Source organism: Lissotriton vulgaris, chromosome 6 (genome assembly GCF_964263255.1).
Source record: "Lissotriton vulgaris chromosome 6, aLisVul1.2, whole genome shotgun sequence".
NCBI lineage: Eukaryota > Metazoa > Chordata > Amphibia > Caudata > Salamandridae > Lissotriton > Lissotriton vulgaris.
Genome location: NC_141694.1, coordinates 224560037 through 224632125, shown reverse-complemented (window position 1 = coordinate 224632125; position 72089 = coordinate 224560037). Strand labels below are relative to the sequence as shown.

At 45.3% G+C, this 72089-nt stretch overlaps 1 protein-coding gene across 1 annotated transcript; it reads left to right on the top strand.

The window, feature by feature from the left end:
* The first annotated feature begins 22844 nt into the window (after positions 1-22844).
* Positions 22845-57484, top strand: SF3B6 (splicing factor 3b subunit 6). The gene is made up of 4 exons (XM_086925164.1): positions 22845-23024; positions 44574-44692; positions 54342-54480; positions 57160-57484. The coding sequence occupies exons 1-4, from the start codon at positions 22995-22997 to the stop codon at positions 57247-57249; spliced, it is 378 nt and encodes a 125-aa protein (XP_086781290.1). The 5' UTR covers positions 22845-22994; the 3' UTR covers positions 57250-57484.
* The last annotated feature ends 14605 nt before the right edge of the window (positions 57485-72089 follow it).

Below are 72089 nucleotides of genomic sequence, written 5' to 3'. Positions count from 1 at the left end.
TTTTATTTATTTATTTTACTTTATTTATTTTGTATTTTATTTAATGCGATTTTCTATAGCGCGAACATTACCCGAAGGGTTTCACTACGTACGTTTCTTAGTACATTCCCCTTACCCGCAAGCTCACATAAAAAAGTAACCTCCAGTACATCTCGCAAAAGTGTCCTGAGTCACAATCATTGACCATATTGACTCGCATTTCTAATCCCCCCTGCATCAGCCTCCCACAGGCTTCCCTCCCCATGACTTCAAAGGCTCCCCCAGCGTGCGTTCGGCCGGCCTCACACCCCATCACCATATGCTTGTTCCCTCCCACTCGCTCGCTCCCCCGCCACCCCTACCAGGCTCTTGGAGCGCGGCACTCCACAGGTCATCACTACCAACTCTCCAACATGTCATGTGGTAACTACTCTTTCTCCACGTCAGTAATTCAAAAGAATACCATTGTAGATTGTTTTTCCGTACCAATTTCAGTTGAAGCGCATCATGTCGGCTGCCGGGCGCTCCCCCTTCGCATTAATGTCTCCTCAGCATTACCAGGTACATAAGCCGCAGTCCCGGCGCCCCCACTGACTCTGTGAATAGCGGCAACTTTCACTGAATTAATTCTGTGCAATGACAAACCGGTGATCTCAGAGGCCACCGGTTTATTTGAGACAATCAAGGACATACTTTGAAACGTGAACACACAAACACGTGTGAAAGCTGAAGCGGACAAAACACGATCTTTTCCATCGGGACTTTTTTGTGTGTGGCAGATCAAAAGTGCAAACACGCGAAACACAGCCAGGCCAACTGGCAAACAAATGCGCATCGATTTCCGGATAACAGAACCCAGTCACAGCGGATAGAAGCGGATGTGCCTAAAGAGATGTAATGGTCACCCTGGGATTCAATATCGATCCCAGTGGCTTCATTTCCTCTTAGAATATTGTTTTTCCTTCCGTAGTGTGACCACATGCAGGTTTCCCTCCACACACCCTCACACCCCCTCACCCTCACACCCCCTCACACACCCACTCTCCCTCACCCCCTCTCACACCCCCTTAAACCCTCACCCTCATACCCCCTCACCCTCACACCCCTCACCCTCACACCCCCTCACCCTCCCAACCCTCTCACCCTCACACACCATCACACCCCCTCACACCCCCTCACTCACCCTCATACACCCTCATCAGCATAGCATAACAAAACATAGCATGGCATAACAAAAAAAGCATAGGATACACAACCTCTCACCCTCACCCTCGCTCTAACACACTCACCCTCACTCATCCACCCACCCTCACTCACCCACCCACCCTCACTCACCCACCCTCACTCACCCACCCTCCCTCACCCACCCACCCTCACTCACCCTCACTCACCCTAAATCACCCTGACCAGCATAGCATAACAAAACATAGCATAGCATAACAAAACAAAGCATAGCAGAGCATAACAAAACAAAGCATAGGATAGCATATCAAAACAAAGCATAGCAAAACAAAACATAGCATAGTATAACAAAGCATAGCATAACAAAACATAGCATAACAAAACATAGCAAAACACAACAAACCATAGCATAACAAAACATAGCATAACAAAACATAGCAAAACAAAACATAGCATAACAAAACATAGCAAAACACAACAAACCATAGCATAACAAAACATAGCATACATAACAAAATTTAGCATAGCAAAACATAGCATAGCATAACAAAACACAACATAGCATAGCATAACAAAACACAACACAACATAGCATAAGAAAACAAAGCTTAGCATAGCATAACAAAACACAACATAGCATAGCATAACAAAACACAACACAACATAGCATAACAAAACAAAGCTTAGCATAGCATAACAAAACATAGCATAGCATAATAAAACACACCAAAACATAGCAGAGCATAACAAAGCATAACAGAGCAAAACAGCATAGCATAAAAAAACATAGCATAGCAAAACACAACAAAACATAGCATAGCATAACAAAACAAAGCTTTACAAAACAAAGCATAGCATAGCATAACAAAACATAGCATAGCATAACAAAACATAGCATAACAAAACATAGCATAACATAACAAAACATAGCATAACAAAACACAACAACACATAGCATAACAAAACATAACAAAACACAACAAAACAGCATAGCTTAACAAAACACAACAAAACATAGCATGGCTTAACAAAACATATAACAGCATAGCAAAATATAGCATAGCATACCAAACACAGCAAAACATAGCATAGCATAACAAAACATAGCATAGCAAAACAAAGCATAGCATAATAAAACACAATAAAGCAATGCATAGCAGAGCAAAACATAGCATAGCATAACAAAACATAGCATAGCATAACAAAACGTAGCCTAGCAAAACACAACAAAACATAGCATAGCATAACAAAACACAACAAAACATAGCATAGCATAACAAAACAAAGCATAGGATAGCAAAACTAAACATAGCATAGCATAACAAAACAAAGCATAGGATAGCAAAACAAAACATAGCATAGCATAACAAAACATAGCATAACATAACAAAACATAGCATAACAAAACAGCATAGCTTAACAAAACAAAACATAGCATGGCTGAACAAAACATAACAAAACAGAATAGCATAGCAAAACACAGCATAGCATACCAACACAACAAAACATAGCATAGCATAACAAAGCATAGCATAGCAAAACAAAGCATATCATAATAAAACACAACAAAACATAGCATAGCATAACATAGCATAGCAGAGCAAAACATAGCATAGCATAGCAAAACATAGCATAGCATAACAAAGCATAGCATAGCATAACAAAACATAGCATAGCATAGCAAAGCATAGCATAGCATAGCATAACAAAACATAGCATAGCATAACAAAACAAAACATAGGATATCAAAACAAAACATAGCATAGCATACAGCATCACTCAGCACCACCACAGCATCACTCAGTGACACCACAACATCACTGAGCTCCACCACAGAATCAATCTGTGCAACGATTCAACAACAACTGGTTCAAATATGTTATCTCAATGTTTCAAGCTTTATTACAAATGTAACAAAAAGATGTTAATATTTGACATATGTTCTTGGATTTTCGTCACAATAAAATACACTGAACATAATCTTCACAAATGTTATTTACAAAAGTTTAAGCTATTGCCATTATAAATTACAATAACTTTTATTTAAGTATTAATTATTAAAAAAAATTAAAAACCATTGTTATTTGTAATATCAATACATGTAAGTCACGTAAATACAACACATATTGCATTACAAATGCTATAGGTGTCACATTTGCGAAAGTTATAACTATTGGCATGGTAAATGACAAAGCTATTCATTTAGCTATTTTCAAAAACAAAACTGTAGGGATCTATGCTTATTGGAATTGTGGGGATGTTGCTAGGAGGCTAGAATGTTATGATGTGAATAGCAGACAGTACAGAGGAAGCTGTGGAAGGAGCTGGAGGTCTCTTCACTTCTGACTAATAAAGACTTCTTCAACTATTTAACCTGGATTGGAGATATCTTCTTTACATTGGCGACGAGGATGGGATCAAGTGTGTGAGGATGCTTTTAAGCGTGTGAAAGTGGGAATTATTCATGCACCTACCTTAGGCCATTTTGACGTTAAGGCAAGACTTTTGTTACCACTGATGCTAGTGCTGTGGGACTTGGGGCTGTGCTCTCTCAGATATCTGGTGGTGTGGAAAGGATTATAGGCTTCGCCTCTAGAAGATTACAGGGTGCAGAAGTATCTTATTCGGTTATTGAGAGGGAGGCTCTCGCTTGCACGTGGGGGATTAAACACTTTAGATATTTTCTTTGGGGCTTGCCCTTCAGAATGCGCACAGACCATAAGCCTCTCGTGCATTTATTTAAAGGAAGTAGAGGTTTGGAGGGTAATGTCACCCCTAGAATATCGAAATGGATTTTATCAGTGCTTGAGTACAATTTTCAGATGGAATATGTTAAAGGAGAGAAAAACGTTATTGCGGATTGTTTATCTAGAATGCCTATAGACTTAGTAGATCTGATAGATGTAGAAGATCCTGTAATTAGTTGCAATGAGATTCTTGCTTTTGATAAAAGTGATTGGGAATCTGGCATGGCAGATGATCAAATAATTCCCTTGGTTATGAAACATGTTTCTGAGGGATGGTCTAGGGAATCCCTCAATGACACTCGCTTGAAGAGTTTTTCTAATGTAGAAGCTGAATTGAGTATATCTGAAGGGAAGTTGTGGAGGAGAAACCGTTTGGTGCCACCGTGCAATCTTAGATCAAAGATTATGAATATAGCACATGAAGGGCATTTGGGAAGGAACATGACCAAGAGGAGGATTCGCGAATCCTATTGGTGGCCAGGGATGGATGGTGAGATTGATGAGTTGGTTAGGCATTGTCATGCGTGTGCTGCTAGCGATAAAACGAAAGTTGTTAGGCAGCCTTCTCTTTCCTGTGTTGAATTTCCGGTACAGCCCTGGGAGAAATTAGCGATTGATTTTTTGGGACCTATTTCCAAATTGGGTACTCGGAATAGGTTCATAATGGTTCTTGTGGACTATCATTCTAAGTGGTTCGTAATGGAGTCCACTGAAAGTATTGACACAAAGAGAGTGATTAATTTTTTGGAGAGAACATTTTTAAATGAAGGTATTCCAAAAACTTTGGTTTCAGATAATGGTGTGCAGCTGGCTTCAAGACAAATGAAGGAATTTTTAGATGGCATGGGAATTTGTCATGAGAAGGTTGCGTTGTTTAGGCCACAGGCCAATGGCCTTGTGGAAAGGATCAATAGATTGTTGATGGAGAACATACAGTTGTCATTGGCGAATGGTTTGATGTGGTCTGAGGAGCTTAAGAAAATGGTCTGGTCTTACAGGATTACTCCACATTCGGTCACCGGTATTTCTCCATTTGTCTCTCTAAAGGGGCGTGAGCCAGGTCTGAAGGAAGTTCCGGGTTGGCTCAAGAACAAGGAATGTGTGTGGGTTGACCGATCAAGCGTGAAGGATTGTGTTGTCAGTAGGCAACGTGATTCTACACATTCATACAATCTCAGAATGAGGGTGAAAGATCCGAATATATGTGTTGGTGATTGGGTTGTGACAAAGAAATGTGGCATTGTAGGTAAAGGGGAAAGTAAATATTCTCAACTAAAACAAGTAAAGGTTGTAAAGAAAAATGTTCTCATTCTAAATGATGGTTCTGCTTGGAGCTGTGGGAATGTTGCAAAGTGTAATGCTCCATAAACTTTTATTTGTTCCTGTATGCTTTGTTTTTTTTCTTTAGATATTTCATTTGTACATTTTCTTCTGATATTGTAATGGGGGGAGATGTGTAGGGATCTATGCTTATTGGAATTGTGGGGATGTTGCTAGGAGGCTAGAATGTTATGATGTGAATAGCAGACAGTACAGAGGAAGCTGTGGATGGAGCTGGAGGTCTCTTCACTTCTGACTAATAAAGACTTCTTCAACTATTTAACCTGGATTGGAGATATCTTCTTTACAAAAACCTAAATAAAAAATGTGTCATTTACAAGACCAATAGCTCAAACTTTCCTAATACGAGACCTATTGCATTGCAAATGCTTGTTTGTCAATGGACCTATTTAGTTGAATAGTAATTGATGATATGACATAGGTTCATTTACCTTTTATCCTATTAAAATAACCACAGACTCAGGAAAGTTTCAAATGTTTATCTAATTATATCATATGAGCAAAACAAATTACAGTGATAACTCCATCATATCCGAGGAAGTAAGATCATTATGTTCAATGTTAGTATTCTATTAAATGAGATTTTACAACAAGTACCTCAGGAAAAGAGGATAGAGAGAGAAAAATACATTGGCACAAAACACAGAGATATATTTACCTAGGATGATGTGAAAATCAGACCTCTCTGGCCAAGAGTTAATGGGTCCCTTAGAAAGTTTAAGTGACAAGGACTTCAGGACAGGATAGATGACCTCTTCTGGATTTGACGCCTGCGTCTCAACCCTCTCTGACGCTAACTTCCTCCTTGATTCTTCCACGATCTTCTTCTAATTCTGTCACCTCCTCGAGTCATCCGTGATCTTCTTCTAATTATTTAGCTTTAAAATTCTAAGTCTGCTTCTTCAGGTATTCGATCAGCATACGGACAGCATCTAGGTCTCTCAACGTTCTTGCTGTGACTGCCCACTGCTCTAACTAAACTACCTCAATTATACTTTCCTAATGGCATGTACCACCCCTAAATGTTTTAACTTTATGAAACTTCTACTTCTGATTGGACAAGCTAAGGGGATGATCATCACACCATGCCAAGTTTTAATCATTTTTCTTTAGTTCATTGTTTTAAGTTCCCGCCCATTAATTTGTTCTCCCATGCTGTATTTCCCACTGTATTTGCAAACTTTATCAACAACCATGTATACAGTTCACATTTGTCCATTGAATCTTCAGAATGTTCAGCTGGTTCCCAGGACATGTACTGAGACCGTCCTTGGACACGTTTCAAGACTTGTCATCACTGTTTCGGACTTGTCATCTATGCGCATGTGGGAGGAACCATGTGGGTGGCAGACTTTAGCATTGTTCAGAGGCCCAAATACAAACTAATAGAGAGGTCAAAAGAAAAGGTATTAATTTCATTTTAAAATGATTTCACTGTTTACCACCTATCTCTACTCTAATCCCATTTACTTAGAAAGACTCTTCATGCATTAGCATTTAGTATACAACTCATTTTACTTTCAGCAAAGCAGATGCTTAGCACGAGTTTCCAAGCTGCCATTTTCGATGCTATTGCGCAGAAGCAGAAATTTCCCTCCAAGCGTAAAGGCGTCATTCTGCGTCGATGCAGTTGACCCACGCGCAATACAGTTTCCCGCGTCAGCAGCCATTTTAAGTCACACTTGGGTTACTTGTTAGTAAAACACGTAGGCAAGCTTCCTCTATCTAGAAATATATGAAATGTGGTGCATATTAGTATCAAAATACATTGTTAATACTTCGTTATGGGTTTATGAGAGGATTGCGTCTGAGCAAGTCTCTTTTATACGAGTCCTTGCTCCATCACAACCACATTAAACTAAAAAAGCAATTACGCTAAAAGTGTTCAAATCAGAAATCATTTTAGTAACTTAATTTACAAACACTTAAAGGAAAAAAAATATTGGACAGATCCTATACTTGTAGCAAAATTAGGTATTGCTACCTGTTTGATATTTTTAAGATTAAAATATTAATGCTCTGGCACTCCCACCATTGTAGAATCCCTAAAGATATCATACGACTTCCCTCTCAACAATTTAGAGCCACCTTTCGGACACCTAGTAGCCAATCACCCTCACATCCACCATCCATATTTAATGTGGATTCTTATATGATAATTAGGAAGATGAAGCGCCTATGTGGGATTGGGCGATGTTGTCCTTAGGACTGTATGGGGAAATGTGCCCCTGATTAAATTAAGATTGACAATAAATAAAATAGCATAGTCAGTAAAATAAGCCTTCCAGATACAAGATAAAAGTCAGAAACCATGTAGGTTTATTAAAAGATTGAAATCCTACAGAAGGCAAAATATGTTTAATCATTAGGTCTCGCACCTGCGAACGGATCGCGAAGCGATCGTCGCTGCGAGACTCTATTGCAATCAGTTCTGCTTACAAGGAGTCAAGGGAGACAGGAGACAAATGATGTGCACGCGCAACATGGCGTAATCGGATCAGGTCGCGCGCGCGTTCACCAACTCCTCTCCTGTCTCCCATGGCTCCTTGTAAGCAGACACACACCAGCGCACGCACTGAGACACACACACACGAGCGCACATACACGCACGCATACATAGAGACACACCCCCCAACCCCCGCCGCCGCGGGCACACACACACAGACAGATGCACACAACAGACAGACGCACACACACACACACACATCCTACCCCCCCCCACACACTCACCGGGCTCTTTCAGCGTGTTCCATGTCCCTCTCTCTCTCGTCAGCCAGTGGGTCAGTCTCGAGCTCCCTCCACAGCGCTGGTCTTCACCCGGGCCCTCTCCTGGCACCGGGACTTCAGCTGCCGGACTTCGTTCTCCATAAGAAGGAGCCCGCAGGCGCGGACAGCCCCCGCCCTCTCACTCTCAGCCCGGGCTGCTTTCGGTTTCGCTGTCTTCCGTGATCGCTGGCAGCCTGTGCCTCCTGCCCAAGTCCCACACCGGACAAAAAGTGTGCACTCCTCATCTGCCAAGACTGCACCCTCTCTTTTGGAGCACTGCTGGAAGGTCGGAAAGTTGCAGGGGATGCTTGTTTTTATAGGTTGCTGAAATTTGGAAGCTGTGTCTTGCTTGACGTCAAGCGAGTGGCTCGTATTCTGTAGGTTGACTACAGCACACGCATTTTCATATGTACAGCAATATATTGTGGACCCGTTGCAAAAACAGCTCGCTCCAATGTGGCATTTGCTGCCAGTTTCGTCATCTCACAGCACTAAATAGGAGGTGTTCCAGTTTAGACCGTATTCTACTCGTCGACCTTGAAAGCAAAAAGGACTTAGTACGCCTTAACAGAAATCTAACCCTGTGACCTGCAGACGACGCAAAAATCTTAACAGCGAGCGTTTAACTCACTGAGTTATGTTACCAACTTGTGATGCGGATGCGATCAGGGTGCAGAATCCCACCCTCTGCCTGGGACGTGCACTTAGACTGTCGTAAAATGCATTTTACAACATGGCCAACTTCTAAGGATGGGTTTTACGCACTGTATTCCTGCAGCATGAGCCGTGTTTGTGTGCTAAGTGTGCCAATGGATAATTGGAAACAAATGCGCTTAGTTGCTTTTCTTTCATGTTATTATAGCTAATAGCTTAATAGTTATAGTCTTACAATCTGGCCATTTGTGCGGCCATCCTCTTTTGTTCACTGTCTGAGTGGTGATGTGCTAGACACAAGCTTTCTTTTAACTAAATTTGCTCGTGTGGCAGTACAACTGTGAGAACCACATTAATTATAGCGTATATCTACCGCCGTAGCGTAAAACAGGTAACATGACTGTACTGTAATTTGGAGCTTGCGCGTGCAGCATGAAATTGGGGCGAATGCACCCCGCTGCCGCTCCACATGACGCAGTGATACAGAGGGACGCAATAAGATAAGAATTGCAGGGGCATAGCTCGGTCAGTAACCTGGGAGGGTGCAAGCGTCAGATTTTCCAACAATAACGCTGGCATCTTGGGGCAAAATACATAAATGACAAGCAGGACATGACGGAGCTTAAGGGGCAGTGGAAAGGGAGAGAGGGCAGTGTGGATTGTTAGAAGTACTTGAGACACATTATTTTGTAACATAACCAACACTTTTTAAGAACTTCAAGAAAGAGGAGAGAAAGAGTGCATGTGTGAGTGTTGTCTGTGTGCAGGTGTGTTGTGTGTGCATGTAAAAATCCCCCCGGGTGAAACCCGACAGACTCCTCACCATGCTTGGATGAAAGCATGTGTACCTAACTATTTACTAGAGAATACATTTATTGGGGAGGGTGTAACAATGCCCTCCCCCCCGCCCTCCACCCCCAAGCTATGCCCCTGAAGATCTTGTCCCGAGGGCACTAATGGAATCAGATAGAAGCGCAGTGCGCGTTCACAGACCACGCATTTCCTTTAACAGCGTTTCAGCGTCATGCCGCCGTGTGGCATGGATTGGGGTAATGAATACGCTATTTAGGGCTGCGTTTTAACTTTCCCACTCTATTCCGGTGCAGAAATAATATGATGCTAAATAACACAGGAACATTGCAAGTAGTATAAAGTGCCTGTCGCCCTCTTTACAAGTAGAATGCATTTTCTATTTGAATATGACTTTACAGACAAAGTCTTTTCTTCCCCCTTACTGTTAAAATAGCAAAATTTCTGGTGGATTAAATCATTTACTCCTTATTTTAAATCATTAATAAAGCCGAGGGCTGAAAGATCACATTAACACAGCCTCCTACTCTTGCCTGCAGTTTTTTTACAACCACTGTCAATAAGCTAGGGATTTTCAGAAATCTGGACTGTCCTGTCCTGTCCTGCAAGGACATCTCTTCGCTTATCATTTCACATAGTAAAAAGTCTAGTTACGGCCACAAGAATGGTATTGAATTTATCTACCAAGTATTAATATTACTGATTGAAGGTCTACTCAATAAATATTAAATAATGCTTGATAGTGCGGTACGTACTGTAGCTTGTTTTTCTGCTGGCGGTCGCCTTGATGCCTAGCTGAGCTCGGGGTAAGTTCCCTGTTAAATTATGACTCTCGCTCTGGCCACGCGCAGCATTGAGAAGCATGGCAGAGGCAGATTCCGACGCATGCCTTGGGATTGGGTCGCGCACGTGAGCTTCTACCTTAGACAGCTTACGATGCACGCATGGTAGGTTTCTGTTTCGTTTGTACTCCACGACGAGCAGCAACGGAGGCGGCGGAAGCGCTGGAGGAAGGGGTAATGCTTGTTTAAAATTGTAGCTTTCTACCTGCGCGTTGTTTTCCACGTTTTGCTGCTTCTTTTATTCGAGGAGTTTTCACGAGCGCTTTTTAAGTTGTAGCTTTCTACCCGCACGTTGTTTTTGGCCTCCGAGGAGTTTTCACTAGCGCTGTTTAAGTTGTAGCTTTCTACCCGCACGTTGTTTTTGGCCTCTTTGTCCTTACCCTGCCCACCGCTTCTCACTCTATGTAGGGATCCCTCAACCCCTAGTGGATTTCTTGCACGATGCCCCTCAATCGCCGCCTATCTCTTGCACTGCACAGCGCCTCAAAACAAGTTACGTCTTCACCTCCTGCACACTACCTTTGCGCTACCAGTACCTCTTGCACAGTGCCACCCTGATGACCGTCACCTAGCTCTGCCCTTACCTCATGCATAGTGCCGCGCAGATATCGGTAAACACGTGCCACCCCTTACCTCTAACAGTACCCTTGCCATGGCAGAAACAACGTGCAACCCCCTCTGGTACAATAAATAAGGTGCTTCCCTAACTCTCACACAGCACCCCTTCTGGTGCAGTTAAGCAAGGCGTGCCATTAAACAAGCTGCCCCTGCCTACCTGGCGCATTGTACCCCCTGGTGCTATTAAACCAGGCCCTTCCATACGTTTTGCAGGAACCCAGCTGGCTCCTGCGCCCCGCCACAGTTGTGTGTCCCGGGCATGGGCACAGCTCCCACGTGCTAAAGCCGCACTGCTCTTAGGCGTTACCTTATGAAAACCCGCCATTAATTTTTTTCCCGCATTAAAGACGTACCCGATGACAAAAGGGCATCACTATTTACACATAAACAAAGCCTCCGTGCAGTAACACAACCAGTACTTGGCCTGAGGCGTGAAAAAATGGACAGAAAAGTTTTTTTTTCTTCACATCTGCCTCCCGCGTGCTTTTTCATGCAAATCACTGTTGCAACAACAAAAATCGGCATGTCAGATTCAGTGTCAGCTTTACTTACACAGAGCAAGTACAGCAATGACTGTAGTGATGGAAACTTTCATTGCATACACAAAGTAGGTCTATCACGGACAGGGCTTTAAAAGGGATTAAAAAAACTGGGGGAGAGGTGTCTCTCAAAGGGGCATGGGCAGTGTAATAAAGGACGTGGCTCAAAAACACGTAAGCTAAAAATCTGTGCTTAGCATAGTGTGCCGCCCGACTTGTATTTAGCTGTTTCTGTCATTGCATCCAGGTATATGATAAAACAAGTAATATAATACCTACATCAAGTCAGAACTATTGGCTTTGTCAATGGAGACAGTCTTGGCCACGTGGGGCGGCCGCTGCTTATCTCTGACCAGACGTGGCATTCTATCCAAAGGTGAGAAGGGGGACGCTGTCGCCACTTTCTCCTTCACAAACGGACACACCACAGCTTCAAAGGAGCCTCCTTTCCTGCATCAACCAAAACTTTCCCCGCTCAGCGCTTTTCCAAGACCAAAGCCCCGTCTCTTACGCTGACTTCACAATTCTCTGTCGTGGGTAATGCAGTATCACAGTTCGAATGTGCCTTCTCGCATGCAACTATTTAATGGAAAGGGTCGGGCCTAGGGTGCAGTTTCACTGTAATGGTACACGGGGCAGGCTGTTCTTTTAATTGCCCCATCCCTTCATACAGCGTGTCCAACTCTTCCCAGACTCGAATGCATTTTGTTCTTTATTCTTGCTACACGTTGTGTGTGTAAGGTGCTAAAAATGCATGCAATGTGAAAACAAATACGATCTGCTTAAAAACAGGCATTCAGTGAATAGCTGCCTCAGATACATAGCAGTTTTGTTGCTTCTTGAGGTCCTCGTAAATAAAAAACACAACTTTGACGTGGAGAAAAAAATTTCTTTCTAAATTCGACCATATGGCTTCTTTAGGCAGACTTAATTCGATAAATGTACAGAGCGATGCAGAAACAGTAACAAATCTGCTTCTGCTTGACACCCCTCCCTTCCAAGGAGTTGGCCAGCTCTCGGAGGCAACATGCTGTTTTTTGCTGATAAAATGGGTAAGCAACAGCTAACCATTCACAAACAATGTTTATATACCAATTGCAAATTTTTAAAAAAATGAATGCAAAGCATTGTCATTTACAATGGTTGTAACTCAAACTTTAATGCTGCGAGACCTATTGCATTGTAAATGCTTGTTTATATCATAGTAATCATTTAGGGCCAGATGTAGGTGGCCATTTACCGGCCGGTAACGGCCGATTTCGGCCGTTACGACCGGTAAATGGGTTTTTGGGATGTAGGGGGCCAATTTTACCAATTCTGTAAATTTACCGAATCAGTAAAATACCGAATCGGTATTTTTACAGATTCGGTAACTTCTAGATGTAGGTGGGACTCTTCTGAGTCCCAAAGGCCTTTCAGATTCGGTATTTTACCACCCAATCCAATTGGGTGGTAAAATACCGAATCCAGGTGTGCATGCACATGTGTGCATGCACACCTATGCCATGTGACAGACAGACAAGCTCTTAAGGCATGTCTGTGTGCCACATGGCACACATGCCTGTATTTGGGGTGCTAGAGGGTGTCAAAGTGACACCCCCTGCACCCTTGCTGGAATCCCGATTCGGTAATGCCCATTGATTCCTATGGGCTTCAATGCCCACAGGAATCAATGGGCATTACCGAATCGGTATTTACAGAATCGGTAAATACCGAATCTTAACGATTTGGTATTTACCGATTCTGTATTACCTACATCCCCCCCCCTCTATTTTACCACTTCCTAAATACCGAATCTGTAAAATTCGGTATTTAAGAAGTGGTCAAATAAAATTACCTACATCTAGGCCTTAAAGTCCTATGCATGAGACAGACTTATATGGGTCTGCTGTCTATGAATACAGGAAGTAGCTCACTGCTTACCTCCAAACCAACTAAATTTTATAGGAAATTTCACAGCAAAAATCATAGTCAGCAGGAGATGACCTAAATGATACACTGGCTCCGCAAATCACAATACAGAATACCTAACACCATCCCTAAATTAATAATAATCAGTCCCAATTCGCCCTAATGCCATCTGATGTCACAGTATGAATCTTGTCACGTAAAGCAATGACAGACTTATGAAGTGAATAGACCCACTGAGTTTCAAGCAGGAAGAACAGGAAGACCCTTGAACAGTTACATTTTAGAGGAAAGCTTCCTCTGGAGCTTACAAAGGATAATGTTTTATTACAACAGAATCGCATTACACTGAATAACGTTTCAGAGCTGCGTGTGGAAACATGGTCACGTTTGAATTTCAAAATGAAGCCTGGCTCTAATTTGGCCAAGTGAAATAAAACAGGATTCTATAGTGTGTAGCACTTTTGCTACGTATGCAAATCATCTAAGACACTAAATAGACATTTATTAATTAAGAATCTGCTCTATCACGTGTAAGGTGTGAGGGTTTTCCATAATGTTCCAGTGCCTAAGAGACAGTAAGGCTGACAAATCAGAATCAGTGTCTATTTTATTTATTTATTTTTAGTGTTTTCTAACGCGCGAACATGACCCTGCACAGGGTATCAGAGCGCTTTACAGGAGCATTTAAACACAGCGACATTTACATATTACGAGACATTAATGGTTTGCGGCATTGCAATTCCGTAAGGTATAACAACATATATAGTGTTCAACAGATAGATTACCATAAAGCCTCTAGAACTATAAAACACAATAAGACAAAAACTAACATACAAGTCCAAAATTGTATGTAAGCTGCTTGTGTGAACATTTGAACAGCAAGGCAGAATGAAATATATAAAGTTCAGCTGAAGGGTATTAGGGGAGAAATTTCCTCATATAAAACTATTTTGCTTCCTTTTTGAATGTTGCGATGGTTGGAATTCTTCTCATGTCGGGGGGGGAGGGCATTCCAAATTCTCAGTGCTGCCCCTGAGAATGCTCGGTCATAAGTTCTTTTCTTACGGAAACGCTCCGGTTTCAGTAGTAGATCAGCTATGCTCCTGGAGGAACGTGTCCTTCCCGAAAGCGTGAGTTTCTGGGCAAGGTAGACTGGAGATTTGTTGTGTATTGCTTTATGGGTGATGCATGCCAGCTTGAACTGGATTCGTGCTTCGAAAGGTAGCCAGTTGAGAGCTTTCAAGTGAGGGGCGATATGGTCGAATTTTTTGGATCCTGCTATAAGTCTTGTGGCTGCATTAAGACATGCTTTCAATGGGGCTGTTGAGATCTTAGGGAGCCCTGCTAAGGTTGTGCAACCATATTCAATCCTTGAAATGGCCAATGCCTGGATTGCTGTTTTGAGTCTGCTTTATTTATAAAAGGTTTTAGTTTTCGTAAGTAGCTTAAGTGGAACCTGGTGTTTTTTGCCATTGTGTTGATATGGGCTGACATTTTCAGGTTTTTGTCCAGAATGATACCCAGTGATTTAGTTGACTCAACAATCTTCAGAGGGCACTTTAGTGCAGTGATGAGGGTGGACCATTCTGCAATCATTATTTTGCTTTTTTGTGGAGTAATCAGAAGGAATTCAGTTTTCTGAGTATTTAGCTTTAGGTGGTTCTTGGTTAGCCATAGAAGTGTTCTTTTTTTGTTCATTCTTAAAACTTTTCTAAATTATTACTGATAATGTATGCTGGAGATTATTTTATGTGTTTTATCTTGTTTTGTTGATCTCAATAGAGGTCTTAATTAACAAACTAAACTTGAGAGAGACATTAGCTCAATGAGGCTCCTGCTTTTTCTAATCTTGACCTTAACAAAGAATAACATCTACTGGACCTGACGTATCATTGGGACATGTCACAACGTTTGCTACAAACGTGGAGATGTAACAACACAAATATCGAATCTTTTGTGTTTTCTCCAGAGCTGAAGTTTTCAGGAAGAAATACATAAGTTATTTCAATGCATATATATAAATTGAAATTGTCTACACAACAAGGATGTCATCATTGTGTCTGGTAAAACCAATATAGCACACGAAGAAACACTCATGAAAGTTTGTGGTGCTTTTGCAGCGGCAAATCTTACCATAAACAAAGAGAAGTGTGGCTTGGCAAATGATCATTGTAATTCTATTGACAAATGTTTCCTCGTGAAGGTACGTGACCAGATAATGATAAGGCAGAAGTCCTCACCTCAACACCTTCACCCACAAATATTTTATAACTCCATTTGATCCTATTCATGAGCAAATGTGTGCCAGATACATTGTGGTCTTTGCCTTGATCAGCACCCCTCTCAAGCACTTTATGGGGAAGGGTTATGTTTATGTCAGGTCTCAGGAATATAAGGCAGCATTTGATGCTACTAAGAATGTCATTACTGTAACAAGTTACAAGTTGTACTTTAACCCTTTTTTGCAACCTGAAATTGCTATGGTTTTCAAACCTATAGGTTTGGGGACTACATTTGCTCAATATGAACTAGGCCCTGACTCACCGAAAAAGTTGCATACGCCAGTGTAAGCTGATCAGGAACTGGAAAGGCAAACACTCAAGCCAACAAGATAAATCTGGCTATCGTGTGGGCTTGTGAACATTTTCACTGTTGCTATTGATATAAAAACACTGTTTATAATTTTTGAAAACTCCATTGCTATGATGTCCTGCAGGACACTCTACTCCACATCATACAGTACAAAGGTTTAGGAGGAAACCTAGGACTTAAAACCTTTCAATGTAAGATATTTTAAATTATACTAATCTGCATCGTGGACAAGCCTACAAAAGACCAAATATATGCTACTTTGTATCCAGACTTCCCTGCTAAATCTGGCTAATAAGGTCACTGATGTTTTGTGGCAACAAAATATCTGCTAAAACAAAAGTTAGGGTTTCCATTTCTAGCTGAGTTAGGGTTTCCATTTCTAGCTGAGCTCATAAAAAGGGCCTTAAAACCGGAGGTAGAAACATCAGATCTGGGATTCTACAAATGTCAATATTACAGTTTCACAAGATCATGCCCAAATGCCTAACCTCTGCTTATGTTGTATTCCGCACTTGAACAATATCTTCTTGAGATTTAGGTTACCTAGAATCATGAAATGTGACCATGGCCATCAGTTCAAAATATGAAGGATTTTGTCAACAGCCTGGATTTTCATTGCCGAAAGATCATACCTTTGAATGCTAGACAAATAGCACAATTAAACACACCACAGCCACTCTGAAGACATCATGCAAGTTACCAAACCTACAAAGAAATATGTATCATATATTCTCTGTCACACTTTGAGAGATTACATTGATTCACCTAATAGTCTATTAATTAGGGTGAAAAATTATTTAAGTAAGCTAAATGTGCAATGAGGAGTGTGAAACGTAACGTTAAACTGACACGCATTTGAAATGTGCTAATTTGCAATCGGCAGTCAGAGTTATCCATGTAGGCCATAGAAAGGCTATGAAGCAAGCTTTCCTTAACTAGAAATTAACTTAATATTGCACAATGCGATTTAGAAGTTTGACCCTAGAGTGACATACTTAGAGATTTTGTCATAACTAGAGAATATTCCGTTTAACTAATGTATTATTTTCATAAGCAACATTTTATTGTTAAATGTCATGTACTTCCTATTGCTCTAATGTTCCATATAAGGATGAATAGAATAACTTGTGCATTTTTTTTAATATGTTTATTGGTAGTTTACAATGTAATAACCAAAGAAGAAACAGTGGTACATAGATAAGAATACAGGCATGCACATATACTCCAAATACAGCAATTGAACATCAGGACATCTCAATGACACCATGCCTGAATCATAAAAACTTGTGCATTTTAAACAATAATGCTTAATTTGCATTAGAGAGAATGCATTACCTAACAGTGATTTTGCCTTTTAGTTAATAGTTCATTGTTCTTGCAGTGAAATAAGTTGAGGTGTAGATCGATTGATGCTTGAGGCATATGGAAACCATGCCTGATGTTTCCAGGATCTAACTTCTCAAGACTGTCTGTAGCTAACCAAATGATAAAAAATATAAACTGTGAGTATTTTTGTGGGAAGGGGGGTGCTGAACCTGCTACCGAAGAATCTTGCCACCCGATTGGTCCATGGAAAATGGAGCCTATTATAATGTTTTCTTGACTTTCATATTAGTGCGTGTTCCTAGGTAGTTTCAAGTCAGATTCTTGAACTCCTTGCCCAGACCCTTAACCGTATGCGCGCTAGCGGGCTTTCCCGCTGCGCGCTGAGAATTCGAAATTCGCTGGTTACGTGACAAAGCCAGCTCGTCATGCGCGCAGCGCAGGTAACGCCCATGACGAACTGGCTTTGTCACCAGCATTGACGGGGTTAATGGTTGTGGCTACTGCTGCTATCTCCCTTTTACTCACTTTGCTATTTTGAGTTGTCAGATTGCTACTGCAACTGTTTGCTTATCTACTTGCATTTATTGAGACTCGGCTGAACTACTTTTTATGGGAAGTTCTGTTACTTAATTTGGTTTTGAAGCTTATGCTTCTTAAATTTCCCTTTTATACTTGAACTCAAACTTCATGGGTTCTTGAAGTCTAAACTCTTATCCTGATCTATAGAAGAGGGAACTTATTTCCTTTATGGAATGTGCTGAATGCAATTTATCATTTCATGCTTTATTCTAATAATTTTCTTTTATGAGATTTCTTTTAAAGTATTTGTTTGATGGACTAACTGAAATAAGAAAAAAATTAAGAGGTGAACTTTACTAATTTCTTAATGAGAAATAAAGCTTTTAAACTACAATACAACTCTCATCATTGACTGAACTTAAACTGTTAATGAAATTTAAGTTGAGATGTCTGTTTTGTTCCTTGACTTCTAATATAACGTTTCACAGTCTGAAGCGATACCAACCGTTAGTGAATAATATCATATTATCTAGAAACAAAGGTAACCAAAAGAAGTGGGTACAGGTGGAGGAAAAGAATTTAGTCTCTGCTTTATTAACCCAAGTGAGGGGGGACATTCTACACTGTTTGGTTGAGGACGTCTCTTCCTCCCTTTTAGTCTCCCAGTTCATAACCCTTTTAACAAAACGGAAAGCAGCCCTCACTCAACATAAACCAGTAAACGGTACACCACCCTGTCAGTGGTTTGACTCTTCATGTTTATCAGCTAAGAGAGCCCTTGATAGTGCCTTAAAAATGCAACCCAGAGTTCTGGCACCTTATTGATAAGATCTCTTCGTAAAGATTACAAGCAAGCAAGAAACATTTGTGTGAAGGAACCAAGGGAGAAGGCCTGGGATGATTTAGAACAAGCCGCAAGAGCACGTAATAGCAGGGAGTTTTGGAAGCTGATAAATGCCCCATATTTTAAAGATTCAAATGACCCGTCTTTGGACACCCACGTAGAGGATGCATGGATAGGGAATGTTTAACGTTTCTTTGCCTTACAATATCCCCAAGAGCTACTTCAATCTGACCAACTGCCCCCTATCCAACAAATCTTGATCTTCTCACTGCATGAAGTGAGAAAAGGCCTGCGTTAAAGGGAACGGTCGGGTACAGAAGGGGTCCCAATCGACCTTTTTCAGGCCAACTTTGACCTGTGGGTCCTGCTAATAACAAATGTTATTAATAGCACAGCGGTAGACGGTCCCCCATCATTTTGGAACCACAGTGTAATAGTTCCAATATTTAAAAAGGGAGATAGGGGCTATCCCAAGATTATAGGACCATCTCTCTCTTGGACACAACCGCCAAACTTATGGGTCGGCTGTTGTTAGCTAGGTTGAAGGAGTGGGCCAAAGAATGTAATATTTTAATGCAGGCGCAATACGGTTTTCAGAAAGGTAAGGGGACAGTGGATCAATGTTTGAACCTCTCGCTTTGCATAGATAAGTACATGAAGGCCAAAGATGGGAAGTTATACATGGCCTTCATGGATTTATAAGCGGCCTTCGATTGCGTGTCCCATTCCAAACTGTGTCTGATGAAGGAGAGCATGGGGATTGATCCCCTGATTATCCGTTTTATTCGTCAGCTGTACACCAATGCCACTGCTTCTGTCCGTTATGACAGAAACGGGAAATGCACACGGTCATTTAAGATCGAGAAGGGAGTCAGACAGGGATGTGTCCTCGCCCGGTTTCTTTTCTCCATCTATACTAACGGGGTGGAGGCAGCCCCGGCTGGTGTCTGCTTATACATGCCAAAATTTGATAACATCTCACTTCCAATATTGGCATAAACTGATGATGCAGTTTTAATTGCCAGAACTGGGGTAGCCCTCCAAAGCCTTATATCTTAGTATGCATCACTAATGGCTTCATTAGACCTCAGAGTGAACGCATTCAAAATCGTTCATCATTATGGCGGGAGCTCCAAGAGGCACAAAAGTGCCGTATTTCCATCTAGCCTTAAATAAAATCGAGGTAGTTGCCTCCTTCCCATACCTGGGGATCTTGTTTGATAACAAGCAATCCTGGAATAAACTGGTGGCAGCAAGAGCCCTGGGTAAGGAAAGAGGTCTTCAAGCCATAAAGTGGTTTGCCAAAAAACTAGGCGCCAGCCCTTTGGACACAATTACTTAACATCTACCAAGCTAAAACTAAGGCGGTGGCAACCTATGGGACCGGAGTCTGGGAAATGGTTCAAAGTGATCAATTGCAAAAAGTGGAAGACACCTTTTTTAAGTCAAGGTTCTCGCTACCTCCCTCAACATCTGATTATATCTTGCACCTTCGATTGGGCCTCCCATACTTGCTTGACTCTATTAGAAAGGCGCCCATCCTGCTGTAGCTCTCGATTTGGCGGAGGGTCACTGTTAACTTAACCCAACGCATAATTGGTGATTGCTTGGGGTTTGAGGGCAATAGCAGGATTGGCTGTCTCAGATATGTGGAGGCGGAATTAAATGCAATTGGGCAGGGAGAACCCTTTAGGGACCCCACATCTTGTAGTAAGGACTCCAAACGGAAATTAATTGTCCTTTACTTACAGAAGGCGCATCGTGACCGTAGGGAAAAGAACAGGCATTTACAGGCGCTTGCAGTTTATGATGAAATTCCTCCAAGAACAGGGGAAGGTTATTGTTACTTTTCCTTTGTTACTGTAACACAACACAGATTTGTTCTGTTGCGCTTCCGCCTGAACCTAATCCCTTTGATGTTTGTGTTCCCAGAGAAGAGGTTCAAACATGCAGATCTGGGTCCCTGCCCCTGTGACAACTGCCCACCCCAGTCAGATCTACATCTGGTACTGTTTTGCAAGTTTTACCTTAGTGAAAGAAAAAAATTCCTCCTCCCAATCTCAAGGTGCCAAACTTTTACGCAATGCAGAGCGCACTGCACTTTTTAAAAGCTCTTTTGACTCCCTGCATTTGTTTTCTGATAGCATCCTTTTTGTGGGCCTATTGGAGAAATAGAAGGACGAGGGGCTTGCTGTTATGAATTTTTACATTTAGGGATCAAATTGTACAGTCGATCTTGGTATTAACAAGGCACTTAAAAAGTTTAATACGTTTTTTAAACGCATTGTGGTTTTTATGTAACTTGTTTGTACATAGATCGGATAAAGATTTAAATGAAATTAAATGACTGAACTTAAACAGTTAATGAAATTTAAGTTGAGATATCTGTTTTGTTCCTTGACTTCTAATACAACATTCCACAGTCTGTCACTCACAAGAAGAAAGATTTAGCGCGGAAATGGGGCTTAACCCTGCAAGATGCTAAATTGGTGTCTATACTAAACATTTTAGGGACCAGTCTGCACTTTTGCACCAGACACCACTATAAGAAACTAGCCTGCTGAACTGTTATTTTGAAGATAAAAACTTGACTATCCAAGATAGAGCATTCCCTTACTTTCATACATCACGGGATATAGCAGCAGATTTGTTGACAAAAAAGAAAGATTAATTTGCATGCGGACAGAGGAGAGACAGTTCAACTTTCCTGTGTCATGGAAATCTTGTGCTAGCCAAATCAAATACTCTCACCAACCTAACTCGATCTTAGCTGATCAGCCTTACATTGCAACTGACATCTGCTGGTCCATGCTCCCCGTTTGGAGAAAAGAGCATACTTTAAACCGAAATTTCTTGTTCTTCATAATAATTTAAGGACCTATGTATCAGATCTCATCAGAAAGTGAGAACACATGCATAGAACGGCTTCCTTAAGGAAATGTTCTCTCTATTACCTTTTCCTCTGATTCATTCATTCCTTCTCAACCCTCACCCCCAACTAGTCTTTCTGATCCTAGACTGCATTCCTCTCAATCCTACATCATGAAACAATCATCACAATTATGGAAAAGTAACCCTTATTTTAAAAAATGTACACAAAGAAGAAGCTTTGTTTGTTGAGGATACATTGCAGCCTCTTTAAACCTTTCCTCTCGCTTCCCTTACTACTTGACTCTATCCTATGATTGCTCATTTTCTTATCCCGGCTCACCAGTTTCATTTTTGCAATGTATTAATCATAACAAAGCTGGTTCTAAGGACCCCTAAAAGAGCGTAGGTGCTTCTTTACTGAGTGTCATACCGACTATTTTTCTCTTGTGAAAAAATACACAGACTCGCTAACTTTCTATGGCAAAATAGGAGAACAAGAAACACAATCTAAGTAAACATCACATGGGTTCTTAAAGAAGCCTTTCACATTTCAAGAAAATGACTGTAAGATATCGCAACGTAAATGGTGGCATTATATCTTGGACATTCAATACAACGAATCACCTGGGTCCTAATGTTAAATTCCTGTTACTACGTTAAAAAAACACACACATAGTGGTTAATCACCCCCTTTCACTGTGTGGTTTTGTATGCCATTGCGTACACAGTTCCTCATATTCCCACAAGCAAACTTTTGAAGTGGGATGCCCGCGCACCTAGCTGCGATCTTCACTTAAGGAAAAACGCATGAAATGTAAAATATATATTGACATTTGAAATGGCAATACATGTAAATCCTAATGGTGCCACAACTGCCATATTACTTTTATGTTCCATAAATCGTAATACAGTTTAGCACTGGTATTCTCGGTTATTTGTTTTCGGAATCGCACCAAAATGTTAAGATTAATATAGCTGAATGAATGAATACACCAAGGCCAGTAACTTTTAGGAAGAACAGACTAATGTCCACCCACCAACTGTAAATGTTACTAAGTAAGTTCATTGAGGCTCTGGTCCTAGCGCCTGTGACGAGTTTAGCGAACATCAGCATTATACATCGCTTTAAAGGTTTAAACCATACTAATAATCATAACGAATGAGAAACACTAGAATTGTTCTTTCTAAACTGTATAGATTCAGAGCCGCTCGCACGCCCTAACGTTTACCACTGCATTACACTATACGCGCCTCTGTAGTAGTCCGTCTTCTTTATCTTTGCTCGATATGCAACGGAAGTGACGCACACAGTGAGGGACATAGTTGATGTCACTTCCTGTTTCACCTGCATGGTGTTGTTGTTTCCTGTTGTGCTCTGCTTTGCTTGGAAGCGATCATTTCTACGTCTCGTCTGATTTCATCTGCGTGAAGCTCCCCGAAGTAACCGGCAGCCATGGCGATGCAAGCGGCAAAGAGAGCGAATGTGAGTGCCTCTGATCCAGCGCAGCAGTTATTGTCAGTTCTGTTCCGTTCCTCGCCCTAAGATGTCTACTGCAGTTTTTAGGATCCTTGTCTCCTGCCCTGAATATCGAGGAAGACCCTACTTTTTAACATTTCGATCACCCGGTTCCCCATTATTATTTGGCTCGTGCTTTTTTATACTGCATTTTAAACTTGGAATTTCCCTGATATGGGTTGTTTTAGATACGTGGTTGTGAGTCGGTCAGAACACGGTTTGTTATCGCCTGTGAGCTTGGGTATGGCATGCGCGTTGGTTGGTTGTCACTGTTTGTTCATGACAGGGGTCATTTCCAGATATGTGAAATCCAGCAGACTCATAAGTGTGATAGTTACTTGTTTGTGATTCAAAGTTTGGGGTTTGCATTTTATCACTTACAACCAGACTTCCTTTATGTTTATGGGTCATTTCTTTCTTAGGAAATCTAACTTGGGAAACATTGAATGCGGTTAGGGAGCGGGATAGGATCCAATCAGGTGGTTTAAAATCTGACTGACTTTATTCAGTTGCGACCTTGGAGTCCATCTGCCCAGTGATCAGGGATCAGCAGAGACAGATCAAACAGGTTATATGACCTGCATGTCATTTTGCGTTTTGTCTGGAATTAAGGGCTGGGCCGCAGGGCACGAAAAACTGCTTCCTCTGCATGCAAGCTCACCCGTTTCTGTAAATCAGAGTAACAATGCAAGTAACATTGCCTGATAGGAGCTTAATATTACTGTGTGCAATTTTGCGTCTATTAGTCGCAGATGCTGTGGGCCATTACAATATTTTATTGGGAGGGTATAATAATAGCAATGTATACAGCGAGAGGCCACCCCCAGATGAATAGCAGAGACCATTTTGGGAGTTTCATACCCTGACGCTCTCCTTTAAGTCAGGACCCCGATAGCTCTAGCATAGCCAGCTATGGTCCACCAGCTTCTTCAATTCCCTCAACGTCTCCTCCACCATCCCCCATGGAAAGCGGCTAAAAATGTCTCCCTTTAATGACTCTCTTACCATTACACTTTAAAATAATGGCACTGTCATGATACAAGCTACATACTCCTGTCTCTCTCTCTTTGACCATCTCTTCCACTCCCTTCATCCAACCCATTCAAATATGATCTCCCTAGATTCTTCCTTGAGCTCCTCTCCTTTCTCCCCCGACTCCCTGATACTCCATCAGGCTGTGTTCCTGGGAGTCACAGGCCTACCCGTTATTTCCCCCTACGTTTGCGCCCTCCTTGCCCATTCTTCCCCCCATCCCAATATGTTCATATCCCGTCTGCTTTGCCTCCGGCATCCACTCCCCCTCCCTGCACCTGCCAGAGTCACTAACACGTTTGCCTCCCCCCATTCCAACCAACCTCCCCCTTCTTATTCCACCTGTTTTTACAACCAGGCCTACCGATCAACTTTCCTTACCTTCCCCCGCCCTCTCACCCCATCCCATTCCGCTCTTCCCCGTCCCCCGCACCCTAAATTCTTCTCTTCCACCCTCCTTTTGTCTTCAACCTCCCCTCCCTCTGCTTCCCAACCATGTCTCACCCCTCTCACCTCCTTCCTTTCTGCTCTTCCCCCTGCCCCCTAACCTCTTCCACCTTCCTTCTCTCTTCGACCTCCGCTCCCTTTGCTTCCCAACCATGTCTCCCTCTTCGACAATTCCTTCCTAGTTTCTCCCTCTGACCATGCAGTCCCTTACTCCCTCAGTTTCCATCTAGCCCAATCCCATCCCATCCCACCTGTTACCTGTCTCCCTTTATCCACCGTTTTTAACCTAGAGTACCTGTCCAGCACCATCCTCTCTCTTCTCCCCATACTCCTTGCCTTCCTGAGATCCTCCGCCTGTTCAGCCCCCTCTCCTCTTCTCCACATACCTTTAGCATTCATCTAACCCCCTGTCCCTCCCCCTCCATGTTCAGCCTCTTCTCCTCTCGTATCCCCTTACCTTTGGCCTTCATCTGACCCCCCTCCAACTCCTCAACTTTCTCCTCCTGTAGATAATCTCTACTCCTCCCCTCTGTTCCACCCCAGTACACATTTTTCTCTTCCCACCACTGTTTTACCATCCACTCCTATCGCTACCACCTTCCCCCACCTTCTACTCTTGCTCCCCAAGTCCCCACCCATTCCTCCCTCCCTTATCCCGTTCCTCCACCTTGCCCTGTCCTCCCTCCCTCCCTCCTGTTTCCCACTCCTCCATCTCTCCCCTCCTCAATCACCCTCTGCACCACCTCCCTTATCCTGTTTCCCCACCCCCCCCCCGTCCCCCATTACCCTCTGCACTACTGCCCTTATCAATCATGCCACCCAACACTCAGCTCTCCTCTCCCTGGAAAGCAAACTTGATTCTCTCATCTCTTCTATTTCACAGCAAGAAGCGCCCATCTCACTTTTAAACGCCGAGTTGTCCCCCTTCCCTAATATCCTCCCGGGGAGGTCCGTGCTCCAGCACCCCAATAAAGCTAACCACTGTCTGTCCTCTACAGACATCTCCAATTTACTAGACAGCTACAAGACCACCAGCGTCACCCCCTCCACCTTCCTCTCCTAAGAATTCTACGCAGTTAACCATTCAGAACATCTCCTCTGTCAGATCCTACCAGCCTCCCTCGTACCAGGCACCCTCATTCAAGAATCTCATCCCGATCTCCCTTAACAGCCCTAACACCAAAACGGTTGCATCAGAATTGCAAATCTGCAAGCAAACACAAGTTGGAAATTTCTGACAATATCACCTTCCAGAATCTTGACATGTTCTTCCTCACGGAGACCTTGGTTCAATGACTCCTCTCATACTGTGTTTGATCTTCTGGCACCTACTGACTACTCTGTCCTCAGAAATGACAGATCAGCCAAAATTGGGGGAGGTGTCGCTATCATCTTCAGGAATTCCCTTCAAATGAAAGCCTTTCCTACCATCCTTTTCCGTACATTCGAATGCCTATCCCTAGAACTGCAAATACATCATGGCTCACCCTTTAGATTCCATGCCATCTACCACCCGCCCGATAACTGCTCTGCCTTTGTGGAGGAACTCACTGACTTCATCAGTGACCAATTTTCTCGAAATGACCGGCAGGTCTTCCTGGCTGATCTTAATCTCCATTGGGGCTCTTTGGAAGACTCTGCTGCCAATAAGCTTGCCACCTTTCTCTCAGCTAACGGTCTCTTCCAATATTGCTCGGAAACCACTCATTCCAAGGGCTCAATTTTGGATCTTGTTATATCCAAAGCAGACCTGCTGACTACTGCTCCCCCTATCCATGTAGACTGGTCTGACCACTTCCTTGTGCCCTTCCGATTTCATCTCTCTCACGTTATAACGCTCGGTCAACCTAAAAGAGCTACTACCTGGTTCCGCAACACTAAAAACATTGATCTTGACACTTTTTGTGACTCTGCAATGCAGTCACTTCCTAGACTTCACCCCAACATGGATGTCAACGTTTTCACCTCTCAGTGCCTCTCAGTCCTAGCTGTTGAAATTGACAAGGTAGCTCCACTCCAAAGGAAAAGCCCTCACCCTCTTGGTTCAATAAACCTCTCTACAAAGAAAGGAAAAACCTTAGAAACCTGGAGAAACATTGGATAAAATCTCCTTCCACAGACTTTATGTCAAAATAGAATTTCCCTTTGGGCACATTAATGTACAGACACCAACTAATACAGGCAGAATCAACAACAATTATACAGACAGAAAAACTTGAAGCAATGCATTAAGTAACAAAATTATGTAAAAACAAATGGGTTCAGTATGCACAGTTTAATAATATAATAAAAATTACTTTAAAAGTATATAAAACTTGGAAACACAGAAAATATAAAAAGGAACAAATCAAATACATTAATTCATCCAATCCATTTCCTAAAGCTAAAAAAGGGGAGGTACAAATAAGGTATATTCAACAACAATCCGAATACTCCTAAATCAATGTGTATTGTACTTTCCCCTTAATTTCGACGGACAATTGACATATAGCCGCCTTCATCAGGAAAGTATAGACTGTCTTCCCAAGATATCTGTTTAAAAAGCTTGCCTTCTGAGTAGGGGGATAATGCCTCCTTCCATGTACGTGGAATCGATATTCTCACAATTGACGATGTCTACATAAACCACAGCTTGATCAATCCTGTTCGTTTCTTGATAGCACTCTTATGGATGGAATATAGTTGATTCTTTTTGAGTAATAGAAAGAGTGAAACTTAAAAGCCGTTATTTATGCTTCAGAATACACGCGGTACCAAGCCGGGATCGCAGATATTAATTAAGAAAGAATCAATATAAATTTCCAATGCTTGGGATGCAGGATTTCTCTATGCTGATAAGCTCAAAGCCTGAGAGCTATGTCCAGTCTCTTCAGTCTATAGCCTCTTGAGTTAAAAATGCGCCTAGCGTCCCGCGTGACGTTCCGGTCGTATTCAGCAGGTCGTATTCTGAATACGGATTGTTGTTGAATATACCTTATTTGTACCTCCCCCCTTTTTTAGGTCTCGGTAATATCCGGTCGAAGACCGGAAGTCCGAGAATTATTGTGACTTAGTAGGCTGCTTTATCCCCGCCTCTGTTTTCGTCTCTCCTTCATTGGCTGGCTTCCTAAACAGAGGCCAGCCATTGGAGGAGAGAGCCGTCCCTCGAAAGAAGCTCCGTCTTTTTCGGATTTGGGGGCGTGATTTTTTGCGTTCTTTAGACAGTGACGTTGTCTGTCAGTCAGAACCACAAAACCACGCCCCCAATTCCGAAAAAAATCAGACGCTTCCAGCCGCCATTTTGCAACTGTCCCTCCGAGCACCTACAGGCTCGCACGCAAGTCCGCTCCCCAAAAACTTGGTAATGGAATGTTGGGGTGCTGCAGGCAAGGAGCGGGGTGCACAGTTCAGCCTGTGTGGGCCCTCAGTGCTGGAACAGTACGGCCTTGCAGTATCGGCGGATGGCGGTCCGGGGCTCTGGGCTTCCCGACGAGCTGCCTTCCTCCATCCTCCGCCGCTCGGAGCGGGTACCTCCCCCTCTCAGCGAAGCTTGCACTAGTTGGGGTTTTTTTCAGTGGAGGTCTGCAGCTGTTTCTTGCGAGCGCCCCTTTTGGCATGTCTTTTAAACAATCTGGAGCGGACCAGGCCAGAGATCAGCACCAGCGGGGGCTCTCCTGTGTAAAAAGAGCCCCGCTCCCCGCCTGCAGCTTAAGCGCCGTCCATCTGCCCTCTGCCCCACCCCCCGCTCTTCCTCCGGTGACCGAGCGCTCTGTCCCCCTGCTGATGTCTCCGGCCCTCAGGTAAGAGTTTGTTGGGGGTACGGGGGTGGCATCTGTCAGTGATGTTGACCGGGGGAGCGTAGGCTGCAGGGTGTGACGTGAAGGGTTGTGTGTGCATGTGTGTGGGGAGGGATGCATGTGTGTGTGTGTGTGAGGAGGGATGCATGGTGTCCCCGGCGAGCTGGCATGTGTTTAATGTGGACCCAGGAGGCTCGACCAGCATTTTCACTTGGCCACATTGAGTGATCGTGGGCAAATCTCTTCATCCATTGTGGCTCACTTCCTTTATCTGCCAACACAGAGCGCTTGGAGTCAGTATTGAGCGCTTTATTGCACTAAACTGGATATATTCGCAATCCGGAGGGCTTACTCTATCGCAGTGTTAAGTAAGAGAGTGCAGTACACGGCACCTGCTGTTTCTCGTGCTTTTAAAAGCACTACGGCTCGGGTGCCTTCTTTTACCTGTATCTTGGTCTGTGTTACTTTTATGTGCGTTTCGACTAGGTCTCGAGGGCCTAATCGAGTCAAGGCGCTAGAGCAGATCTTGGGTATTGTGCCCCGCTCCTTACTGCCTTCATTGACGCTATAGCATGCCTCATTGTGTCCGCTTGAGCATCCTCGGGTATAGAGTTTGTCACACACCTTCGTCTCTTCGCTGCAAAGACACAGGCTTACATAACAGATACTATATAGAAACATGTCACTGTTGTGCCCCGCTGCGCAGCTCCGGTCTCAGGAGCGGACCAGGCCAGAGATCAGCACCAGCGGGTGCTCTCCTGTGTAAAAAGAGCCCCGCTCCCCGCCTGCAGCTTAAGCGCCGTCCATCTGCCCTCTGCCCCACCCCCCGCTCTTCCTCCGGTGACCGAGCGCTCTGTCCCCCTGCTGATGTCTCCGGCCCTGGAGCTGCCGCCGGCCCTCAGGTAAGAGTTTGTTGGGGGTACGGGGGTGGCATCTGTCAGTGATGTTGACCAGGGGAGCGTAGGCTGCAGGGAGTGACGTGAAGGGTTGTGTGTGCATGTGTGTGGGGAGGGATGCATGTGTGTGTGTGTGTGTGAGGAGGGATGCATGGTGTCCCCGGCGAGCTGGCATGTGTTTAATGTGGACCCAGGAGGCTCGACCAGCAGGGGCACTTGGCAGCAGATGCCATGTGTATGCCATGTGTAACTCAAAGGTGTATCGGGCGCGCTAGGTCTCGAGGGCTAAATCGAGTCAAGGCGCTAGAGCAGATCTTGGGTATTGTGCCCCGCTCCTTACGACCTTCATTGACGCTATAGCATGCCTTATTGTGTCCGCTTGAGCATCCTCGGGTATAGAGTTTGTCACACACCTTCGTCTCTTCGCTGCAAAGACACAGGCTTACATAACAGATACTATATAGAAACATGTCACTGTTGTGCCCCTTATTGTTAAGTAATGCACAGGGCAGATTTGCCGCAGACCTGACACCTCCGCCCCATTGGCTTGTACAGCGCGCGCAGGTGTCAGGGGTGAAATATCAGGCATGATGATATGCGACCACGTGCCATATGTCGCACCCTGAGCTTCCAGCACGATTTAAGGTTAGGGCTTATAACTACTGTCCCTCTGCACGCTTGGACTTGTTGCCCATGGCGGAAAGGAGAAAAGCGAGACTACATGTTCCAGAATGCACTTTGCCGTACATAGATCTCTAGTTCTCCAGGTTCTCTCTTCCTTCTCTCTTCACTTCTTCTCTCCTGTCTTCCTTCTCTCTCTCTTGCTTCTCTCCCTTCTCTTTTCTCTTCCTTCTCTTTTTTCTTCCTTCTCCTCCGTCTTCCTTCTCTCCACTATCCCCTCTCTCTTCTCTCTCTTCCTTCTCTCTTCTCTTCCTTCTCTTTTCTCTCCTCTCTCTTCCTTCTCTATTCGCTCTCTTCTCTCCACTATCCCTTCTCCCTTGTTTCTTACTTATCTTCCTTCTTTCTTCCTTCTCCCTTCTCTCTTTACTTCCTTCTCTCCTCTCTTACTTCTCTCCCCTCTTACTTCTTTCCCCTCTCTTCCTTCTCCCTTCTCTTCCTTCTCCTTCTCTCCGCTCTTCCTTCTCTCTTCTCTCCCTTCTCTTACTTCTTCTCTTTTCTTCCTTCTCCCTTCTCTTCCTTCTCTCTTCACTTCCTTCTTTATTCATTCTCTCTCTCTCTCCCTTCCCTTCTTTCTACTCTTCTTCTCTCTTTTTTCTCTGTATCTGTCTCGAGACCGAGCTGGCACCTAGCCGGAAGTGCTGCCTGGAGCCTGCCACACTAAGCCCCGGCATGGCGTGTCGGATTATGGAGCCTTGTTAGACCACCAGCGTTAGAGGCCCAAGGGTACACCGGTCTAGGGGGTTACTGCAGGGCTCAAGTTGAGGTACCACGCGGGTGGACAGCGTCCCACCACTTATTTTAAAGGGGGGATGGCATCCCCCCTGCCAAACAGCTGGACTTCACTCTTTGGCCTCTCTGGGACGAGGAGCTCGGCACCTCTCACTACCTCACTTTCTCACTTTTCTCTCTCAAAACATCACTACCTCACTCTCTCACTACCTCACAACTTCACTCTCTCTCACTATCTCAATCACTCTCTATCTCACTACCTCACTCTTTCTATCTCACTAACTCACTTTCACTCTCTTTCACTATTTCTCTCTATCTCACTACATCACTCTATGCTTATATCTCACTACCTCACAACATCCCTCTCCCTCACAACATCCCTCTCCCTCACAACATCCCTCTCCCTCACTACCTCACTCTTTCACTACCCCACTCTCTCTCACTACCTCACTCTCTCTCTATTTCAATACCTCACTCTATCTCACTACCTAACTCTCTCTCTGCTAATGCAATAGGTATCACATATGCCAAAAAAAGCTAATGCCAATAGAAATGACAATGCCATTTATTTAGGGATACAAAAAAAATAAAAAATAATGAGCAATACCAATAGCTCTACCTATAATATTGCCGAGACCATTGCATTGTAAATGCTTGTTAGCTTTAGGAAATGGATTGGATGAATTAATGTATTTGATTTGTTCCTTTTTATATTTTCTGTGTTCCCAAGTTTTATATACTTTTCGAATTAATTTTTAATATATTAATAAACTGTGCATACTGAACCCATTTGTTTTTACATAATTTTGTTACCTAATGCATTGCTTCAAGTTTTTCTGTCTGTATAATTGTTGTTGATTCTGCCTGTATTAGTTGGTGTCTGTACATTAATGTGCCCAAAGGGAAATTCTATTTTGACATAAAGTCTGTTGTTGGTACCCTATCCCTTTGGTACTGGGTCCCTCTCTCTTTTATTAGAGTAAAATCGCCTTCCACCTCCAATCTCTCTCGGTTACGTTCATTAAGATCCAAATACCACAACCACATCTTCCACGAAAAAGCATCACATTTCAGATCCCTCCTCGACTCAACCAAAAACTTTTTGACCTCATAAAAAACCCAAACTGTTCTCCCCTAACTACTAAGCCAGAGGACTCCACAAAGAGAGCAGCCGACTGCGCTATTTTCTTTGATGAAAAGGACAAAGCTCTGGTGAATCAGGTCGCCCACCCCACCCCCTTTGAGGAGCGGAAATCTTTAGTCACCTGGCAACATTTTGACGTCATCTCGGAAGATGAACTCCTCAAATGCATCAGCGTAACCAAACCATTCTTCTGACCCAATCCCTAGCGTCTTCGCCATCGATTTCTACACCCATACTCTCTCTTACTGGACCAAGCTAGTTAATCTCTTCCTTAGTCAAGGCTCCCTCCCAGTCGCCCTTAAATCAGGTCAGGTTACCCCTCTTCTTAAAAAAAAAAACCTCAGCTGATGCGATTGACCTCAACAATTTCCACCCTATCACCAACCTCCCTTTTCTTTCGAAAATCACAGAAAAAATGTGTTGCGAAACAACTTACAATAATCTCCTAAACGTTTTCCAATCTGGCTTCATCCAAAATTGCAGCACTAAAAAAGCCTTGCTGCAAGTGATTGATGATGCGCTGTATTTACTCGACTCTGGGGAATCGTGTCTTCTGATTCTTCTAGACCTCTCTGCAGCCTTTGACACTCTTAATCATAGCACCCTCCTCAACACTCTTCAACAGAGAATGGGATTGGATGGCACAGTGCTGAAATGGTTTGCTTCTTTCCTCTCGGACAGATCCCAAATGATTAAGATAGCGAACAGTCTTTCATCTCCATTGGCTGTAGGTCAAGGCGTCCCTCAAGGTTCTATCCTGGCACCCACCTTGTTTAATCTCTACCTGGAACCACTGGGGAACCTCCTAAGCAAATCTGGGATCCATTGCCATCTTTATGCGGATGACACTCCAATCTACCTCAAGGTGTCCTCTGCACACAATCTCTCACTACTCAACTCTACTCTCAGCTACATTCACAACTGGTTGTTAGCTCACCAACTCATTCTAAATCCCGCCATAACTGAATTCCTCCTCCTTTCTACCTCTCTCTCACCTCCTCCCATTCGGATGGATCAGCTGAATGGATCAGCTGAACTTGCTCAGCAACAAACCCATCATTGTTGACACTACGAAATCCCTAGGTGTCATACTTGACAAAAGACTCAACCTAATCTCCCACATCAACTCTATTGCCGAGAACACACAATACCAGTTGCGCCTTCTGTGGGGGATACGTCGGTTTAAACCTTAAAAACCTTGGTACAATCGCTGGTTCTCTCAAGACTGGATTATTGCAATTCTCTTCTGACGGGCCTACCTAAATCAGCCCTCAAGAACGCCACCCGCAAACACCACCAGCTGATCCGCACCTCCAAAAGGACAACATTCAAAGAACGTCTGGATCACAACACCCACAACAGCAAGGAACTCTTCAACATCGTTAAAGAGCTCTCCAACCCCAGCGCCTGCAACAACGACATCACACCCTCGCAAGACCTCTGCGAATCACTTGCCTCGTTCTTTCACCGCAAGATCGCCGACATACACAATAGCTTTGGCGCACAGACCACGCACCCAACCAGCGCCCGCCACCACCACCCTCTGCAACTGGACCCCGATCAGCACAGAAGACACCACCCGCACGATGAACACCATCCACTCCGGCTCCCCCACCGACCCCTGTCCACACCACATCTTCAACAAAGCAGACGCCATCATCGCACCCCAACTCCGGGACATCATTAACAGCTCCTTCGCATCCGCCACCTTCCCGGAGAGCTGGAAACATGCCGAGCTCAGCGCCCTCTTGAAGAAACCCACCGCGGACCTCAAGAACTTCCGCCCCATCTCACTCCTCCCTTTTCCTGCCAAAGTCATCGAGAAGATGTCCACAAACAACTCTCCACCTTTCTCGAGACTAACGGATCCCTCGACCTCTCGCAGTCCGGCTTCCGAGCAAACCACAGCACTGAGACCGCCCTCATCGCAGCTACCGACGTAATCAGGTCCCTGCTCGACAACGGGGAAACAGCTGCACTCGTCCTCCTAGACCTCTCAGCAGCCTTCGACACAGTATGTCACCGCACCCTGATGCAACACCTCAGCAACATGGGAATCCAAGGAATGGCCTTGGAGTGGATCGTCTCGTTCCTCGCCGGAAGAACACAGAGAGTCCGCCTTCCCCCGTTCCGATCCGCGGCCACCGAAGTCATCTGCGGCGTTCCGCAAGGATCCTCGCTCAGCCCCACCCTCTTCAACGTCTACATGAGCCCCCTTGCAGCCATCGCACGCCAACACAACCTTATCATCTCCTACGCCGATGACACCCAGCTCATTCTCTCCCTCACCAACGACCCCACCACCGCCAGAGCCAGCCTCCAGGAAGGAATGCAGGACGTCGCGGAGTGGATGAAGCTCAGCCGTCTGAAACTGAACTTAGACAAGACGGAAGTCCTCCTCCTGGGACCATCTCCCTCGGCCTGGGACGACTCCTGGTGGCCCCCTGCCCTGGGCACCGCCCCCAAGCCGAACCATGCTCGCCACCTGGGCTTCATCCTGGACTCCTCCCTCACGATGTCCAAGCAAGTCAACACCGTCTCGTCATCCTGCTTTAACACCCTGCGCATGCTCCGAAAGATCTTCCGGTGGATCCCCACCGAAACCAGGAAGACTGTCACCAGGCCCTCGTCACCAGCCGACTGGACTACGGGAACACCCTCTACACTGGAACCACAGCCAAACTCCAGAAAAGACTCCAGCGCATACAGAACGCTTCGGCGCTACTCATCCTGGATATCCCTCGTCACAGCCACATCTCTGCCCCTCTGAAGGACCTGAACTGGCTCCCTGTCAACAAGAGGATCACGTTCAGACTCCTCACCCACGCACACAAGGCTCTCCACGACAGGGGCCCCAAATACCTCAACAGCTGCCTCGCATTCTACACACCCACTCGCGAGCTCCGATCCGCCAGCCTCGCTCTCGCCACTGTCCCATGAATTCGCAGATCCACCGCCGGAGGAAGATCCTTCTCCTACCTGGCAGCCAAGACATGGAACTCCCCATGGAGAGATGATCCTGGGCTGACCCAGGATCATCTTTCCTTCAGGAAACAACTCAAGACCTGGCTGTTCGAGCAGTAGCGACTCCATTCCCCCCAGCGACTTGATACCCTAGCGGGTGAGTAGCGCGCTCTACAAATTTGCTGATTGATTGACCTCTCCCCTCTCAAATCCATCCTCCATTCAGCAGCTCGCTTCATTACAGGGTCTAAAGGAAGTGACCACATCACTCCTATGCTGTGCTCTCTTCGATGGCTTCCGATCTAGGCAAGATCTATCTACGAAACTGCCTGCATCACGCATAAAGGGGATGATGCCCTCAAGATCGAAGAAATCGCCTGCTGACCGACAAAGATGAAAATGCCCTCGTATCCATGCCTGGGGGAAACTCCTTATTATCAAAGAGAGGTGTCATGGGAGAGGGTAATGTCGTCAGACCCCACTTTACTGCCACTCCATCCCATGCCCTTAGTATAGTCCTTGTGATAGGGGAGCCCAGGAGCCTGGGAGGTCTGTGTATCCGTTTAAGAAAGGAGACCTTCCATAGATCCAGTTGCGTTATCGCCCTATCCTGGAAAAGCCAACTTTTTTAGCATTCGGGACGTTTCCATTCGACAGGGTACCACAGTTGTGCTGTGCGGAAATATTCTAGAACGTTGGGAATACCCAATCCCCCATCATCCGGTCTCATAAAGCTCAAGTCCTTGCGTATCCGGGGTCTCTTCCCTCCCCATATGAAGTGATTAATGGTTCGCTGCAGAGCCTGTAGTGTGCCCAGGGGATGCCAGATCGGAATTGTCTGGAAAAGGTACAGCCCTCTGGGCAAGAGAGACCTCTTGACTGCTGCTACCCTGCCTAGCAGGGAAAACGACGACAAAGTTTACCAGAGTTTTATCTAGAAAGCACCAATCCACCCGGTCGAATGCTTTTTCAGCGTCCACTGACAAGAGGAGGGCATCCATCTTAGTGCGGTGAGCTTTATCTAGAAGATGAAATATGCGCTTAGTGTTATTACTACTCTGCTGGGACTGTATAAAGCCAGTATGGTCTGGGTCGATTTATGTCCGGCATGAGGGGGGCCCAGACGTGTCGCTAGTAAACCTGTAAATAGTTTTAAATCAACGTTAAGCAGCAATGTTGGCTGATAGGAGCCGCACTTGGAGGCATCTTTGCCTGGTTCGGCTAGCACCACTATCGAAGCCGATAGCATCTCCTGGGGGTTTGTGCCTGGGCCAGTGAAGGAATTAAAAAGCCTGGTGAGCATTGGAGCTATTGCTGGACAGAACATCTTATAGAATCCAGCGGAGAATCCATCCGGTCCCGGAGATTTCATGGGCTTAAGGTGGGAGATAGCTCCCACCACTTCTTCTATACGAATGGGGCTATCGAGCGTCTCTCCGTTATGGTGGTTAAGCGCTGTAGTGTGTGCGCTTCGTAGGTAGGTATCTGTGTTGGATGGATGATGAGTCTCCCACGTATAGGGCGGCATAAACATCTCGAAATGTCTGTGCTATTTTCATGTTATCATTAAGCTTGACACCTTCAGGACTTGTAATCTCTTTTACCTTCCTCTGCTGTGTCCTCGCCCATAGTCTACTAGCCATCACCCGACCTGTCTTATCCCCTCCTATATAATATGAGTGTTTAAGGCAAAAGGGCTGCATACTCTGCTCTGTCCAAGTCGTGCCCCGCCAGCAGGGCTCGCACCTTCTTCAATTGCCACCAAATTCTAGGCACTCCCGTTCAGCTATGGACTTTCTCCAGCTCTAGCACTTGAGCTGTAAGTTCCTCCTGTTTGGCTTTGCACTCCCTATTCTCTGCCGCTGATATAATGATCAATTCGACCCTCACAACTGCTTTAAGTGGCCCCCACAGTGTGGCTATGGATGTTTCCGGGATGTCATTGGTCTCTAGATAATCTGTAATGCACTTGAGGATTTGCTCCTTCACAGCTGGTTTATAAAGCATAGCCTCCCGCAACTTCCCACTGGCTGAGCTATGTGGGGGGCCCCCCAAGGTTACCACTACTGCATCATGATCTGACAGGGCAGCCCCTGTGATGTGTATATATATCTTTGATTGTCGCCTGAACCTCTGTTGAGCCAAGGAGGTAATCTAATCTAGCATAGGTGTGGTGCGCATATGAGTAGTAGGAGATTTGGGAGGCCTGGGGATATGAGACTCTCCACAGATCTACCAGTCCCCTTTCCGCCATCTATTGTATGCCCTCCACAGAGACCTCCCCCACTTAGGAATGTCGACTGCTGGATCTGTCTGCGGTTGTGTCTATAGCTAAGTTCAGGTTGCCTCCCACCAGTATGAAGCGATCCCCACCAGTATGAAGACTGTTGATAAGTCAGTTCTAAGGAATGTCTCCTGGCCTGTGTTTGGCGCATATACAGTCCATATTGTTAGAGATAGGCATTTAATCCAAAAACGGTATGCCAATAACCTCCCTTTTATCTCCGGTATCTTGTCGCCCACTGACCCTCTGAATGTATGTGACACTAGAATTGCTACCCCCGCTTTCTTATCTTGCGCGGAGGGAAAGTATTGATAGGGGAATGTCCTGGATTTCAATCTATGCCATTCTCGTGCTAGCAGGCGAGTTTCCTGCAGCAGACCGATATCCGCACCTGAGTTCTCCAGGTAGGACAACATGGAGCGTCTCTTGTTCGGGCTATTGAGACCCTTAACGTTAAGTGTGATGATGGTAAATTCTGAATCTTGCATGATTGGAAAAGGTGAGCAGCGTGCTCCCAGGCTTGCAGTTCTGGCTTATGGAATATTCCCCGGCACCCTCCTATGTGATGATGTTTCTTGAATTCGCAATTGTCAGAGTTTATAGTCCCCGTATGAGCACACCAGTTCCACTCCCTCCCCTAACCCAAACTACAAGAACTGTCCCTCCCCATATAGTCCTGTGCACACTGAACCGAGCAGTGTGCCTGTGGTGAGTTAAATCAGTCCAGGGCATCCTGTGGCGTGGGCGATGCAGCAAGACCTTCCGTCTCATGCACCCCCACATCTCTAGAACATGCAAGATCCCCCTGAGCTCTCTCATAATTCTTCTTGGGGGGAACGTGTCATTAGTAACTGCTTCAAGCACCGCTCTTTGCTCCTGCGCTAAAGTCTCTGGGTCGGCCCTCGGGTGGCTCCCACTGAGCGTTTACTCCCAACCGCCTGCCAACGTGCTGGGGACTGGCGTTGGCTGGATGAGCTCTCTGCTGCTGGGCTCTGGTGTGGTAGACCCAAAAGTTTGCATGCTTTGGAGAGGGAATGTATTTGGTGCAGTCTGCCATGCCACTTAAATATTATACGAAAGGGGTGTCGCCAGGAGTATGCCACCCCTTTCTCTCGCAAACATGCTGTGACCTCCTTAACTTCTCATCCTTTCTGCGGGGTGCTAGCTGCTAAGTCTCGGTACAGGGTGATGTTCAGGCATTGATATTGAACAGGGTTTTTCAGTCTGGCTTCCCTGATAATAAGCTCTTTCAGCGGATAATCCAGGAGGAAGGCCCGTCGACTCAAGCCCACCCTGTGAGCCTTATCAATGCGGATCTCCATCTCAGAAGGAGCTGCCAGAATGTCACGGAACAGGCCATGCAGAAAATTGGTGATGTCAGTCCCTTCTGCGTCCGATGGCACCCCACAAACTCGAATGTTGTTGCTCCAAGAGCGGCTCCCTAGGTCCTCTCCATGGGCTTGCAAGTCGAGCTGTTGGTCCTTCAAATGGATCTCGTCGTGCTGTAAATGCGTAACTTCCTCCTCCTTGGCCCGCTCCTGGTCCTCGATAGCTGCCACCCTGTCTCCAAGGGTATCTACCTCCCTCTGGAGTTCGCGTACCTCTCCTGCAACTTCACTTTTCAATGTTTGAAAGTCTTCGCAAAGTGTATTAAATGTCTCTAGGAAAGATTTGTTTATAGGGGCGTCCTCATCATCATGACAAACGCTGGCCTGGGAGGCTTTGGCGAGCAGCTCTTTCAGCGTGCGCTCTTTCCTACCCCTTTGGTTGGACATGATGTCTCCTAGGTCGGTGGATCACTGGAGGCCAGTCGGAGCGAGGCTCGGTGCCAACCAAATCGAAGGCTATGTTGCGGTCCGGGAGAGCGTACCTTAGGAAGAGTTTGACAGTCCCTCAAGGGTATGGTCTGACCCCCAATCTCCGTAGCAAGGTGTCACCCGGCAGTGCAAACCCCAACAGGGCCACCAGCCGCTAGATATGGCTTGGACCCCCTCTGTCTGAATGCAGGGCCCATAGCCTAGGTCCAGGCTCCGCTTGCCGCCCTTAGAGGTAGGGTAGGAGGCCTCCGCTGATATTCAAGGACACTCAATGCCTGGTAGCGCTGCCTCCGGTTGGGGCAGTGTGAAGGGTCGTGCTCAAGCTGGTGCTGCCCCTATTTCGGGGAACACCAAGCGGCAGCTGGAGTATGCTACTGGCGTCTCAGCCCTTGCTTCCGCTGCTCGGGACTGGGCCTGTGACTCAACCTGGGGAGATTGCGCCCCAGTGTGATCCCAGGGGTCGCCTGAAGCTGCGCCGCGGTTCTCAGTCGCTATAAAATGCTGCATGGGCAGCAAATTCCCAGACGGGGCGGCAGTCAATGGAGGTGACAGTCCCCTCTGTGTGTGGTGCCCCCTGCTTGGTTGTAGGTGGTGCTTAATGCTGCCGGTATCAGGATGTTAGGCTCTTGTGGAGGATCCTGGCCCCTCCACGCCTATATTACCCTCTTCTATGTGAGGTACTGTGGGGGATGTCGGTGACTGGTTGAGCACTGCCACTACCCCGTAGCACCAGTCGACTTGCCCTGGCCGGAACTCCTCACTGCGCCGCGCTGCCCCATCATGCCTTCAGGTGCGCCTGGCCGCAACTTCGCACTTCTCTCCAGCCCCTTTACTTGCTGCAGCCCCCTTGGACCAATGCACATTCGGCTACTTCAGTCAGTGTTCGCGGGGGGGCTGCTAATGAATCTGAGAGTCCGCGCACTGGATCCCCCGCTCGGTGCTGGTCCTGCTTACCGCTACCTTTGCCGAGCCGTCGGGCCAACGCAGTTTTCAGCGTCCCTTCGCTCTCACCATCTCCTCCACCCTGCAGGGTAATGCTGTTGAGGTTGTGAAAAGTTGTAGAGGTTTCACAGGGTGGACTCAGCCACAGCACCAGAGCGCCAGCCGATCTTCTCTGGCCGGTACTCCCGGCCGCGTGCCACCAACCAGCCCCGCCTTTAAGGACTTCAGGCCACGCCCATTCACCGCTCCCAGGATGTGTCTCGTAATGCAGCGTCGCCGGCCTCGTGCAGCCGACTGCGTCAGGAGCCTCTCTGAGGGCCCACCATCGGTCAGTTGCAAGGTAGTTGTACCCTTCCGATGTCATCTAGATAACGTCTAATGCCGCCCTTTGCGCCCACCGGCAGAGCTATTTGCTGAGCTCCGGCACAGCAGAACTATTTGCTGAGCACTGGCAGCGCACAGGGTCCGGCCGACATCTTGGCCTCCATTCTCGCTCCGTTGTCCAGCTCCGAACAAGCTCAAAATTCAGTCCCCAGCCTCGAATTCACAGTTTCAAAGCATCGGTTCGGCTGGGGGACATTTTCGCTACTCCCGGGTTGCTCTTGGGGGAATTATTCTCTACTTTAGAGCCGAATCAGGCATCGGCGGGCCGGGAGACGAAGCAACGCACGACCTACCCGCTCGCCATCTTGGCCATGCCCCAACTCTATACATTTTAAATAATTGGTAACAAATGTGCCTTGAAGGCAGCTGTGCTGTCAAGCCAGACCTAAAAGTCTGTCCAGGGCCCCAAAACAATAGCATTTCCTAGTAGAAGACTGTACACTGGCCTCACCTTAAGAACCACCCTCATTCTTTCCCTATTATCCCTGCTTCTGTATGTGAGAAAGTCATAATAGATTTGACGAGGGAAATAAGTACCAAGGGAACATTCTTTGCAGTTGTTTTGGGCGACCAGTTGGCTGCAATAACATTTTCAAAGCCTGTACCTTATTTGTTAGGGTTGCTTCACTGTAGGTTTTCACATTCCTGTTTGTTAGCATATTTAAAGGCAAATACATGTTTTTAAAATATTGTCCAGGGCACCTCCTGCACAGAAGCTCCTCTCTTCCATTCACCTTGTCACCAACCGCTGCCCCCTCAAAAACATGTGCACAATGCGCAGGGCGCCTAAGGGGCATCACACCAGGTTGCTTGTGGTTTTTCTGTTCACCCCTGTTTGTGTCACCTCCTCCGCAGTTAGGATTCTGTCTCAGCAGATTCTTCTGCTTTTGGACTTCACAAAGAAATATTGAGTTCATATTTGCAAACGTTTTAGTGGTATAGGACACAATGCAGTATGTTTTCAAATTTTTTGCCCACTATGCAGCTCAACTCAGGTTTCATCCATGTTCAAATCATATGTGGTCCCGCTCCTACAGGAAAAGTTCAGCCAGAACTGGTAGGCCAGGTCCCCTCTAAAAAGAAACACAAGCATCCCCCGAACAGTTTGGCCTTATTTGAGCTTCCTGTGAAGTGATGTGCACCTCAGACCTTTGATTTGCAATTGACTGGTCCCGAGGAGAGTGGCGCAGGAGGTAAAGCCAGTTGACTGAAAGTGGCTTGAGCAACAGGCAGTGGCTGAGACTTTTTCAGTACAGGCTTGTGCCCCACAACGTGAAACTGTTGAAGGAAATTCTCTTTGTATTCCTGTGAAAAGTAAAAATATTTAGACCTCTGTCCGGCTGGACAAGTCACTTAATACAGAATCGACTGTGTCTGTATTTATCTTTATGCTTGATTCTTTGTTGCATGGGACCGTTGTTGTTTCTAAAAAATTAGACTTTTTCAAAGCATTGTTATCATCAGCATTGTTTCTCTGCATTTCACAAGCCAATACATACAGTCTGCAACAAACCTGGCCCATATTTCCTTGGCTCTTAGCCTCTTTATGGACCAAAAGGAGGGCACATGTGAACCCACCTCCCCAACAGAACAATCCTGCAAAAAAAAAAACAGGATGATCAGCAAACCTCGTTAATGTTATCATAGACTGTTGCTCCTTGTTTTTTTTTTTTTTGGTTTGCCCCATGTGCTACCATGTTCGATAGTAAGCTTTTTCAGTACGTCAGCCCTTCATGTGCTGAGGCATACTGAATCTCTGCAGCACTACATTTTCACATTTCCCTTTTTAATCCAAGTCTTGCTCTTTGCTGCATCATCAACAAATGTGTACACGTCATGTTGTGCACCTTTAGCAATTTGAGAGCCATATCAGTTCATAAAAGCGAGTATGTGCAATTCCTTAGCCTCATATTTAAAATGTAAGTTATGAATTTGTCTGTTAATAGCAAAGTGTGATGTGTTTGTACTTTGTGACTTAATAATTCCCTTTGTTTCACACTTCCATCTAGTACCTCATTGTTGGTTGTCTACTTTGCAGTCCTGCACTGTCATAACCCTATACGTTTTGGGTGAATTCATTCTAACGCACTTGGCTCCTGGTATTTCATTTTTCTGGTTATAACACAGATAGTGGCAGAATTTCAAGGACAAGAAGAATCGAGGGTCTCCACAACTTTCATTGATCTCTTTTATGGGATGAATTAAAACATCTCTGAACAACGTCTCTTGAAGTGGGCTGATGAAACCAGCTTGAGGTGATCTGCTTGGCATTCACAATCCTGACAGAAATTCTCTGGTACATGATTGGAAATCTATTGGGGCCTTTAAGATGGGGGTCTCTCCTCCTCTCCCAAACAGGCAACCGTGATTATCTGAATTAGATATAAATTACATCTGCACTATGCTGCCCCTGTTGACTATACCTGAGCTCCCTTTTTATTTTTTTGCTGCATACTTAAATTGACTCGTTACACCTACACATTATTAGCCAAATTGTTAATGAAGCTCTTGTATTACAGAACTATTGTACAAGGGTTCTTCTACTCCAGACCCGCCTCTGTGTCTCCTACTTGCCACTACCCTTCATTCAACTCTAACTGTGACTTGTCACATCAGTTGCTCCTGATGATTGTTTCCTCGCCGGCATCCTGCTCTCTTTCTTAGTGTATCCTCAAAACATGAACTTTGTTAAAATAGCATTCTTAGGAACAGTTTCTGCCAACATGCAGCTAGTTTCAATGTGTCCATTTTTGCACATTCATGCTTGTGCCACTGGGCTGTGCCATGGCCTCTCTGAATTCACATGAAATTACCATTTTGGAAAATGCTCACGTGTGGAACTTCCATAATACTTTGTGGCGCTCTTACTGCCTATAATTTAAATACAAAAGGGATACTTGTTCTTCCAATTTAATTACTTAACCTTTCAACTATCCACCTTCTTCTTCATTTAAAAAAAATATTTTATTTTTAATCCAATCGTAATTTAATCTCACATATTTCTACCACTGACCCCTTCTCTCAAGACAAGTTATTAGCTGTTTGAATTGGTGCATTTGGTATAACGGTGGATCTGGTCAATAAATCCTGCTTTCATGCTATGAAACCGTTGCAGCTATGTGAATTGAAAATTGTTTGAAATGTGAAGGGGGTTTTGGTATTTATCTGTAGCAGGCCTTGAAAAATCATAAAAATGTCATGACTTGCAGGTCGAATAACTTGAATAATCTACTTGACCTAACTGTAATGTACTTGACCCGTAAACTGATCTCAAATTGCGTGATCATTGGCAAATAATTCATTTTACAAACTCGCCTTTTTCTTCATTCTCACATACGAGTGCACCTTCAAATATGTAATTTCAGCATTTCTGCTGTACAAAACAAAAGTCTACAAAACTCTTTTGTTTGGGTAAATAGACTAAACATTTGCTACATACGTAAAATAGAATCTAGCCCACATACACATGATCCCTGACTTGCCTCTCAGTTTACTAATGGCATTGCCATCGGGGCTGGTGCAGGAGAGTTTCTCAGTTCATGTTTAAGCACTCACATTTAATAAATATATTACTAAAGCATAATGTGGTAGCGCATTGTCATTTACAGATAGTAAATAGCTAAAAACCTTGCAGCTTTACTGACAAAACAATATAGTGTAATAACCTGTCAAAATTGGGGCTCAGAAAACATATTTTTCGTTTGCACAATACCAAGTTAAGTGTTCTGATTTGTTTTTCGTCCTATTCAAATATTTTTGATCACACAGAAGAACAAAATATGGGCTTTCACAACTACTGAAATATATTTTGAAATGTTGCACCGTTGACTTATTAGCTATTTAATTGTGTGTTCGAAAGACCCGATGCCCTACAGCCTTCAATTTCACACTTCGTACAGAAAATCAGACAGTTCACTTTACAAAATCCTCCAACTCGGCAATCAAAGAAGGAAAAGTAATTGTAAACTGACTTCTGAGCTCTGTCTTTGAACACAGAGAAGATGTGAAATAATAAAAACGAGATTTTAGGCATTTTTATTGCTCCTTCACTTTCTGACTGATCAGAAAACCTGTTCTTTGTCAATACGCCAGAATAGGCCATAAAAGTAGCTCAACCTAATAAAATCTAACTCGCCGCAGCGAGTGTGCGAGTATATTTTTCAAAGCCTGTGTAGACATGGGCCTGTAATCTAAATGGACCTCTTTGAGCCATTACCTTTTAATCTAATTTGTTAACAACGATCACATGATGTAATTTACAAAGCTGGCATGTTAAGAAATCTTTCTCTTTTTAAAAAGCTTTCGTTTGACAAATGTTCACGTTTGGAAAATCAAGGTTTTCGAGACTGCATTAATGACACTCGCAAGTGTCTAAAGATGTACAAATTACAGTAGTTTCTTTTTTTTTTCTTCCACCTAGATTCGCTTGCCCCCTGAAGTTAATCGGATCTTGTACATTAGGAATTTACCTTACAAAATCACCGGAGAAGAAATGTATGATATCTTTGGGAAGTACGGACCTATTCGACAAATCCGAGTGTAAGTGTCAATTGTCAAGATATTTGACTGTAAAAGTATTAATTATGTGTCAAACAGATATGCTGCAAAATAAAAAGAGCTCACCATATGAGACACCCTCCTTAAAAAGTCATGGGTAAAAACAGGGACCAGGTTCTAATTTAACACCACCTTTCCTGGACGTCCCCATATGTTATGATCTAACTTTTTGTTTTAAAAACGGAGAAATGTGTGTATTTGAAATTTGATCGCTCAAATTATTTTGCAGTTGTTGCGAGTTGTTCTTCGATCTAGTTGGCAGTGCTTTACAGTGACTAGTACTTGTGCTTATCTCCATGCATCAAAATGCTTCCTCTATTCCAAGCATCCCTCTAAAAAACATTGGGGCTAACTTTTTTTTAAAGAGGGAGAAGCACATTGAACTAGTAACTCAGTTGCATTTGGTGAAGAGGTCATTTGGATTGTCGGGCAGATAGTTTACTCTATAGGGAACCTCTAATTGTAAAGGGGGGCAGGGTGGCATAAGATGAGAGGAGAGAGAGCAGACTCCTCTGACTGGTGGAGAAGGACAAGAGGAATCCTTTTGGGGGATTGTGAGTGATCGGTGAGGATCGGTAATGTGGACAACAAATGACGATGGGAAAGGTGATGTTAACTGTGGGGGGTGGGGAACTCCAATGTGGAGAGTCAAATAAGAAATAAGATTTGGGTTTGGAACGGAAAGTGTGATGTGGATGACCATTAAGAGGCGGCCTGCAAGGAGGATGAGACACAGACTCGAAGAAGAAGAATGCCAAAAAAAAATAGTATTTTGGGAAACTTTGTTGAGAAAGAGGGAATAAGTAGACGTTAAATTAATCGTACTTATTTTCTAGAAAAAATAAAATGCCACCACCTTCAAACATGTCCCGGCTGCACACGTTTGATTGTTTTAAAAAGAATCTGTTGGTTGGCAGGCTCACAGTATCTAAAGATACCCTTGGTAAATCAGGATTTTTCTGTTCAGACACGGTCACTTCCCTATTTTTAGGTCTGGCCTAGAGACATTTCGTTATTTTGCCTGACTATTGTTTTCTCAAAATAATATACATCCTATTTAGTAATAGTACTTACAGAAAGCAGCTCTGGGTCAACCTCCTTCAGCAATTGGTCAGCTAGTGTGCTGTGGAAATGCTGGCTCAGCCCATAGGGCAGATTACAGTGTATCCGCCATTGGTTTTCTGAGGAGTTTTGGTGGCATTTTGGATCACTCTAACTGACAGCCATTTGTTGCGGGAGATCATGTTGAATGACAGCATTTAGCCTGCTTACCTGTTCTTCCGCATCAGGAGTATGCATGGCTTTAAGTGGGTCAGATAAACCAGTGGTTTTAACCCAGTTAATGAAATGGGTCCCTCTCAGGCCTTATATTCATGTCCTTAACTTTACGGGCTAAGACACTAATCGATTTCTGAACAATTAATGCAAAAACCATTAAGGTAACCCATGTCACCAATTTAGTTCCTGTTTATTTCACGTTTTACTTAATCTTGCATTCCATAACTGTTAGCTGTTTCCAGGATTTTGTGTTTCTGTGATTTTTTTTTTTTTTTGCTTTGCATATTATTCTTGTATAGTCCATGGAATTAGGTTGCCTTCAGATTTTTATAACAGGCCACAGGCCACAAGCGAAAGCTCTGAGGTTGAGGCTAAAGGCAGTGCGAGTTTCTCAGTGTGTGTCAAAAAGGTGTTCAGAATTGATGGGCATTCAAGCCTTTGCCTCTACAGTGCAATAGCCATGTATCACAGTTGCAACTGTGTTCTATCCACAGGTACAGTTTGCCAAAATATTCACAAGGCAAAATTAAAACAAAATGCAATGTTTACAGGTGAGCGGGTGTTTAGTGGGCTTTTGGGGATAAATGGAGGGGTTTTGAGGCAGTGCGTTCAGGAGATATTTTGGAAACCGGTGCTGAAGAGGAAAGAGATGAGGTGTAAAATATGTAGATGGACGAGATGTTGAGAACAAAAGGGCATACATGCATAGCATAACGTCATCTGAATGAGACATCTTATCTGAAGACTACTACCCCTTCCACAGCCCTCTATAATGTTTAATTCAGCATCTCACAGTTTCAAGTTGAAACATTTTCAGTATTAATTCTTTACAACAAAATCATTATTACTCATTTATCTCAAACAGTTAACAACCACTGAGAAAGCAAATTGTCCTGGCTGATTTTAGAAGTATGTTAGTTATTGTGTTCTATATGTACCTGCGATAACAGATAGCTGAGAGAGCCAGCAAATTACTTGATGGGTGGCACACTATGGGGATTGCAGAAATTTAGTTTACATTTGTGTGTTTACGCCACACCCTTGAATACACGGGGAGTTCGGGTCTCCTTCGAGGCCCACTGAGAGCAGTGCTCCCATTACGAGCAGAATTCTAGCAGCATGTTAAGAACCGCTAGAGGAAAATGAACAAGCACTTGCAATGCAACGGTCTCTGCGTTAGTTAAGCTTAACACCTTAGCAGCTATGGAACGTCCAGCTCCAGTGCTGAACGTTCCATTGCGCAGGTGAGGTTCGAACGTCCAACGGCCGACGGCAGCACTCCCGAGGTAGTGGAGCCGTCGGCCGTTGGACTAGGCGCAGCACTTATGAGGTTAAGCAATTCTGATGTAATTATTAATGTTTTTGTAAACGTTTATGCACATACCATGCATATGTATGGATATGTATGGATGCATTAATATTGGTATTTATATAGATATGCAGATGTTTATGTGTGTGTGTGTGTGTGTGGAATATATGTATATATATATATATATATATATATATATATATATATATATATACATATGCATATATATGCATGTTATGTACATGAACGTTTTACAAACACTAATAAAAGTAAAGCTAAAAAAGCCACCTGTTTACAAACAGAATTTTTTTAAGTTTAATAAAGAAGAGACCTATTGCATTTTGAATGTTTTTTCACTAGTGCCTTTAAGCAAAGAGTAAAGGATTGGAGTAAGGTCACTCTGTTTTGTCAGTGTCCGTAGTAGAGAGTGATTAGTAGAGAGTGAGTAGAGACTAGAGTAGTAGGTATAGACTAGTAGAGTAGTAGGTATAGACTAGTAGAGTAGTAGGTAGAGAGTAGTAGAGTAGTAGGTAGAGAGTAGTAGGTAGAGAGTAGTAGAGTAGTAGGTAGAGAGTAGTAGGTAAAGAGTAGTAGAGAGTGAATGGTAGAGAGTAGTAGAGAGTGAATGGTAGAGAGTCAGTAGAAGGTAGTGAGTAGTAGGTAGAGAGTGAGTAGTGGAGAGTGAGTAGTGGAGAGTGAGTAGAGAATCTCAGTGCCTCACACACACACACACAGTGCCTCGCACAGTGTCTCAAACACACACACACAGTGTCACACATACACCCAGTGTCACACACAGTGTCACACACATACACACAGTGTCACACACATACACACAGTATCTCTCTCACACACACAGTATCTCTCTCACACACACACAGTATCTCTCTCACACACACACAGTATCTCTCTCACACACACAGTATCTCTCTCACACACAGTATCTCTCTCACACACAGTATCTCTCTCACACACAGTATCTCTCTCACACACACAGAGTCTCACACACACAGAGTCTCACACACGGAGTCTCACACACACGGAGTCTCACACACACGGAGTCTCACACACACGGAGTCTCACACACACGGAGTCTCACACACACGGAGTCTCACACACACGGAGTCTCACACACACGGAGTCTCACACACACGGAGTCTCACACACACGGAGTCTCACACACACGGAGTCTCACACACACGGAGTCTCACACACACGGAGTCTCACACACACGGAGTCTCCCACACACGGAGTCTCCCACGCACTCAGTGTCTCCCACGCACTCAGTGTCTCACACGCACTCAGTGTCTCTCACGCACTCAGTGTCTCTCACGCACTCAGTGTCTCTCACGCACTCAGTGTCTCTCACGCACTCAGTGTCTCTCACGCACTCAGTGTCTCTCACGCACGCAGTGTCTCTCACGCACGCAGTGTCTCTCACGCACGCAGTGTCTCTCACACACTCGCAGTGTCTCTCACACACTCGCAGTGTCTCTCACACACTCGCAGTGTCTCTCACACACTCGCAGTGTCTCTCACACACTCGCAGTGTCTCTCACACACTCGCAGTGTCTCTCACACACTCGCAGTGTCTCTCACACACTCGCAGTGTCTCTCACACACTCGCAGTGTCTCTCACACACTCGCAGTGTCTCACACATACACACAGCCTCACACATACACGGTTTCACACAGTGTCTCTCACATACAGCCTCACACAGTGTCAAACACACACACACACGTAGCTGCCAAGCATACTGTGTGCTTACACGTTTAGTGTCTCACACACACACAGTGTCACGCCCGTCCGCGCCTGGACCGCGCCCAGTGCCAGGACCCTTGGCCCACGAGGACCCCGGCCGACCCGCCTGACGTACACCGCCGCCACCCTCATCGCACTCAACACCGGCCGAATCCCAGGATGCTACCGAGCCACCCCACGACGCACCCACGGACCCTTCAGCTGCCACGCCTGCAAGTTCACCTGCATCCGGACCTGCCCTGCACCAGCACCTGCCAAGCCGAACACCAGCAGCAACCACCTAAAATGCATCCTGCTCAACACCCGCTCCGTCCACAGACACGCCATCGAACTCTGGAACCTCCTCGACACCACAGCCCCTGACGTTGCCTTCCTCACGGAGACCTGAATGAACGCCTCTTCAGCGCCCGACATCGCCATCGCCATCCCAGAGGGCTACAAGATCACCCGGAGGGACCGCACCGCCAACCAGATGGGAGGAGGCATCGCCATCATCCACAGGAACACCATCCGCATCACGACCAGCACCGACGACACCCTAACGACCGCCGAACACCTGCACTTCCAGATCCACACCGACCCGAAGACCACCCTCAGAGGCACCCTGATCTACCGACCCCCGGGACCACGCACACAATTCAGCGAGGACATCGCCGACTTCGTCAGCCTGCATGCCCTCCCCTCCGCTGACTACATCCTCCTGGGGGACCTCAACTTTCACCTGGAGAACAACAACGACCGCAACACCATCACCCTGCTCGACAACCTCGGACTCAAGCAGCTGGTGTCCACCCCCACCCACCTCGCCGGACACACACTCGACGCCGTCTTCTCATCCAGCAAAGACATCGCCTTCAGCCACGCCACAGAACTCCACTGGACGGACCACAGCTGTGTCCACTTCACCTTCAAAAGAACGACGATCCACCACCACCAGCAACAGGTTGCCCGAAGAAGCTGGAACAAGATCACAGCCGACCAGCTCGCCGCTTCCCTGAGCCAGCACCCCCCTGCCAGCTCAGCGAACCCCAGCCAGGCCGCCGACAACCTCACGAAGTGGATCAGCAACTGCGCAGGGACGAACTCGCCCCTCTGAGGACCCCGCCCAGCAGACCCGGCAGCAAGAAAGCCCCATGGTTCACCGACTAACTCAAGAGCTCCAAGAAGAACTGCCGAGCCCTCGAGAAAGTCTGGAGAAGGGAACCAACACCGGACAACATGACCACCCTCAAGCTCGCCACCCGGAAGCACCACCAACTGATCCGCGCCGCCAAGAAAACTGCAATCAAGGACCGGCTGGATAACAACGCACACAACTGCAAGGAACTCTTCAACATCGTGAAAGAGCTCTCCAACCCCAACGCCGGAAACAACGACATCACCCCATCGCAAGACCTCTGCAACTCCCTCGCCTCCTACTTCCACAACAAGATCGCGGACATACACAACAGCTTCAGCATTCAATCGACGCACGCCACGACCGCAGCAACGACGCCCACCACCACCCTCCGCTCCTGGACTCCGATCAGCACCGAAGACACCGTCCGCATGATGAACTCCGTCCACTCCGGATCTCCGACCGACCCCTGCCCTCACCACGTCTTCAACATGGCCGACGCTGTCATCGCACCCCACCTGCGGGACATCCTCAACACCTCCTTCGACACCGCCACCTTCCCTGAGAGCTGGAAGCACGCCGAACTCAGCGCTCTTCTCAAGAAACCCACAGCGGACCCCACCGAACTCAAGAATTACCGCCCCATCTCGCTCCTCCCGTTTCCAGCCAAAGTCATCGAGAAGACCGTCAACAAACAGCTGGCCGCCTTCCTCGAGACAAATGGATCCCTCGACCCCTCACAGTCTGGCTTCCGAGCCAACCACAGCACCGAGACCACCCTCATCGCTGCCACCGACGACATCCGAGCCCTGATGGACAACGGAGATACAGCGGCCCTCATCCTCCTAGACCTCTCCGCGGCATTCGACACTGTCTGCCACCGCACCCTAGTGCAGCGCCTCAGCGTCGGAATCCAGGAGAAGGCACTGGAATGGATCATCTCCTTCCTCGACGGAAGAACACAGAGAGTCCGCCTACCACCGTACAAATCAGAAGCCACCGAAGTCATCTGCGGCGTCCCTCAAGGATCCTCGCTGAGCCCCACCCTCTTCAACGTCTACATGAGCCCCCTCGCGGCCATCGCACGCCAACACAACCTCAACATAATCTCCTACGCCGACGACACCCAGCTGATCCTCTCCCTGACCAACGACCCCGCCGCCGCCAGAGCCAATCTGCACGAAGGGATGAAAGAGGTAGCCGAGTGGAAACTGAACTCAGACAAGACGGAGGTCCTCATCCTGGGCTCCTCGCCCTCCGCCTGGGACGACTCCTGGTGGCCCCCCGCCCTGGGCACCGCACCCAAACCGACGGACCACGCACGCAACCTGGGCTTCATCCTGGACTCCTCCTTCTCCATGACCAGGCAAGTCAACGCCGTCTCCTCGTCGTGCTTCAACATCCTACGCATGCTACGGAAGATCTTCTGGTGGATCCCCACCGAGACCAGGAAGACCGTCACCCAGGCCCTCGTCACCAGCCGACTGGACTACGGCAACGCCCTCCACGCCGGTACCACCGCCAAGCTCCAGAAGAGACTCCAGCGGATCCAGAACGCCTCAGCCAGACTCATCCTCGACATCCCACGAAACAGCCACATCTCCGGACATCTGAGAGACCTGCATTGGCTCCCCGTCAACAAAAGAATCACCTTCCGTCTCCTCACCCACGCACACAAAGCCCTACACGATCAAGGCCCGAGCTACCTCAACAACCGAATCAACTTCTACGCTCCCAAACACCACCTCCGATCAGCCAGCCACGCCCTCGCCGCCGTCCCCCGCATCCGAAGAGCGACAACAGGAGGAAGGTCCTTCTCCTACCTGGCCGCCAAGACCTGGACCTCCCTCCCTCCCGACCTGCGCCTGACCCAAGACCACCTCTCCTTCAGGAAGAAGCTGAAGACCTGGCTGTTCGAGCAGTAACGCCTTCCCCCCCCCCCCCAAGCGCCTTGAGACCCTACGGGTAAGTAGTGCGCTCTATAAATGTCTTTGATTGATTGATTGATTGATTGTCTCACACACAGTGTCTCACACATACACTGTCTCACAGTGTCTCTCACATGCACAGTTTCACACAGTGTCTCACACACACACACACACACACTGTCTCACACACACACTGTCTCTCTCACACACACACACAGCCTCACACATACACGGTCTCACACAGTGTCTCTCACATACAGTCTCACACAGTGTCAAACACACACACACACGTAGCTGCCAAGCATACTGTGTGCTTACACGTTCAGTGTCTCACACACACACACACAGTGTCACAGTGTCTCTCACACACAGTGTCTCACACACACAGCCTCACACATACACTGTCTCACAGTGTCTCTCACATACACAGTTTCACACAGTGTCAAACACACACACAACTGTCTCACACACACACTGTCTCTCTCACACACACAGTGTCTCACACACACACAGTCTCTCACACTCAGTGTCTCTCACACACACAGTGTCTCACACACACAAAGCCTCACAGTGTCTCACATACAGTCTCACAGTGTCAAACACACACACACACACTGTTTCTCTCACACACACACACACACACACACACACACACGTAGCTGCCAAGCATACTGTGTGCTTACACGTTCAGTGTCTCACACACACACAGTGTCTCACACATACACACACACAGCCTCACACATACACTGTCTCAGTGTCTCTCACATACACAGTCTCACACAGTGTCAAACAAACACACACACACTCGCAGCTGCCAAGCATACTGTGTGCTTACACGTTCAGTGAGTGCAGCCTTTTTCGCCAGCAATTCACATCCAAAAGACAAAGTTTTGCATTTACTATTGAAAATAACCAGCTTGCAAGTGCTGTTGGCTAAAATGCCAGCACTGGGTTATGATATTGCTCGTGACATGGAAACATGTATCTGTTATGTGTCACTGCGGTTATATATTTCACTACGATCAAAGACCTGGCAATGAACCTAGGGGCTGAGCTGTTAAGGAATCAAAGCCTTCCGGTAAAAAAAACAAGTTATGACATACATAGTATTAATGCTTTACTCGAGGCTGAAGGATTGGTGCAGTGATTTATTTTTTACTGGGTACTGCGTTGCTTTTTAAGGTTTTGACGTGTACCCCCTTATATGTTTGACTAAGATAGCCGGCAGGCTACAGGGGTTGTTTACAGTATCTGGTCCCGGCCCCGACAGCAGGTAACAATGCATCAGACCGAGGGCACACACTGCCTAAAAAGGAATATTTTATCATAGCAATCAGTGCAAAGTAAAAAAGATATTAGAATAGAAATGGAGCTGAAATGATAGGGAGGATCAGACATTTCTCAGTGGATCAAGCAATGGAGTAAAGGTACCTAAATGTAACTTTTTGGAGTCGAGCAAACATCAGAGCCCCATAACATAAATATTGCGCACTGGTGCAAAAAATGGGTGTGCAAAAAATGGGTGTGCAGTGATGTTGGTAGGATTTATATGGCGAATTCGTAGGCTGTGCATCTCCAGACTTGTCTGGTTGGCAGCACGCAGGCTCATAGTAATTGTTTTTTTATCAGTGCACTTTCTATGAAGTTTTCCTAACCAAGAACTTAATTTATAGCATTGCTTTTCAGTTAGGTAAAATTATGAATTATAATATGCACATATGTGCTAATTATAACCAAGGAGATTTCTGCAAACTGCTGTTATGACATGTTAAACACAGAAGAGCTTCTGTAGTAGTACACATGGAGGTGTAGGCGTTAGCACATCTATTTTTGCACGTGAGTGTATTTTTTGTGATGTGGCCCAACGCCACGTGTTAGTTGCAGTTGAAAATGACAGCTATTTTTACACTGTTCTTAAATTTCCAAAATAAGGAGTGAACAGTTGCTGAATTAAAATTCCAATTCTATCACCACAGTGCATTTTGGAAAAAGAGGTAAAAAGCAGGGAGACTGGCGATGAAGATACTATCTAGAAAGCATATGGGAAATTTGTGGATGTTTGAGAATACACAGCAAACTGTCACAAGAGGGCGCTCATTAGCTTGAAGTAGGTAGCATGCACTCTCTGTCAAGAGGATGAAGACCCATCGATTTAATAATCTGCATTGCATTGTATGAGTCTGAAAGTTAGTACGAGTGAAACAACATCAGAAACATTGAATGTCTTTTTTTTGCAGTGGAAACACACCAGAGTCCAGAGGAACAGCATATGTTGTCTACGAGGATATCTTTGATGCTAAAAATGCGTGTGACCATCTCTCTGGATTCAATGTCTGCAACAGATACCTTGTTGTATTATACTACAATGCAAACAGAGTAAGTACACACATACCCTGTTCTGTACTCGCCCCTCTTGATTTGCTGTTTTATTGATTAGTTAATAGCAGGTGTTGGCTTGTTTTTATCACGGTACTAAAAAATCCATATAGGATTCAATCGTATTTTAGTTTAGTTGGACGTTTTCCTACTAATTCTATTGATACATCCTCATGCGGTGCCATGCAGTGGAAACGTCTGCACTAGCCTTTGAAGAAAGCGCCGATGTATAGTTTCATGGAATAGACATGGACATGTGCGCCATTATTTGTGTACCCATTAAGAAAATGGGGTAGCCCATAAGGTATGGACCTGGGTGTATATTGTTATAAACAAACAGTGGTCCTGAACCTATAGATTCCAGTGTTTGATTTAATCAATGATGAATCAATATTTAGTAAGGAGCAACAATAATCAGTCTGCTCTATAATACTCAAAGGCTTAGTTATACTGAAAAGAACCTTGCACCACGGTTAAAGAAAATATATTCCTATTTTATTTTTCTGTATTCATATTTTTTTACAATATATCTTTTAGTCAGTAAAAACACATAGGTTGCCCCAAAACAGGAGCGTGCAAAGGAAAGGTGTGATCAAGAAAGTAGGACAAGTGAAAGGAGAAGAAAACACACAGCGGTGGATGAGAAATAATTCACAATATTTTACAATCAATATCGGACATATAATTCGCCGTATTGAATCCCTGGCCAGAAATGTAGTTTATAGGTGTCCCAGACTCGGCAGCCTACTGAAAGTGAAGTGATTATAGATCATTTGACTGTCGTAGAAAGCCCACTTTTTTTGGGAGGAGAATTGCAACTATAAGAAGCTTTTTCCACCTTCTGTAAGCTTTTAAGTGCAAAATATAGAGTCCATGTAGCCATCAAACCCACTGGAAAAAAAAGAGCATAGTAAACAACCACTTGGTTTAAATATGAAGTCCGACACCGTGCCATATTTTACAGTGCGTGTAATATAAGCTCACAAAGAAAGCAGAACAATTCAGAAATGTAAATCCGTCCACAAGAGGCTCTGTATCTCGGTAGCAAATCTGTCGAGTCAGAGGCTGACCATTGACAATGTAATAGCTCTTGATTGTGATATCCATCATTGCAATGGGATCGTTCTGAAATTAGTGTCTTGTCTTTCAAAAATAGTGGGTCTCAGTCAGGCCTTTGAAATGCAAACACCTTACTGGTGGGAGTGTATAGCAGGCAATTACCTGTTTTCATTGTATAAATCATCAGTAAATTCAAGCTACCTAGTGGTCATACAGAGTTACAGTGTGAAAACAGTTTTCGAAATAGCTTAACCGAAAATAGAAATAAAGTCAAATGCACACAGTTACAGAACAATACAAATAGTGTAACGTTTCGCTTTGAGACCCTCATCTGCCAGATAAAAAAAAATCCTTATTCTGAACCACGATAACCACTGTGAAGTGACAGTGTATTGTATAGTAAGATTGCCATACATCAAAGAAATGCAATTTTACCCACAGCAATCAATTCGCTTTTGTGAATCGTTTCTCTGAAAGATATGCCTGATTGCTACTTTGGAGAGTTGGTTTCTTTTTCTCACATGCACACATAGTTGTTACTAAGTACTCTGTTCTAATATGTAGCATTTCTGGCTGTTGAGTGGGTTAATACATATGGTTGACTGCACTGTTGCATTTATTGTACTCGGATGTTTAGGATGGGGTGATTGATCATATCTAGGTATGAGAAAGGTATAACTGTGCAGCATTATGCATACTGTACCTGCATTTCTATCATATTTGTATATAAAGCAAAAATGTGCTCCAGAGGAAAGTTTGATGTCAACTATGCCCAGTGAAAGGCTCTTGGAATTGGCGCAGTATGCTGTATTTTGGAGAGCTTCAGCTCTAGTTTCCACATTTCAGATTAAGGAGTATGACATGCAGAGGCAGAGACCTAGCTCTTGTTTCTAAGAAGAGTTGTGATCTTATTTCACTTTTTACAAATGATTTAACGTTGGCGAAAATAGTAGCTGTGTTTTTTTTATGCACTGTGCAGTACTTCGTATCACATACACTGCATTCTCTTAATTTAACTAGACCGTCTAAATCGCCAGAAAATGGTTGCCATTCTTCTTGCACAGGTCCAAAGACCCACTTTGGTGACCATGCTATGCCACTGTGGTCTTATCATCCGAGGGGATCAAATATCATGAGATTCCCAGCAGAAAAGAGCACATTTTTTTAGGGTATTGTGAGAACGCTCACAACTAGCACTGAAAGTAACAAAGGATCCTTTTGAAAGATTTTATTTTTTTCTGAAAATAGTTAAACATTTATTGGGAAAATCATTTTGTTTTGAACTTATAGCTTGAAAAAAAGTTTGACTTTGACCATTATCATACCATGTCATTACCACAGCACATCTCTAGCGCCTGAATTAGTTACAATAGTAATCTGTTCAGTTGAAGTGTGAATATATATTAAACATATAACAGTTTTGAACAAAGCGCTTACTAAATATTCACCTATATGCTCTAAATGTACAGGGTTTGTGTAACATTAAATAGCTTGGCGTGACTAGCATGGCTGGTCATGTATTGTACATGCAGGAAAAGAAGAGTATGTGCTTCCATTTCGATAGCAGTCACTGAGCCCTTTCACTTAGCGTACTTAATTATTGTTGCTTATTTCTTGCAGGCATTTCAAAAAATGGACACAAAGAAGAAAGAGGAACAGCTCAAGCTTCTCAAGGAAAAGTATGGCATCAACACAGACCCACCCAAATGAGATTTTGGATTCCTTTTATTGCTTCTTTCCAAACAAAGACTCTTGCTTTACAATTCTGGCCCAATTATATTTATCTTTCATCACTGGATCCAACTGTATATTGTTGATACCCGTTCAAACTGATTATTATTTGGTTTATATTCCCCCTTTGAACTTTTTCAGTGACCTCTGCAGTGCTTGTCTCCTGATTTCAACATCATTACCACTTCTGAAAATAAACATGGAAGATAATTTACGGCTGTGTTTCTTATGTACCCTCTTGTTCCTTTCTCAGTTAGATTGCTATTTATATGGTTAGCTGAGGATTTTTGTATTATTCACGTCACCATGCACCTGGAATGGTCAAAATTGGCTCTCCTCTTAGTTTTATTAATATACCCTGCAGTGTTTGAGTTTGTTAATGCGTTAGTGTTCTAAATTTCCGGTATGCATCTGAATTGCCTGGCTGCTTATCTGTACGCCGGTGAGATAGCTATATTATTGTCCCCATGGGGAATTACATTCTCGTAAAACAGTGATGATGAAAAGCATGTTTGAACCTTTGCTGAGTATTTTCTTGTTTAGTAGAGATCTTCCTTTTACATTTTATTGGTTATTTAGTTACTTAGTTTGATGCTTATAGAGGACTTGCTTTTCTAGAACAAAGATATTTTTAAAGTGGATGGCTTTCATTAACGTAAGACTTTCAAAACACTGTTTTGCAGAATAGTGCCTATTCTATCTCAGTGACCATCCTATATGGCAAGAAACTGAATGTGTTTGAATTGAGTAGTTAGTGATATTAGTTGATGGGCCTTACTTGTAGCAGTTTTGTCTTGTATGAGAGAGAGAGAGTGTGTGTGTGTGTGTGTGTCAAGCAATATAAGGAAGTTATTATTCAGCCTAAATGAACTACAATTGACTGCCTGACTGCACCATTAGCTTGTACTAATTCTGGCATAAACGAAGTGGCATAGACGCTCTTTTTTGGAGATGGGAGACGCCGTTGTAAATGTTGTGCAGATTTTATATAGTACTAGCAACCCGTCCCGACGATGTCCTGGTATGAATTGCTGCCGGCCAGTAGTATATTGTTTTGTAGGATTTCGTTTTGATAGCATTTCTTATCTGTGACAGGCCTGTGAAACGCTCCGATTCACAGTGCACTGCTGATGCACTTAAGAGTGCGCGTTCAGTAGTGTGTGAACTCGAGTTCCCCTACTTTATTTTTCCTTGCAATATTACATAGCGCAAACTTGACAACATGGCGTGAGCACAATTTAAATTACAGAAGAACACATTCATTTGTGGTAGGCACGGGGAGACAAAGCAATTTGCCTGGAATCACAGGATGTTGAGCAGATGGCAAGATTCGAACATAGCTCCCCAGCTCTAAAGTTCGCAATTCTACAACTTGTGGCAGGAGGTGTGTCTAAAAGTGTTTGTCGGTGCTGGCCATCAATGAGAGACCTGTGCATTTTTCAAATGGGTGGTGAAAAAATATGAGTATGTTGCTGGAGATGTGGGCCGCCGTGCCACCAATGTACTTACCGGGGGAGGGTAAATACCCATTATTCCGCAACGTTCTTTCTGCATACCATCACCCCGCATACTTTCATTACGAAAGTACCATGACTCCGCAATGCCATTATAACGCATGGCATTACATTTTATATACTTTTACCACGCATACATTTACAACGAAATTAGTTGTAAATGCATGAATGGTAAAAGAATGTTTTGTTTTTTTAAATGTTTGGATAAGGTAAGTATGGGTATAGTGGTATATGTTTTGGGGTGTTTGGGTATTTTAAGGGTTCAGATATAGTTTTGGGTTATGGGGTACAGGGGTACTTTCAGGGTTTAGGGATAGGTATGGGTTTTGGGGTACATGAGTATTTTTAGGGTTCAGGGCTAGGTTTGGGTTTTGGGGTATAGGGGTATTCTTGGGGTTCAGGGGTAGGTTTGGGTTTTGGGGTACAGGTGTATTTATAGGGTTCAGGGCTAGGTTTGGGGTACAGGGGTATTTTAGGGTTCAGGGCTAGGTTTGGGTTTTGGGGTATAGGGGTATTTTTAGGGATAGGTTTGGGTTTTGGGGTACAGGGTATATTTATAGGGTTAAGATGGGTTAGTGTTTAAGGGTGTTGGGGTATTTTAAGGAGTAAGGGTGGGTAATGATTATGGGGTGCAGGGGTATTTAAAGGGAGCAGGGTGGGATTAGCACACGATATAAGACATGGCATGAAGTGCGGAACGTTTGTAGACAACAAAGATCCCATGAGTTAGAATCAATTTCCTGGGTCAGGGTAAAAGATACAATGACAAATAACCACCCAGGCAAAACCAAACTACGACAATGTAATGTAGACCAGCAAATGAGAACAAGCATTGGAAATGCAATAGGGCTCGCATTAGGAAAGTTTGAGCTATTGGTATTGTAAATGACACTTTTTTTATTTATGTGTTGGTTTTGAAAGTAGCAAAATTAATAGCTTTGTCAGTTACAATGTCAATAGTTTTAACTTTTGCAAATGTGACACCTATAGCATTTGTAATGCAATGTGTGTTGTATTTACGTGACTTAGATGTCTTGATATTACAAATAACAATGGCTTTTAATTTTGTAAATAATTAATACTTAAATAAAAATAATTGTAATTTATAATGGCCATAGCTTAAACGTTTGTAAATAACTTTTGTGAAGATTATGTTCAGTGTATTTTATTGTGACAAAAATCCAAGAACATTGCATTTGCACCTACACACACACAGAGCCACACTCATATAGAGGTGGTGGTGGTGGTGGTGGTGGATGTGGTGGTGGTGGTGGTGATGGTGGATGTGGTGGTGGATGTGGTGGTGATGGTGGTGGTGGTAGATGTGGTGGTGGTGGATGTGATGAAAGTGGTGGTGGATGCGGTGGTGGATGTGGTGGTGGAAGTGATGGTGGTGGTGGTGGATGTACTGGTGGATGTGGTGGTGGTGGATGTGGTGGTGGTGGATGTGGTGGTGGATGCGGTGGTGGTGGATGCGGTGGTGGTGGATGCGGTGGTGGTGGATGTGGTGGTGGTGGATGCGGTGGATGTGGTGGTGGTGGATGTAGTGGTGGCGGTGGATTTCATGGTGGATATGGAGGTGATGGTGGATGTGGTGGTGGATGTGGTGGAGGTGGATGTGATGGATGTGGTTGTGATGGTGGATGCGGTGGTGGTGGTGGAAGTGATGGTGGTGGGTGTGGTGGATGTAGTGGTGGTGGATGCGGTGGTGGATGAGGTGGTGGTGGATTGGTGGTGGATGCAGTGGTGGATGTGGTGGTGGATGCGGTGGATGTGGTGGTGGTGGTGGATGTGATGGTGGATGTGGTTGTGATGGTGGATGTGGTGGTGGTGGAAGTGATGGTGGTGGGTGTGGTGGATGTAGTGGTGGTGGATGCAGTGGTGGATGAGGTGGTGGTGGATGTGGTGGTGGATGTGGCGGTGGTGGATGTGGTGGTGGATGCGGTGGAAGTGGTGGATGTGGTGGTGGGTGTGGTGGTGGTGGATGTGATGGTGGATGTGGTGGTGGTGGTGGATGTGGCGGTGGATGTGGCGGTGGATGTGGCGGTGGATTTCATGGTGGATATGGAGGTGATGGTGGATGTGGTGGTGGTGGATGTGATGGATGTGATGGTGGATGTGATGGTGGATGTGGTTCTGATGGTGGATGCGGTGGTGGTGGTGGAAGTGATGGTGGTGGGTGTGGTGGATGTAGTGGTGGTGGATGCGGTGGTGGATGAGGTGGTGGTGGATGTGGTGGTGGATGCGGTGGTGGATGTGGTGGTGGTGGTGGATGTGGTGGTGGTGGTGGATGCGGTGGAAGTGGTGGATGTGGTGGTGGAGGTGGTGGTGGTGGTGGATGTGATGGTGAATGTGATGGTGGATGTGGTGGTGATGGTGGATGTGGTGGTGGTTGTAGTGGATGTGGTGGTGGGTGCATGCGGTGGTGGTGCATGTGGTGGATGCGGTGGTGGTGGATGTGGCGGTGGATGTCATGGTGGATGTCATGGTGGATGTGGAGGTGATGGTGGATGTGGTGGTGGTGGGGGTGGTGGATGTGATGGTGGATGTGGTGGTGATGGTGGATGTGGTGGTGATGTGGTGAAAGTGGTGGTGGATGTGGTGGTGGTGGTGATGTGGTGAAAGTGGTGGTGGATGAGGTGGTGGATGAGGTGGTGGATGTGGTGGTGGTGGATGTGGTGGTGGTGGTGGTGGATGTGGTGGTGGATGTGGTGGTGGTGGATGTGGTGGTGGTGGATGCGGTGGTGGTGGATGTGGAGGTGGTGGATGTGGAGGAAGTGGTGGAAGTGGTGGATGCGGTGGATGCGGTGGATATGGTGGTGGTGGTGGGTGTGGTGGTGGTGGGTGTGGTGGTGGTGGGTGTGGTGGTGGTGGATGTGGTGGTGGTGGATGCAGTGGATATGGTGGGTGTGGTGGATGTGGTGGTGGTGGATGTGGTGGTGGTGGGTGTGGCGGTGGTGGATGTGGCGGTGGTGGATGTGGCGGTGGTGGATGTGGCGGTGGTGGATGTGGCGGTGGTGGATGTAGCGGTGGTGGATGTGGTGGTGGATGTGGTGGTGGATGCGGTGGTGGATGCGGCGGTGGATGTGGCGGTGGATGTGGCGGTGGATGTGGCGGTGGATGTGGCGGTGGATGTGGCGGTGGATGTTATGGTGGATGTGGTGGTGGTGGATGTGGTGGTGATGGTGGATGTGGTGGTGATGGTGGATGTGTTGGTGATTGTCGTGGTGATGGTTGATGTGGTGGTGGATGTGATGGTTGATGTGGTGGTGGATGTGGTGGTGGATGTGTTGGATGTGGTGGTGGTGGATGCAGTGGATGTGGTGGTGGTGGTGGATGCTGTGGTGGTTGTAGTGGATGTGGTGGTGGGTGTGGTGGTGGGTGTGGTGGTGGATGCGGTGGTGGTGGATGCGGTGGTGGTGGATGCGGTGGTGGTGGATGTGGCGGTGGTGGATGTGGTGGTGGTGGATGCAGTGGTGGATGTGGCGGTGGATGTGATGGTGGATGTGGTGGATGCGGTGGTGGATGTGGTGGTGATGGTGGATGTGGTGGTGATGGTGGATGTGGTGGTGATTGTGGTGGTGATGGTTGATGTGGTGGTGGATATGGTGGTGGATGCGGTGGATGTGGTGGTGGTGGATGCGGTGGTGGTGGTGGATGCGGTGGTGGTTGTAGTGGATGTGGTGGTGGGTGTGGTGGTGGATGCGGTGGTGGTGGATGTGGTGGTGGTGGATGCGGTGGTGGATGCGGTGGTGGATGAGGTGGTGGATGAGGTGGTGGATGAGGTGGTGGATGTGGTGGTGGTGGTGGATGTGGTGGTGGTGGATGTGGTGGTGGTGGATGTGGTGGTGGTGGTGGATGTGTTGGTGGTGGATGTGGCGGTGGTGGTGGATGTGGCGGTGGTGGTGGATGTGGCGGTGGTGGATGTGTTGGTGGATATCACTGCACTGGGCTGATATGATCTTTGACAAAAAGTATTTTTCATTTCTTCTCTCCTAAGCCTGGACTTTAAGGTGACCCTATGGTGGCATATAATGCTAAGCACATAACCAATTTAGCATACATTCCATAGCACAACATAGTAAAACATACCACAACACTTTAAATATGTATTTGTATGTGGTCGCTGCACATCCTGTTTTTTTTGTTTTATTATTTTAGAGTTTACTAATGTTATTGTATTTAATTATCAAACACAAATTATCTAGAAAAGAGGGCCTGGTTTTCCTTTGTTTTAACTTTAAGATAGCTCAACGGGTTAAACACATTAGCTGAGACTGACGTTTTGCTATTAATTAACAGGTTCCCCAACATTATTAATGCAGCCTAAGCCATTCATCCTTCTGAGGTACGTAACTTTCATTGGCAGTGTTCTCTACATGAATACGCAGTTTGACAGAATGGGTCTATCATGTGAACTTTGGAACATTATGGAGAGGTGATTATTACTTGAAGCAAAAATACAGCCAATCACAGCAAAATGACTGCTACTGGCTAAACTGCTGTGACGTTTCTTTAGTTCCAAACAAGGAATCACGAGAGATTTGTTAACAAAACAAAATTTGAAAAGAAATATAACAGTGGAAGCGAACAAGGCATCCAATTTTTGAAATCCTGAACAGAGACAGTAACGTATTCATTGTGTAAGAGAAAAGACAGAGTCAGAAAACAAAACGAACTACAAACCTACAGAGAGCACAGATAAGACAAGACGGAGGGCATTGCTGTGGAGAGGGGGGAGGAGAAATGCGACACGGCCGCAGCAGGGGGCGGAGCGGCGATGGGGGAGAGACACGGCCGTAGTGTGAAGCAGCAGGGGCACTGAGGTACGTAACTTTCATTTGCAGTGTTCTCTACATGAATATGCAGTTTGACAGAATGGGTCTATCATGTGAACTGTGGAACATTATGGAGAGGTGATTATTACTTGAAGCAAAAATACAGCCAATCACAGCAAAATGACTGCTACTGGCTAAACTGCTGTGACGTTTCTTTAGTTCCAAACAAGGAATCACGAGAGAGATTTGTTAACAAAAAAAAATTTGAAAAGAAATAGAACAGTGGAAGCAAACAAGGCATCCAATTTTTTAAATCCTGAACAGAGACAGTAACGTATTCATTGTGTAATAACGTATTCATTGTGTAAGAGAAAAGACAGTCAGAAAACAAAACGAAATACAAACCTACAGACAGCACAGATAAGACAAGACGGAGGGCATTGCTGTGGGGAGGGGGGAGGAGAAATGCGACACGCGGCATGAGGGTGTGAAGCAGCAGGGGCCTGAGACGCGGCCGCCTTTGATGTGGTAATGCGAGGCAAGCGGCTGGTGGCATTGTGCACGCGCTTTCACATGCACTGGAAGAAATCGCCTGGGAATCGCCTGATCTCGGTAAGCTCTGGTTAAGTGCCTATATATCGAGCTCCCGCTCTCAATGCGCATGCGCATTGAGATAGGTCGCTCGACCTAAAAAACACTGATCTGAGATGAAAATTTATAAAAACAATCAAAATATTTAATAAATTTCAAATACATATATATTAAAACATATGTATGTTTTTGATAAACAATAATAGAACAATCAAGATACATAAAATACAATTAAAAAGGATGGTAAAGTTGAGGTAGTGACGATATCTTCAACACGTTTCGACACTAGGTGTCTTCTTCAGGAAAGTACCATCAAGTGTATAGTCTATAATAAAATAAACAATCTTTTAACAAAACATAATTCAGAGCTAAATCTCAATAAACAGTAATAGAGCGCTGGTACAGACATTGTCATTATTTTAGTTTACATAACATGGCCGTTTTTCTGTATACATAGGGGAAGCTCTAGCATGCACCTTAAGACAAGAGTTGAAAACAGAAAAGGGCGGAACGTAGCACACGCCCCCAGCGTTTGTCACGCCCCCAGCACACGCCCACAGCACACGCCCACAGCACAACACAGACACGCCCACAAGGGACTACTTTGCTGGCACGGTTCTTTTACCTTTTAAATGTATATGGTGGGCGTCTGCATAGCCTATGTCCTTCTGCTGCAACTGCCCTTTCCAAAGCTGTATTGGGTGTTGTGATTGGTGCTGTGGTTCCTGAGATTACCCGCCTCAAAGGTTGGGGCTCTCTCTTTATTATATTAGTATAGATAATATGACATTCATGTCACCTGCTAACTGTTAGTGAAGTTCACTAATTAATAGGCAGAGCTTCCATAATCCATGTTCTGCTTATTTTTTCAGTGCCAGCGTCCATTGGCAGAATGCCTCTGTCCAGGTGTTGGGGACAGTATGTCCCTCTCCAGGTGTCTGAGCAGTGTTCTTGTCCTCCCTCATGGATTGAGAGATCTGACATATTACTGTTGAGCATAGGACTACAAGCTGCTAGACCAAGACCTCCACATTTTGCATACATGTATTAAGTGGTGATGGATATCTGTATAGGAAGAGGTGAGGCAGCAAAGAATGGAAAACATGTAAAAGGCTACATAATTTAACAAACCTACTAGAGATGGTATGTTATATTGATTTGTAGAACACCCTAATCATAAGTGTGAGGTCCCCAAGGTGCTTATAGGAAGAGCCAAAACTTCAGCTTTTTGCCCAACTTAAGAAGTGAGGAGGAGGTTCTGATGAGTAGAGGGAGGTTGTTCCATGCTTTGAGTCCACTTAAGAAGAAGCAACCTCCAGTTTTGCTTTTGTGGATGCAGGGCAATGTGTGAGAGTGAGGCAGAGCAGAGATGTCATGTGGCTGTTCAGGTATTCTGGTCCTCTGTTGTGTATGGCTTCGTATGTGTGCGTGAAAAGTTTGAATTGGCTGTGCTTGTGAATGGGGAGCCAGTGAAGCTAGTAAGAGTCTTGCAGCGGTGTTCTGAATGGTCTGGAGTCTGTGTGTAAGTTGTTTGGAGATGCTGGTTTAGAGAATGTTACCGTAGTCCAGCCTGCTGGCGAGGAGTGCTTGCATGATATTTTTCTGGAGTTCTGAGGAAACTACTTGAAGATCTTTTGTAGCATGCATAGGATGTAGAAGCAGGTGGTGAACACTGCGATATGAGCTGTATAGAATTCTAAGGAAGTGCGGGCGGTTTCAACTTGGGAGATACTAGTGTCCGCTATGAATAGTATTTCTGTACTGGGAAAAGTATGCCAGAAGGCAATCTTAAACACAACAAATAAAGGAGTTCCCACCTTACAGCTGAGCGCAGAGTGTACTTGTGAGAAACTGACTTACTGGTTGGGAGGTGATGGGTGAAATCCTTTTCAAACAGCAACTACAATCCTGGTCATGGTGAGGCACAATCAAACCCCAAATCAACCTGTGCTCAACCCTCTGGTAGCTTGACACTGAGCGGTCAGGATTAACTTGGAGGCAATGTGTAAAGTATTTATGTAGAACATCAAACAGTAATAAATTGAAAAGGCAAGAAAAACCACACATAATTTCGAAAAATAGTCAACTCTAATGCATAATCAAGACCAAAACGAGAACAATCCAACCAGTAGACCCAGAGATTTGCAGTTTTCAAGATTTGTGTGAAAATGGCACAAAAAAAAGCCCAAAGCGCCACTTGCAGCTTTCTAGTCGTGCGAGACAAGGAGAAAGTCACAAGTTCATGCTGACTGCAATGGAGCACAGGTCAGATACAGGAACTAGGTCAGTCCCGCTCTAGAGTTACCTTCTCAGTACAGTACAAAGAGTCCTGATCCCGGTGGAGGGGACCGCAAGGAGCAGGGAAGCTTTGCGGATGGCAGTCACTGTAGCTCAAAGAGGCTGTTTATAGGAACGGTCGGGCTGTTGCGTTGTGGTGGTGCCCCGGTGACTGGGCTATGCTGTAGCAAGAAAGGTCTGGTTGGCGGGCATTGCAACCAAATATGTTTTTGAGCCATCCACGGTTGCGAAGGGCCCAACACTTTCAATTCAGCTCTACTGAGGCCACACCAATGGTCCATGAGATGAGGGGCGTCATTTTGAGCTCAGAGGCTTACTCCAGTTGGATCTGGGTGCTGGTTCAGGTGGTGGGAGCCAGTTATGTCACTGTGTCTCTGAACATGAGGCCAGCAGACTAGCCCTTGGAGTCAATCTGGGAATCTTGGGTTCGCTTGCATGTCCAAATCCCTCTCTTCTGACTCAGGCAGCAGTCCAGGGGAGTGACAATCCTTTCATTAGTACGGCAGTCCTCCTTCCTGGCAGAGTCTAGAAAGGTCCAGAAGTGTACTGAAGAGCTGGTGTCTGAGGTCCAATATGTATACCATATGATTCGCATATGGCTGGGTCCAAACTGAGGTGACATGGTGAGCAAAAGAACAATGGATTGGAGTGCTATTCCAAGCTATTGCCAGTTGTTAGACTTATTGCAAGCATTCTACCATCACCTTTTGTGTGTGCTTAAGGCAGGAAAATGCCAAGTTTCTGAAAGTGGCATTTGCAAAATGTAATTTAAAATCGGACTATACCATAAGATAGGATTTTTGATTACAAATCCAAAGACACCATACATGAAATTGCTACCTGTTCCCATTTGGAAATTATAACTTTTTAATGTAGTAAGGTAATGCCAATGTTATCCTATGGGAGGGGTTGGCCTTGCTTAGTGAAAAATGCATTTCATAGTTTTTTACTACCATGTAAAACTTAAAAGTATATGTCCAACTTTTTAAATACACTGCAACGTACACTCTTACAGGGCCTACATTGGGGTGACACATATGTATTAAAAATGAAGATTTGGGCCTGGCAGGAGGTTTCAATTTCCAGGTCAAAATGTCAGTTTCAAACTGCACATACAGGCCGCAATGGCAGGACTGAGAGATGTTTAAATTACAGGCCCTGGGCACAGGTAGTGCCTCTTTACTAGGGACTTACAAGTACATTAAATATGCCAGTTGGGTATAAGCCAATTATACCTGCTTTTAGGAAGAGAGCATAAGCACTTTAGCACTACTTAGCAGTGGTAAAGTGCACAGAGAAGTAAGCAAGGGCGTCCGCAGGGGGGGGCAAGGAGGGGCACTTGCCCCCCCCGGATCACAAGTCCGTCCTGTGGGCAGCGCCCTCCCTTGGGGTGTTCAGTCGAGGTGCAGCTACAAGGCCCGAGGCGGGCCTCCCTCTCCTGGGCCATGCTGCCATGGATTCCTTTCAGCTGTGGCAGACTGGGCAGGGCTGGTTTTGTGGCCGTGATCAGCAACTCTCTTATCCTAATCGCTGCATCTGCATGATAATTGCAGATGCTTGAACTGGCCTTAGATGTGAAGTGAGCCCTGCCCCTGCATGAATGAAAGGCAGAGCATCCTGCAGGGCTCACAACAAAACAAAAAAACGAGTCACCTTACTGTCACAATCGGCGCTGCTCAGTTTCAATGAAGGGAAAAGGAGAAGAGCAGAAAATGGAGAGAGGCTATTCTTTTCTTTCTTTTGCAACTGTTTTCCAAACAAGCATGTGCATCCAAAAGAAACATAAATAGAGGTAAACATAAATATAGACATCAGTTGAATATAAGCACTTGAGGGCAGATCTACAAGGGCGAAAACCCATTACAACGATGAGACACCATCGCGGGTGCATTACAACGCGCATTTTACATCGCGACAACCTTAACAATGTATGCTTTTACATCGCGCATGCTGTTACATCGCATCACATTGTATTGCCATGCGGTTACATCGCCATCGCATGGGTTTTCAACCGCGCATGATAATTTACCATTTACACAACGCGTGTGTGTGAACCATCGCCGTCGCGTCGCACAATGTTACCATTTAAACATCGCGGTTTTACACATCACACAACTTAATTACAATACAAACTTTTTCCTTGTAAAACTCTTCTCTGTGCATTTGATCAACAAAAAATCTCATGGACATAGTCACTTTAGATAACATCATTTAATCTGTAATTATCACAGAAAACACTTTCGGTAGTGGAGCAGCTAGTGTTGTGAAACTGTTGAGAGTTTCTCGTTTCGCATCGGTTCAAAGCAATGCACTTCGCAGCGATTCCAATTGAATGAGCAGCAACAGGATTGAGATACAGCCCCCGAAGAAGGGCCAGAAGGGCCCAAAATGCATTGGGCAGAAACCGTTTACACAACGCAAGTGCATAGCAAGTGGGTGAACATTTACACTGAAACAAAGCTATGATGGAATCTAAAATAATTTATGATTCAGGGGCGCGGTAGATGTTCTCTGGCTACTGAAATGCCCAGAATAGTTCCTACACTGTACCATTGTTTCTGGACCTCTACATAAACTAGAGGTCTGAAGTTTTGCCTTGACTGGCCCACAGTATTTCCATAAGGCAGGGTACAGCTGATGCTTCAGGCCACAACGAGACCGTGGCTCCAAATCAAATGAAAAGGATAGGAATTGGCATTGTAAAATTAGTGTTGGGGGAGCGCTCCAAGGGCAAAATGTATTTTACCTGAAGAGTTGATAATCCAGCCACCGTTGCTGGCTCTTTGGTGCATCTGTAATGGATGTCAACTTCAGGCTGGTTGCAACCATCAAGTATTACTTGATGTTGTCGAGTCTGCTGGCATGTAGCTGGTATTGTATTAGTCTTAAAAGAGAAACCACAACCCGATACTTGTGAATGTGGGAGGAGGACCCTTCCTGTCATTAAAGTGAGCCAGGGGACAATTGTTCAACTTCTCTACTCGTTGTCAGTAGCCAGCGCACCTGGGCGCAAGTGCACGTTTTGCAGACGCCAACTGTGTGATAGTGAGGCAGCTGAGTGACGCCGATGTACACTACACTGATCTCAAGGTCACAGTTGGAGCCCACCACAGTGCAAAATAAAAAGGCTCCCTACCACTGAAGTGCCACCATGCATGCATAAGCAAGCCGATGAGGGGGACACTGTGTGGTGTGTAGATTAACCAGGACACTCCGGGAGTACTGCACTGACAAATGAGCTGTAGAAGCTTCTGGAGCTGGCCCGGCGTGAGTGTGATCCGGGCCCTGCGCCACGGCGGACCCAGGCCCAAAACACCTCGCTGCACACTCTTCTTGCCAGCAGGGTCACAGGGCCTCCTCCGGGACCTGGTATTTCCACGCAGAGGTTCCTTAGGGACTCTCCACTGGTTGCGACCAGCACCAGGGCCACCACCACTCCAAAGGGGTGTGCTCGTGCTGGGAGTAGTGTGTGTTATTTCGGGGAAAAAATGCGGTGTTAAAGCATGCGGGTGTTTGTGTGCATAGTGATTTGTATGCATTTTAATGAAGTAATGGGTCGCATTCCTGTTCTCTGAAACAACCGCACCGAGGTGCAGCCAAAGGGCTTGCGGTGCCGCGCTGCGGCACTTTCTTGTAGATCTGCCCCTTTGTGTTTTTTTTTTCCATGTAATTTACATAAAAAAAGGAATAATGAAAAATTGGGTCGGTAAAAGAATAGTGGAGATGATAACATTGAGTTGGTAGGAGGAAAGGAGGGGTGACCCCACATACACTCTTACCACCCTGAGAGGAGTGCAACAAACCCTCCAAGATACACCCAAGTTATAACCCCTCAAGCCACTCTCCATTACTTGTTTTACACATCTGAAAAGGTTGCGCTACTCCAGGCATCATGTTTGTTCATATCTGAAATATTGAATTCCCGTGTTCCTGGGTACATCTAAGGAGGTCTGGTGTCCACTTTTACTTTTAATAGAAGTATCAAGGGAGAGGCCCATCTAAAAGGGGCTAGACAAACAAAAGAAGGTAATAGGTGGGGGAGATGACAGAGCAGCAGAGGTGAGATCTGAACATAAGGGGCAAAACAACTACATAGAACAAGACGCTTAAGGAAAGGGAGATGGGGAAGGAGTGATGTGTATGTAATGGCAGAATCAATGAGAGAAGGGAAGAGTCTTGGTTAGGTAAAAGGAATAGCATGCAAAAGAGAAATGTAACAGAGAATGCTGTACATAAAACAAGAGCAGTGGCGTAACCTAAAATGATGGGGTCCCTCTCCGCAGAATGTGATAATGGGCCCCTTGAGTCTACCACATCTCAGAGATATTCATTGGCCCTGGGCTGAATGGGAGCCCCCGTGATGGGTTGGGGGCCTCCTGAAGTGTTGTGGGCCCATCTGTGCTGCAGGGGCCTTTATTGCGTCCTGGCACAAGAGGTGAAGCAAGGTAAGAGGCCGGGGAGAAGAGTGGTAAATAGCAGTGCATGTCCGGCAGAGGTGGAAGCTTGAGGGACAGAAACAGTGAATTGAGGGTAGAGCTGAGAGGAAATAAAACATGAAGAGTTGAGCATGGAAGGGAGAGGTGGACATAAAGGGGACAGAACCAGTGAACAAAGTTGAGGCTGGAGAGAAAGATGAAAGGTGAAAGGAAGTGCTTGGATAGGAGAGGTGGATATAAGAGAAGCGGAGCCATCAGGAGAACTTAAGTGTCATGGAGAGGGTATGGTGAGAGTTGGATGTAAGAGGGCAGGACAACCAAGAGCAGGTGAGAGGCGGGGGGAGGGAAGCAGGGGAGAGGTAAATATAGAAAGGTAGAACCAGTGAGAAAACGTTAGAGGCTGTGACGAGATGAGAGGTGAAAGGTTCAGAAGGTAGGTAAGAGGTGAGTGTAATAGAGGCAGAATTATTGAGAAAGGAAAGACAGTAGTAGAGATAAAGTGAAGTGTTGAGCGTGGAAGTGAGACGCAGATATAAGAGGCAGAAACAGTGAGACAAGGTAAGAGGCAGGGAGTTATAAGAGGGGTGTAAAGGGGGTAGACCTGCAAAAAACACTAGGAGGCTGGAGGAAGACATGAGAAGTGAATGGCAGTACATGCATGGGACATGTAGATGTAAGAGAGGCGGAACAATCAAGAAACCTCACACAGGGAATAGATAGGAAATGGTGAGAGGTGGATGCAGAAGGCCAGAATTGGTGAGAAAGGTAAGAGGCAGGGGGAGAGACGAGGCATACAACATGGAGGGGAAAGGTGGATATAAGAGGGACAAAATGAGATAGAGAAGCAACAAAGTTGGGAGAGCAGAGAGTTTGATGTTAAAGGGCACAATCCACAAAATAAGGTTTGAGGAAGAGACGAGAATAAGAGTAGAGGATGAATGGAAATAGGTGGTGTAAGAGGCAAAATCAGTGGGAAACTATTTGAGTGTTCAAGAGGATGAAAATGTAGAGAAGATGTAAATGGGGCAGAGCCAGTGAAAAAAGTCATAAGGCTGGGGGAGAGATGAGCAGTGAAGGTGGTGCATGGATAGGAAAATGGCTTTAAGAGAGACATAACCAGCAAGAGCACATAGGCAGAGTGACAAGAGAGAGAGGTGGATGGAAGAGAGAAGAACCACCAAGAGATATTAAGAGGTTGGATG

What these genes read in the sequence shown, in the direction of transcription:
- SF3B6 (XM_086925164.1), top strand. Translation starts at nt 22,995, where the DNA reads ATGGCGATGCAAGCGGCAAAGAGAGCGAAT. An exon ending in AAGCGGCAAAGAGAGCGAAT is followed by an intron (nt 23,025 to 44,573) that starts GTGAGTGCCTCT and finishes TCTTCCACCTAG; the next exon opens with ATTCGCTTGCCCCCTGAAGT. An exon ending in TATACTACAATGCAAACAGA is followed by an intron (nt 54,481 to 57,159) that starts GTAAGTACACAC and finishes TATTTCTTGCAG; the next exon opens with GCATTTCAAAAAATGGACAC.